General features: G+C 33.0%; 3 protein-coding genes across 3 annotated transcripts; all 3 read right to left on the bottom strand.

Annotated features, from left to right (window-relative positions):
- Positions 1-6,001: 6,001 nt before the first annotated feature.
- On the bottom strand, positions 6,002-9,214 carry LOC139502219 (uncharacterized). Its single transcript, XM_071291652.1, has 3 exons — positions 9,158-9,214; positions 7,769-7,864; positions 6,002-7,092 (listed from the first exon to the last, which is right to left on the bottom strand). The coding sequence occupies exons 1-3, from the start codon at positions 9,170-9,172 to the stop codon at positions 6,280-6,282; spliced, it is 924 nt and encodes a 307-aa protein (XP_071147753.1). The 5' UTR covers positions 9,173-9,214; the 3' UTR covers positions 6,002-6,279.
- A 1,271-nt stretch (positions 9,215-10,485) lies between these two features.
- LOC139502218 (phospholipid scramblase 1-like) lies at positions 10,486-19,402 on the bottom strand. The gene is made up of 10 exons (XM_071291651.1): positions 19,300-19,402; positions 17,042-17,115; positions 16,067-16,189; positions 15,241-15,324; positions 14,818-14,894; positions 14,285-14,418; positions 12,780-12,900; positions 12,314-12,419; positions 11,736-11,791; positions 10,486-10,852 (listed from the first exon to the last, which is right to left on the bottom strand). Exons 2-10 carry the CDS (start codon positions 17,073-17,075, stop codon positions 10,799-10,801), a joined length of 789 nt encoding a protein of 262 aa, XP_071147752.1. The 5' UTR covers positions 17,076-17,115; positions 19,300-19,402; the 3' UTR covers positions 10,486-10,798.
- Positions 19,403-36,609: 17,207 nt separating this feature from the next.
- On the bottom strand, positions 36,610-54,659 carry LOC139502217 (phospholipid scramblase 2-like). The gene is made up of 8 exons (XM_071291650.1): positions 54,453-54,659; positions 53,799-53,894; positions 52,594-52,670; positions 51,087-51,217; positions 42,278-42,398; positions 40,900-40,993; positions 39,116-39,171; positions 36,610-37,453 (listed from the first exon to the last, which is right to left on the bottom strand). The coding sequence occupies exons 1-8, from the start codon at positions 54,616-54,618 to the stop codon at positions 37,412-37,414; spliced, it is 783 nt and encodes a 260-aa protein (XP_071147751.1). The 5' UTR covers positions 54,619-54,659; the 3' UTR covers positions 36,610-37,411.
- Between the last annotated feature and the right edge of the window lie 16,633 nt (positions 54,660-71,292).

Raw genomic sequence — 71,292 nt, 5'->3', positions numbered from 1 at the left:
CAATTTTAAAATTTTAGAGATTATATAAAAATAAGGTGTGGTTTGATTTCCACCAGAGTTTAAATGAAGTAGATGTGAGCAATTTAAGGCAACCGTACGGCTTTCAACAATGATAAGAAAAAAAATCAAAATTGGAAAATAAACAATTTATAGAAATTTAATAAAAAAAAAAAAACAATTCCCCAAAACAAATATGACAAACATACGCACCGTGTATCATCAGTCCAGAGGAAATAGGTACTAACCAAGCGGGCATGATCGATTTTGAACTTACACGGTAACGAAAATCTTTGTTTTGCTTTATCAATATTCAATGTACATTTCTCAACATTTGAAATTCCTGCTCCCAAATAATTTTCGCATCGATTTTTCCTATTCGTAAAACAACTTTGATATTCTAATAAGAACAATTAACTTGTTTATGTGCAAATAGTTGTGAATGTCAACACTAACTTTCAGTTTCGATACAGTTGTTTAGACATTTACATGTTTTATCTGAACGAAACCTAATACTGGGCAAAAGTAAAAGCTACCAATCATAAACCTACCTGTGATTACTCATTCCTTCAAACTTTTTGGGTAATAAACGAGTATGAAAATAAAGTGTTTGTGTACGGTGTACAACAACTTAACTATGCATCGTACATAAGGATTTATGTGGTCAGCTAAACACCGTACACAACGCTTTTTTCGGGATAAAATATCGAAAAATAACATATGTATGAAAGATTATAATGCCAATTATTGAAACAACTATATTTATTACACACAGACAGTGGCCTTCTATCAGAAAAAAGAGTTGCAATGAATATAGAATATATCGGATGAGACGAGGGCCAACTTCTTTGACAAGTATTTGCACATGTTTTCTGTGATCGTTCTTGTTTTGGGAAAATAATGAGACATCTCTTATCATCAACCTACGACAAAATCATTTTTTAAAACAGCAATTATGTTTAGATTGAAGTACACATTGATATTATGTGAACAAAATTTTCACAGATTTTCGTTACCGTGTAAGATCAAAATCGCTCACTCCCGCTTGGTTAGTACCTACATCCGCTGTACGATGATACACAGTGATACGTATACTTTCACTCCAGGTGTAAAACTCAGAAATTTGTTGAAAAATATCTTACATAGACCGAAATTTACCTTCGCAACAATTGCCTCAGTGTACCTTGTACTTCTTTATTTTGTCTATTGTTGAAGACTGAATAATGTTCCTATTAGTCGTTTGGTTTTCTTGGTCGTTGGGTTGCCTTCTCGTTATTAATATGAATAGGAATGACACGATTGAATCAATTTTTCATCAAGCATTTTACCTATTTCGGTTTGAAAAAATCTATATACTATTAGAAAGTATGTATAAATGTTTGAAAATTTAGTTGTCATAAGAACCCTACAATACATGTACATGTATACATAAGTGTAAATTAAGTCTAGTAAATTATTATTTATTGATAATTTGGACATCGGTTAAAGACGACTACAATCAATCGGAGGTCGTTTTAGCAAAACATTACGTCACAATAGACGTCGATTAGAGTATCAAAATATTGGACGTCGATTTGAAAATGTAACGTCAGATTTGGTCGTCGATTTGAGGAACGGACGTCGATTAGAGGCCGGACATTGATTTGAGTCTAACATATATATATCTTCTTGTTAGAGAAGTCTGAACATTATTTATTCATTATCATGTCTAGTTCCTTGATTTGTTTGGTCTACCGAACGGATGGCAGTGGTTGATTCAGAGGGGGGGCGTAGAGGGCGTACACCTCCCCACCCCCTTTGCTGGAACTTTTTTGGGGGCTTTTTTTTTTTTTTAAATGATTAATAATCAGCCTAGACTTCGTGAATTTTGCCGTGTATTTAATTCTAATGCGACAATTCTTCACTTATAAAAAACGATATTTTTCGCTCGTATTCACTGTTATATATTATTGATTATGTCAAAGTTATGCAATTCGCTACGGTGGAGTTGACAAGTAAGTCATTTTAAATTCAAATTACAGTAGCACATGTTTACTTAGGCTAAGGATGACGCCTTCAAAGCGACAAAGTATTGAGCAAGGACGTATTGACTTCTTTTTCATAATTCCACCCAACAGAAAGTTATATTACACTCTAAGAAAAAACGGGCGTAAATCGAAGCCCTGACTGCAACTGGCCTGCTGGGTGTGGCCTATATATGACACCATGTGTCGACCGTTGTTCATAACTTCATTTTCGTTTCCGATTCATTCGTAACCTTTTGGTTGATTTGTACCCCCTCGCTTCCATTGTTGGGTGAAATATTTCAACCAAACATTTCAATGATTAAATTTTCTTGTTTGTTTTTCTTCGTGTCGGTCGTATTGTAAATTTCATTGAATAGCCGTACTATATCTTGTTCACAACAAGAAATCTGTAAAGTTATGCAAACTAACCATACATGATACAACAAACGGGAATTTCCCATGTCCCATTTTTTACTGAAAATTCCACTTCAAATATATTAAATAGTACATACATCAATGTACATGTAGCTTTGGAAATATTCAATCATTTTATAATAGACAATCAATGTAGAGAATACGGCACCGAAAATGTTCAGCCCCTACACTTTAACTAAAATGCATTGTACACATTTTACACTTATTTTATGTTTTTTAGCCAAAAAAAAGGGTCCCAAAATTTTTTTCGGCTCGCTCCGCTCGGCAAAATTTATAACTTCGCCCCCCTCTTTTCCAAAATTCTGGACCCGCCATTGGATGGTGACATTTTCTCCAGGGAGCTTATCTCAAACTACGACATGATATTAGTAGATCTTAGTAGGGTGGGATTATAAATTTTACCTGATAAAGAAGTTGTATTTATGAGAGGTTAGGGTTATTTCCCCTGATTTTGTGTACTTTTAAATAAATTGTTCAAATTTCATTATATTTCATAAAAAATCAATTCAATGAAATTTTACTTATTTTGAATAATATTTATAATATCACTTATGTTTAAAGTCCAAAAATATTACAATTAAAAAAAAGTCTGTAGTTTATATTCTATAAATAGCCCATGTATATTAACAAAACGAGTCAAATTCAATAAAAGTATTTTGCCTGTTTTCAGTGTCTCATTGGCAATCATACCACATGTTAATAATAAATTAACATTTATATTTGACACTCATCCCAGTAAATTGGGGTAGAAATAAACAAATCAAAACAAGTCTCCTCCGTGCAGCTGCATATGCACTTCTTTAATTATATATTTTTTATTATGACTAAGAATAGAATAGAACATTTTTATTTCCCAAATAACAGGGCCCATAAAGGGTATAAAATCAGATACAATTGATTTACATAATTGGTAACAACAACAATAATAGAGGCATATACATATATATTTGGAATATAAGCATTGGTCAGAATCTAAGTAAGGCAAATGATTCCAAATAATAAATATTGGGATAAGAATATAAAAACTTTTAATTATTGTTTCCTTGTATGATTGTTTATGTATGTTGCACTTTTGTCGTTAAATGTGACTTGAGTTAAGTTCAAACCCACCTTCTGTCTCTTAGTAGATACATGATTGAACTACACAATATACGTTGCCATAATAAATTAATTGAAACATGCTCTTTATTTAATAAAATAATAAGTTCGGATATCTGCACATGAATTTAACATCCTCGTATATCATATATATCTCTATTCCAAACTATACAAGTTTTATATTTTAGTCATAGTCAATGGTCCATTTCATCTTTTGGATAGGGCCAGAGGCTTTTTCTAAATGACTGAAAATATTTTTTATTTATACGATCTACAAACTAGCATTTCCTAATATATTTGGGCGTTTTTCAATAAAACCGTTACTTTCAGACCTAAAAAAATGGAAAATCAACTTGTCTCAAATTTTATTTCAAGAGTTATTTTTAATACATACCTCTATTATTAACAAAAAGTGCAATCTTAAATACTCTTTAAAATGATATTATTTTCATAATGTGTGTACTGTTTCGTAGGGGACATTTGTTCACTACGAAACTGCTTCTAAACACACATCCTATTGCAATTTTAAATGTCTCCTATAGACATCCAGTTTGTTTACTATTATACTAGAAAGATCTCATTTTTTCTGAAATGGAGAACCATTTTTTATCGATAAAGATTAGACAGTACTTCACATATAAAGGTACAACTGGAAATTTTGATGCGTTTCGTAGTTGACAAAATCGTTTCGTAGAGGACAAAAAGTTTCGTAGTTGACATCAACCCTATTCTATGTTAATAAAAACATACTAAAAATTACATGACACTAACCCTTGTTATTTGTTTTGTACGAATATAATTGAAAAAAAGATTTAAAAAAAAAAGATTGCATGGTAGTGTCCACTACGAAACGTTTTTCTCCAATACTTTCGTGCTTTTTTTTGTTCACCATTTAAATTTGAGTGCGATAGTTGTATTGAGTTATGCCGCTTTGTCCTGGGGAAATAGTTTTGATGATGGAACCACTGTTTCAGTCGAGTTTTACCTCGACACAACAAAAAGATTTTCTTTTGAAACTCTTTGATTGACAGAATAAGCAAACACATAAATGTAAACAGTTTAAATGGAATTCTTGTCATTTTCTTTGCCTGGACTATTTTAAAAGATCCTACCTAAGGATATTGATATAAATTTCCAGCTACGAGTAAACGCAATAATTAAATGATGGTGTTAAATGTTCAAAATAGCAGCTTTTGTCCTATGTGTTTGCATGCCTACTTTAAAGTTTGGTAAATGTTGTGATTATTAAATTCGTTTCTTAGTCTTTATGTTTTATACTGTGTTATTTTAATGCCATTACCACCTGATGATAGGACCTAGTCTGATTAAAACCAAACCTCAACTTGCTATCGTTTAATTATATATTTCGTTCGTGGGATATCACTTAAAATAGAAACAGGACGATATGAGAATAAACCAATAAATGAAAGATATTGTTTTATGTGCAGTATGTGTAAAAATGAAATTGAAGACAAAAAAACATGTATTTACTTTATAGCCTTTATATGCAGACCTTCGAAATATATTGCATAGCATAGTGAAGCAGTAAAACATAACTATGTCAGGTAGTTGCTAAAACCTGCTATGATATTTCATGTAAAAAAACATTTTTTTTTTATTTGCAAAAGATAGCTGATGTATTTTAAATCTCAAATATATGGTAGTTAATTTTAAAATTGTGTAATAGATTGTATATTATAATTAATCCTTTAATATTAGTCTCTCATAATTTTAATAGGATGGCACTTGTATATGTTATAGTTTTTAAGTCATGTAAATTAATGATTATTTTACTGTTAGTTTAATATACAATATGTTTTATAAATATTATCTAATAATTTAATTTTGGATGTAACGCGTCTTCTGATTGGCTGACGTTATTTTGTTATGAGCCCATAGACATAATTTAGTCATGTGACCGTGACGTCATCAACATTTTTTCATGGTTTCTACGGTTTAAAATGGAATTTAGAATTAAATTCGAAATAACATAAAAAAATGTGGTGCACACTGTTAAATAACCCGCTACGCGCGTTATCCTGTGTGCACCAAATTTTTTATGTTATTTCTTCATAGACAGAAAAAATATTTCAGCCATTTCTTAAATATTTCATGTTATACGCAATGTTTTATATGTATATTGGAATGTATAATTTTTTACAAGTGGTGAGACTTTAATAAAATATTGAATCTACCAGAAAAAGTGAGCGCTGGCAGGTTTGATTTTAATCAGACTGCATAAGACCATAACTGTCATTTTCACTTATTACACATCTGGGAGGGCGGGTTGGTGCTTCCTATATATCGATGATTTGCTTTACAAGCAATGCGGACAAATAACTTAAGTTTAGCTTCAAAAATCGCGAATATGGTATGAAATAAGGGTAAAAAAAAACTATATTTGGACAGCTCATGACAGGTGTAAAGATATATATATATATTATAATCCTGGCCTAATGACTGCTGTGCATTAAAATACGTGGCATCTATCAGTTAGTTATAATAACTCGCTAAAGTAAATTGCGATTAAAAATTCGAAGAAACGATACATTGCTTTACTTTCTTAGTATAATATGGTTTTATTGTTACCACAATCATTTATGAAATGTGATATACATGGTTCATCTTCAATGATATAAACTCTCAAAGACATATTTACTATATTAATCTGTTAACGTATGATTCATTCGTCCACCAAATTCCTTGACTATTTCCGAAATAAACAATATACAAATTGTATGCATTATAATATTGAAGATGATCGTGGTTCGAATCTTAAAGTGTTAACACATGATTGGTTGGATGAGAAACTTCCCAAGTCAGATGACTGCCTGCTAGCCAATGATAGTCCAGGTGTCGAAGGCTGTCGTTTCTTGAACTGATTTGGATTATCGTACCACTTCCACGTCGTAGGAAGAGGAAGACGTGTCACTTTCTCCACGTGACGTGTTTCGCCTTGCCGTTTCCAAGTGTCTGGAATCGGTAGGCGTGGTAGCTTAGAGAAGTTAAGTTTTTTTGATTCACGACTGTGTAAATTTTCTTTAGGTCTATTCCGACAAATGTCTTTTATATCGGGAAGTTCACATTTGTCTTTCTTATATATATGTTTCTTTGATGATCGTTTGCCTTTCTTTGTTGCTGATTTCTTTATCTTTTTCTTTCTTTTATGTTTATTTCCATCGTTTTCTAAAACGTCCGAGGAGATTGTCCTATATTTAACTTCAGACTTTTGTCTTGAGAGTGACCTTGTATGACCTTTCGTTGTCACTTTTCCCTTGTTGGCAGACTTCTTTGACCTAGATCTGATTTTCTTATTTTTGGGGGTCAAAATTTCTGGGAGAAAATTATTTGATCTCGATTCGAATGGAACATTTTGTTCCGCTGTTCTAATTTTCTCTGTTGCATAGAACTCTGATTTTTCAAATTGTGAGCGGTATTTTTCTTTGTAGCTATGTATCCGATTGGATATCACTACCTTAATGATATTTCTGGCTGCATCTGCTTCTGGAGTACGGTGACGGCGACACATTACCCAGTCTTGGCGTGGTGGGAAATACTGCAATTCAAGTAATAAATAATATACTAGTTATACTACAAAGTAAAATAAATTTGGTAAGACTATAGTTAGTGCACTTGTCGAGGTATCTTAATCAACACACTAACATAATTTGCATTAAACTACATACAATAAAATCAATTCAGGGAAGTGGGTTTAGATTTTTTAAAGTGTTATCAAAGCACATAATTTGAGAAAAATCTCCAGCTGAGAATAAGGAATTGACAACAGAGGCTTGGTTTTTTCTTTCTTCAAAAAGATGTGTTTACTGTAACTTACTACCTTGTTGACTGATTCATAATCAGAGAAAAAAATGAATTTTAACTGAAATTTTCGTTCTCATAGTGGTATATACCTTCGACTTTCTTTTAATATCAAGCGGTTTTGTATTTCAACAATCCAAAGAACAACTTTGTGTTAACTCTCAAAAGTGTCACTCGTGTAAACTGTTAAGTTAGCACATTGTGTGTAGATCAGACTTAGTTTAAACATTTTTATTTATAGTGGATTGGGAAACAAGTTTTGCGACTTATATTAATCCCTTTCCACTTTGCGGGTGCGAGTGCTGCCTTGTAGCGGCATTAGCCTACTCTTTTTCGAAATCTACAAGGGTCTTTTTTCGAAATCTACTAGATCAGACTTAAACTCTTAACTTCAATTTGAATCATTCTCCTACCTGCTGCCATTTCATTCTGAAGGTCATGGGGTCAACGTCTCTGCCATTTACAATAAAAGGATTCATGTATCCCATTCGGTTACCACGTTGGTGTGCCTTTGAAAAAATAACAAGTAGGTTAATGTGTAGACAATTATAAATACTGATTAACAACGGTACGTAAACTTATTTACTTTTCTTATGAACATCAGCACGTATCCGTTTGAATAAGGAACGTAAACCATATATTACAATACTAAAAGGTTTTATGTTGGTCATCTATGATTACTTTGGATAAGAAGTGCGGACAGCGAAAAACAGAAATAAACAACAAAACTGAAGACAGTGAAGTATTAAAAAAACGCACACAAACTACATTTTATCCCCATGCTCTATTTTAGCCACGGCGGTCATGGTTGTTTGCAGGCGGGGTCGTCGGACACATTCTTTAAACTAGTCTAAGATACTCTAATAGTCATTGTGGCCACGTTTGGTTAAATTTAGCCCGGTATAGTTTCAGAGGAGAGGAGTTTTGTAAAAATTAACGACGACGACGGACTGTGGGCGCCAAGTGATGAGAAACGATCACTTGTCCTTTCAGGCAAGGTGAGATAGAAAGGTATACATATATATATATATACATATAAAGGAATGTCGCCTTATAAAAGTATGAGTGGTCGTTCATGTCAAAATATCGATGATTTCATCTAGATGCATTTTCCATCCAGATACTTCGCATAACCATCTAGATGCTTACCGCACAAGTACAAAATGTATATAGATGCTTCACACAAGTATCTTGATAGTTCGTGTTAGTATCTAGATACTTCGTTGATACTTCGTTGAAGTATCTAGATGGTCAAAAAGTCTAAAGATCTTTAGTATTCTGTCGTATTTTTAACCAATTGAATTTGCGTTTTCTTACGCTACTGATTAACAAATTTTGCGGGACTTTAGAAAGGGAAACACGCAGTTTCTCTTTCCGATAGCTTGGTTCCCCGCACAGCTGATTTTATGTCCAATCTTGGAATAAACCAACAATTGTTGAGAAGAAGCTTGAATAGAATCAGAGCAAGGACAGAGGAAGAAACTGGTAAAGATCAGAACTTTGTTACAGGGTAATTAATTTTGTATTTCATCTCGAGTGTTTAAGCAGACTATGCGAAGCATCATGATACTTGTGAGAACTATCTAGATACTAATTAAAAGTAACTAGATGCTTTCAAAAAGTATCTCGATGGTCATTGAAAATATCTAAATAGAAAAAGATATCTAGATACTTCGATAAAGTATCTAGATGTATCTTACAATCATCTAGATCTAAATTATGTAAATAAAAAAAGATTCAGCAGAAGAAATGTTCAACGAAAAAGTAGCATTTTTTACAAATAAAAGAAAAAGTATGCATACCGCTACAACTTCCATGTTAGTCGATCGTCCTTCTTTTGGTATGATCACAGTGAGTAGTTGCTTACATGTGGTTAAATATACTGAACAGCCAGAAAATAAATAAGACTGACCGAATTAAAATACAGTAGTTATTTTCATATTTTCAATTAAATTTAATTTTAGTCTTGAATGTAGATGTGTGCAGCAGAAATTGGAAAATCGATTAGTATTTTCAATTGTAAAATTCTGTGATGCAACTTTCCAAGGTGCAACCGTTTTTTCACTTAAAAATTAACGAACACTCTTTTTGATAAATTGTTTATTCTATACTTCATGAAAAAAAAAGATGATCTGATTCATATTTTTAGTACAAAATATCTAAATTAATCTTATTTTTTAACCACGATATCGGGATCTGGTGTTAAATGTATTGGAATTAAGAAAAACATTCTGTTCGATGCGTTTTTCTATAGTCTTAGTGTAATATTTCAACAAGTTTAAAATTTGATTTATAATCAATTGTATACATCACACTTCTATTTAAAGTTCTGAATGCACACATGTGTATTTTGCATGTAATTACATGGTGTAACATGATTTGCCGATATATCTTCAACAATTTTATAACAATACAATCGCTCTGGTCATCTTAATTATATATATTGATAACAGTATGTAGTAGACGACAATACACTGGACTGAGAAAAGAAAATACAAATAATCAGATCCAACCCGAATAATGTCAGTCGTTATATTCCGCCGATCTCAGTCTAATTTGAGATTGCTACGTTAGGTAGAGCGCGAATAATTATTTTTAAAACAGAGCAGAACCCGATCTATCATTCTGTGATCTATAATTATTGTCCTCGTAAATCTGAAAAGTAATGCTGTTTTCATGGATCTTGGTGTTTCTATTTTGCTCATTTTTGAAGGCCGTACGGCGATCTACTATAGTTGCTAGCATCTGCATAATATTCTGTTGTCTCACTGGCAATCACACCACACATCATCTGTGTTCATAGTCCCATTATCATTCTTTAGATACCGAACACTAATTCTAGTTTAGGTTCAGTTGGATTTTATTTAGAGTTAATTCCTTTTTTATGTTAAACAACTATTTCTTGAACAGGTTTTTTTTTAAATTTATGTTATTTTGTATGTTGTTTTTCTTTTGACAACAAAAAGTCAACAAAAACTCTCTAGATACTTGTTAAAAGATTAATATATAGAATAGTTTTGTTTAAAACATCTAACAATACTAATAATTGTATTGCAGTATTATGCAAAAGTGCATAAATAAAAGACAAATTTTACATTTTTATATAAAAAAAAACCATTTAAATATAATATACAGATTATAATGTTTAATAAAACATATAGAAAATTGCGAATGTTTAACATTTGGAACATATTATGCACATTTATGTCTTTAATGAGGTAAAACAAAAATCTTTGATAGATCTATTTCCGTAGCATGTCGTATCAAAATGAAAATTATGACACTTGATGAACAAATTTCTGAAACTGTCCTGTATATTCTCTAAATAGCTTTAAAACATAATAAAGTTGTTGAATATCAAATTGTAAAGTTTTGTCAACTTGAACTCTCATGATCATCTAGAGGTTTTGTCATGTGATTGCACTGATGAAAGCCGTGACATTCTAAGAGCCTGCGCCAGCGCCACCAGAATCCATAGTCTCAAAAACCATCACATCCTGTTAAAAATAGAAAGATAAATTATGTTAACGATACTGCAATGATTTTATCTTTCAGACATAGACATCCATAGACATTAATATTCTCAACAGTTTGATTGAAACTTTTATTCTACAAACAACATCTTACCACGAACTTACCAACATAAATGTTTTAGAGAGAAATAAAAAAAACTTACCAACATAATATTGTAGAGAGAAATACAATGAACTTACCAATATAGATAATGTACAGAGAAATACCATGAACTTACCAACATAAATGTTGTAGAGAGAAACACCAAGAAATTACCAACGTAAATGTTGTTCAGAGAATTTCCATGAACATACCAACATAATGTTGTAGAGAGAAATACCATGAACTTACAAATATAAATGTTGTACAGAGAAATCTCACGGACTTACCAACATAAATGTTGAAGATAATAATACCATGAACTTACCAACATAAATGTTGTACAGAGAGAAATACCATGAACTTACCAATATAAATGGTGTACAGAGAGAAATACCATGAACTTGAAAGTACCAACATAAATAATGTTGTAGAGAGCAATATCATGAACTTATTTACATAATTGTTGTTTAGCAAAATACCATGAACTTACCAACATAAATGTTGGTATGGAGAAATACCATGAAATTACCAACTTAAATGTTGTATAAGTACAGAGAAAGACCATGAACTTACCAACTTAGATGCTGTATATACAGAGAAATACCATGAACTTACCACTTAAATTTTGTACAGAGAAATACAATATAACTTACCAACATAAATGTTGTTCATAGAAATACCATGAACTTACCAACATAATGTTGTAAATGGAAAAACCATGAACTTACCAACATAATGTTGTAAATAGAAAAACCATGAACTTACCAACATAAATGTTGTACATAGAAATAGTGCCTTCTCCTTTACATCCATACCAGGTACTATGAAATAGAAAGAATACGTTATTGTAGTATACATCTGCTTCACATTTTGCAAGCGAATTAAAATTCACAATAAAGTTAATAAGTTTGATGAATTGTGGAGTATGGTAAGTGGGGCAGCCATATAAATGGATGTTAAGTGATAAAATATGTCTTTGAGAGAAAAATATGTATTCTTTTCCCTAAATTTTACCAGCTTTATGACTCTTCACTGAAGATATTCACGATTGTAATAATTTTTTGTTTAACTTATTATGTCAAATATTTATTTTTTAATAATCAACTACCATTTTGGAAGAGATGACGAATTACCGTTGTAACTAGCTAAAGTGACAGAAATTTTACAACATATATCGTCAATAAACAATCTTTGTGTTTTCAGAAGCTTTTTTAGAGACAAAAAGTCAGTCTGGATAATTCCTTTATTACATTAACTTGTAAGCGATAAAGTAATTAAAGCAGATTTTTGTTATATTTTATTCAGTATTATCTTATTTGACTCGAACTGACTTGCCAATTTACCTTCACAGACTAACAGATCCGCTCGTGTACAACATTCCCTTGCCCATCCAGACCACTTTTTGTAAATACGTGACTCTAACTTGTTTTGAGACCTGGCATCAAACACCTGCAATTCAAATCAAATACTATATTAACAAGTCGTCAATTTGTTTGAAAAAAAAAATAGTTTGAATAGTTTTAAGGGTTGCAGTCTGAATTGCATCGTAACTCATCTCGAGGTTCATATGAGCACAACGATATCAGAGATCTATATCTTAATCAGATTGCGAGTGCTGCATTATGGGTGATTTTAATAATCATACATCGTTTTAGAGATCTCCCTGGAGTGGTACGAAAATGCCTTGTTTTTAAAATCGCAAAAAAATAATAATTTCGGAATTCAAAACATTGATTAATGAACGTCAGATATTTTATTTACAATAAACATAGTGTTTGGTATTTCTTGTTACATATAAAGTATACTTACATGGAAATTAATGTCTTCAATACAACAAACACAGAAAATTGGGCAACATTTACTCCATATATCATACAGCTTCTGACGGTTGGCATCGTATAGTGTGAGATGAGTCTGCCATTTAGATGAGGTAGTGAATTAAAAATATTATAATTAATGTATCATAAAATTCAGAAATATTTACTAAGAATCGCAAGACTGCACACACTGAAATGTCTCGCCTTCTTTACTAATCATTGATTTTATGTTGATAGTCCTAAATGTAAAGCTTTATTACAACTGTCACATAAACTTAACATTAACCAAGAAAACCAAACATTGATCAATGAACCATGAAAATGATGTCATGGTCAGATAAACATGACAAACCATGCCAGGCAGACATGTACAGCTAACAATTCTTCCATACAACAAATATAGTTGACCTATAGCTGATAGTTTAAGAAAAACAGACCAAATCACAAAAACTTAACACTGAGCAATGAACTGTGAGAATGAGGTCAAGGTAAAATCAAATCTGAGCTACTGACATATAGATCATAAAATATTTACATACACCAAATATAGTTGGCCTACTTCTTATTGTATTAGAAAAAAAGACCAAAACTCAAAAACTTAACTTGTATCACTGAACCATGAAAATGAGGTCAAGGTCAGATGACATCTACCAGCTAGACATGTACACCTTACAATCATTCCACACACCAAAGTAGACCAATTGCATACAGTATAAGCAAAACAGACCAAAAACACAAAAAATTAACTATAACCACTGAACCATGAAAATGAGGGCAAGGTCAGATGACACCTGCCAGTTGGACATGTACACCTTACAGTCCTTCCATACACCAAATATACTAAACCTATTGCTTATAGTGTCTGAGATATGGACTTGACCACCAAAACTTAACCTTGTTCACTGGTCCATGAAATGAGGTCTAGGTCAAGTGAAAACTGTCCGACGGGCATGAGAATTATTCTCATGCCCGTCGGACAGTTTTGACAGAGAACCTTGCAAGGTATGCACATACCAAATATTGTTATCCTACTACTAATAATAAGAGAGAACTTAACATTACACAAAATTTTAACTATTTTTTTAAGTAGTCACTGAACCATGAAAATGAGGTCAAGGACATTGGACATGTGACTGACGGAAACTTCATAACATGAGGCCTCCCTATATAAAGGATGAAGCATCCAGGTCTTCTACCTTCTAAAATATAAAGCTTTTAAGAAGTTTGCTAACACCGCCGCCGCCGGATCACTATTCCTATGTCGAGGTTTCTGAAACTAAAGTCGCAGGCTCGACAAAAAAACGATGATCGAAGATAGTATCTCATTGAAATGCAGACAAATATTCACAAAGTTATCTGAAAAGAATACAATAAAAGTTTTTGCGATCTAAGTTCAAAACATTTTAAAATAAAAAGATCTTTCAATGGTACCTTTTTCAATGGTACCTTGTATTGTCACTTGAAAAGATTTTTCTTCTGAAAAAAACCCTTACTTACTGTTGTCTTATATACCCTACAACAGTCCCTATTGGAGCCTCAACTGTCATTTCCCATCCACATGTCTCACTATCTGCACACCAGCAACACCCTGCACACCATTTAAATTTTCTTTCACAACGAATTATAACTTCCTGTAAAAAAATGTCGATTCATACACTTACTTTTATAGTATATAACCGTGCGTTATGAAGAGTAAAACGAAAGTGTCCGAATCGTAGTTAAGTAAACTTAACTTCTATTTCTAACATCATGTCCATTGTTCATAAAACATACTAATTCGATTTCTTACGTTTTGAAGCTGATTTTTTTACTTGTTTCATGTTTTGGAAATGCAAATGGTCTTACGTTTGGGATATTTCGTTCTAGCTTGTTAGCATTTAGTGGTCCTGGATTGGGCAAATCCAAATACCCTTTGGACTAAAACTCTATATTTCGTTCGAATTTGTTTCTATATCACGCCAATATTGACGAAACCATTTACATACCCCTTTTTATGTGTTTACCAATTATAGTTTAAAAAAAATTCTTACCCTGCCGTCATTCGTTGTTATATGCATAATAAAGCCTCGATCTGGACCACAACACATTCGATTACAACACTCTGATTCTGAAAAAAAAATAGGAAGAAATTTCAATAAGTTATTCATATTTCTCCAAAATGAGTAAAACTCTGAAAATTAGAGAAAACATGTCAACCGTTTCTTTTACCTGCAATGTTCCTACAAAGTTCAGAATTGAAATGATCAATTGTTCTTTGTACTTTCTTTGACTTATAAATGGGAAATAAAGCTTGAAAGTTATAAAGAAACTGGATAGGTGTTCATATAATTCATACCCGCCTATTTTATTATTTTTACGATGACAATGTAGTTTTAGAAATGGTCAGTGTTCTTTTCAAACTATATGTTAACTTTATTTTTAAAGATGTTTGTGTTATCAACAGGTTATTTCACCTTCTTGTGCAAAATATGCTCTCTGCCCACTGCTGTTTTCTATGCTATACCGGTTTGGAATTTCTATTGCTGAATCCGTTATCACTGTAAGAGAGGGAAAATATGTAATAAATAAAGTAGTATTCAGATCATAAATGAAAAAGAAAATGATTAACAAAAAGACAGGGACCACCAGCTTTAGATTTTATAACAACTATTCGTCACCCTTCAGCCTCCAAGATAAAAGAAACGACAAGCAAGCAATTACAATAAAAGAGGTTCAATATGATAACGTAAAACCATTTTAACTAAAAATCCTCCTAACTGATTCATGAAACAACGAACTCAAAATCAAAGTGATTCCTCCGAGATAATTACACACATAATCTACTTGGTTACCCTTTGACTTTTATTAAATTCACTCTCAATCTAGTTCCAAACGAAATATTTTCAAATCAAATGCACACACAAATCTACAATAGCGCGCGTGAATGTTTGAATTGCTTTCACAAGAAAACCTATAGTACATATTAATTACAAATCTTTATACTAAGTTAATATAACGGTTGATTTTTTTATCCTTTTCTTCCATATATAGTTAAGATCACCATCTGGTGTATTTTCGAACTGATGTGTGGTGCAGACAAACCAATATACATAGTGCAGTTAAAAATAGTATAACACATTTCTTAATACATCTTTGTCTTCTGCAACTCACACTTGAATGTGTCAAAAGAGTTGCAGACTACAGTAGTTGACTGATTGAAAAGATGATTTGTCCTATGTCAACTCTTTTCAACCTTCTCGTCTAATTTCTATAACTAACAAAGTTTATTCATGAACCTACTTTCTAAAAGATCGACTTTCTGATTGACATATATCTCCTCCATCTGAGCCAAATATTCCAGTCCAGGGGGACATCCTGGGGGAGGGGCTACACCACTGTCTGGAAATCCTTTTTTAGCTTGTCCTGAAAAACACACATATATATATATTAAAAATTGAATTCTGTGTTACAGTTACATTCACCTATGATTATCACAAAGATGTGAAACCGGTTGGAGAAAAATGTAGAGAATAAAAGGACGTTAAGAGCATTTTGAAATTTAATTTTATTTATATATACAACTCGTCTAAACATCAACCCAACAATGTTAGATCTGTAAATTTGCTTACGCAATATTTTTGTTCTTCCCTCGCCGGGATTCGAACCCATGCTACTGAGATATCGTGACACCAAATCGCCTGCACTGTAGCCGTCCCGCTAGACCACACAACCACCTGGGCTTCACAATAATAAAGCTTTCGGTGGCCGTGTGTTACCTTTCCTCGTCAGTTTTAATCTAGCGGCGTACTACAGTACATGATATATAAGGCATGGAGATGTTATATATATATATAACTCGTCTAAACATCAACCCAACATGTATTGATAAGGCTGTTAAGTAACAATTACGTCCTCAAAACAGATAAAATGTAAGCAGGATAAAAGAGGGTCGAAAGATACCAGAAGGACAGTCAAACTCATAAGGTGTGATTCATTGTTGATAAATATACACAACTGTTTTGTGGGAAGTACATCATTTATGTGGATGTGCTTCCTTAAAAGACGAACTCGCAAAACATGATTGAGCAATCAAAATTGTACCTAAATAGTTGAGTTTCTTGTCTTTAAATCGAGTTCTATATATTTTATCATGAATTGAACTTATGACCTCAAATCAAGAGATGTTTGTGTCAATTATCATCATGAATCGCAACATTTATTTTATAGTGTGCGTATGAACCTTTTCGTGTTTTTTAAATAATAAAGAAAACTTACCCGGCTGGTTGAGAATAACCTCTGACATCTGCATCCTGATTTAATTCGTGGTGATGGAGTAACAGGTCAAACCACTGCTTGGAAAAAGGAAATAAGAAAAAGACACAATTACAAGTTTGTTGTATGCTTTTAAAAATTGGGGGAACGGTTAATTATAGTTGAATGTGTCCTCATGAGTGAAAATAAAAACAAATTGCAATAACACTACTAGAAGCTTTTGTTATTTTGTTATACTTTTAAGTTAAATTACTTTATGTATACATTTGAGGCAATTTTGCGATATACTATAAATTACAAACTTACCTAGTAGTGGTATAATCTATGACCCTCTTTACTTTGTTTTCATTGTGATCTTTAGGGCCATTTGAATTAAGAAAGTTTAAACAGAAATATTTAAAGTTAAAAGCTGCAGGGAAAATACGACATCATACGATATCTGTCATGAAATCGGAGAGGCTTGCATGAAAAGAAACACTTTTTTTATTGTTTCTACAAATCGCCTGTTAAATTAAAGATAAACAAACACATTTTAGCCGAAAGCAATAGTGTAGCAAATTAAAGGTTCACCAGTTAGCGCATTTGATAACAGTTGAATAATTTAAATTCATATTAATTAAAAAAAAATTAAGTTGGTGTAAAGAATTTCAGGAATCAAAATGTATGATAATTGTTTATATTCAAACTAGACTATATAATTTATTGATTTTGAAATACGTCTGATCAATTGGACAAACACACGAAATTGATACGTACATACATTTGATTTTACTTTGGTCAAAACGTTATATTGATTGGTTACAAAAAAATGAATGTTTTTGAAGGTAGGAAGGAGATGTAACAACATAAACGGTACCGATTTTTATGTACCAGATGCGCATTTCGACAATCAATGTCTCTTCACTCGGTGATGATTGAGGTCAAATATTTTAAAATTCAAAGCTTGTTAAAGGGACGAAGAGCTATAAACCAAAAAGGACAAAAAGAAACTACAGCAATAGCCGGACAAGGAAGAGCTTTGCACGAGGGGATACATTCCTTAATTTTAAATAATTTCAAACATTTTTTAAAAAGCAAATTTTAATAACACAAAATTCGTATGTTGATGTGGTCACTCACTGTACGGTCTAAACGTACCGTATAGTACACTCTTAAAAAAGATTATGCATAACAAAAAGTGAAACATTAAAACTTAGTATTTTGTACAAACAAAAAGAAAACTGAAGTGCGTCGATTACTCAAAAGTGTAAATAGATATTATAAACATAATTGAAATTGTATAGTTGTAAGGTTGAATATATACTCATTGTATCTAAAAGTAGGCGCAAGGGCAATAATATTACAAAACATTACCATATCTGGAGCAACAAAATGTCAAATAGTTGTTCCAGTGCGTTCTCATACTTGGTATTTGACCTAGTGTTTTTTAAGTGGACGATACACAAAACAAGAACGACATTTTGTAATAAGAAATTATTTTTTTTACCTCGCTGTTTTATCTGAAGGGAATAAAAAACAAAAAAAGAGAAAAGTTCGTCCAAAGTCGGCATTATTTTTACACATTTGTTTTATATTTTATCCTATGAAATGTTAATGTAACTTTTCAATAACGAATTTTAACACATGATTTATAATAAAATGTACTAAATCACAATACAAAGATAAGATCAGTTTATAGTTCATTGGTTATGAACATGTTAGACGAAATGAACGAACTATAATTCTATATTTATTGCATACGTTGCACTTGATAACCCAATTATAAATAAAGCATATTGGATGAATATATTTATATATAATTATGAAAAATAGTCAAACAAAAGCTTTCTAACTGATTTTTTTAGCCGTATTCTTGTCATTTTCTTTTAATTTTCGCGAATATTTTTAAAATGGGAAAATAAATAATAATTAGTAGCTCTATAGATCGCAGTGAGCAATGTGTATAAATGTTAACATAGACTAAGTATTCGTTTACTGTTATCTTCATGAAATACATGTTGTCGTTTTCAATATTATGGAACTGTTGACACTTTTTTAAAATTTAAATGAAGAACACTTCTCAACAAAAATGTCAATAGCGATTATAGCGTACTCGCATTGTCCATTCATCATTTGTGAAGTAAGATTGTACAAGAAAACTGAAGACATGAACATGATGAAAGCAACATATGCAAAGGTAAATATAGAAATCAAAGCATTGCAGCTAGAAATAAAATATTAGTCATAAATCTGTCGTTGAAACCAGAAATAAAATTCCTTACCGAAGTACAAATACCACAATCAATTATTATAGTAGTTCACACACTTTCCATTCATGTACCTTTCGATGACATTTAACCGGTTTTCTGTACAGGTAAATATATGTTTATTTAACCCTTATGGAAATATAAGCCCTCTGGCATATAGTTGCGGCAGCAGTATGGATATGCTGCGGCTTTGTTGCTGCAAACTGTTGCGGCTTCGATGCAGCGATAGCATATTTCGTATGCAAATTAGTTTTCTGGCACCATAATTGCGGCTATATTCTGGCATCGTTGCGGCAATATTCTGGCATCATGTTGCAGCACTGATGCGGCTATAGCGTATTTCGTATGCAAATTAGTTTTCTGGCATTATGATTGTGGCGCTGTTGCGGCGCTAATACGGCTATATTCTTGCATCATTTTAGTGACAAAACATGCGAATAGGCCGTGCTTTGTATAAAATGTATTGTGCCGGCAAAAACAAGTTGTCAATGCATATATATGACATGCATTCATGCATTATAAATTTGTATGCACAGGCACATAAAATAAATGTCAGCGGTATCTGCATAAAAAAAATGAAAATTTTTAATGTGCCCTAAGTTTAGCAAATAATATTGTGTTATTTACCAAACTACAAGTATATGCAATTAAACTGCTGCAAAAAAAACCAACACAAACTTCACCGATACATGTATAGTGAACTCAGATGAGGCCATGTTATTGAAAAACACAATGTAAGATTGATCTTTTCTATACATGCAATTACTTGATATATGAGTTTACTTACAAGTCTTCAAATCTTCCAAAAAAAAAACCCAGCTAGAACACCAAATTCTTCAATACAATTATAATCACAAGCAACATGGTGGATTTCTAACACACTAGTACAGGGAATAGCTAAAAACGCAGGAAATGACATCATCAAATTTTCTGGCTATATTGTGGTGCTTATTAATTTTGAAAGGAATTAGTGTCGCAATGATGCCAGAACAATGCCGCTAGCAGCATCATCCGGCACTACTCCGGCAACAATCCTCTGGCAACCTGATTAGGTTGCAGCTTTAAAGCCGCAATGCTGCGGCAATGCTGCAGCAATATTTTAAATTTCATAAGGGAAATCATTGGTCACATGGGTCAAATGTTTGTTTACCGTAAACACGTGTTACCAGGCTGAAGCTAGCGAACAATAGCTATTAACGAACAATAAGCCAGCAAACAATTAGGCGATATATCGAAAAACCAGAAAACAGAATAAGACAACAGCGGCCGTTAAATAAAAAAATATTCTAAAAGACAGAAAATCCGTCAAAATATAGCAATTTTGAAATGGTTTTTATCCCATCCATTGATAAAACAAGTCACACCTCTTTTTAGGCTAATATTCAGTACCACAATAACTCTGCATCTATCAATGGATTATTTGAAGGTGTATTGCCACCAATGCACCCACTTCAATTTAGAATGTATGTAAAAGTAGTCCTACCCTGTAAAATATAGCACCTTTGATGTCATTGTTTAATTAAATTAACATACACATAACAGAGATGCAAACAGTTTTTTTTTCCTGTCAGACAATGGGGCCTACAGGGTACCAAGTTTTGCCAGACCCATCAAATTTCTGCCAGACCCATATTTTCACTCAAAAATCAAATGAAATTATGCTATTGAACAAACGTTAATTTTGATTTTGTTGATATTATTATTATTTTAAAATAACCTGTGATTCATAACAATTGTAGTTTATTGAATAATACATTACATAATATTGATCTGATTAAAAGTTATTCTTCACAAGAGTACTTGGAAACAAGATAGTCATTGGTAGTTTCATTCTGTTCAAATTCAAAATCTGACTCATAGTCAGAATCATTATTACTCCCAGATTCATTCGTCTTTACAGCTTTATCAACTTGAATAGGTGACTGGTTTGGTCTTTTACCGGGTTTCGACCCACTTACAAATTTTATCGGCCATGACATATTTCCTGAACTTATCAACTATGCTTAATAGACCTCCTTCCTAGAGAGCGAATTTCTAAAACAAAAAACATGACGGAAATACGGAGAATTGTTCGGGGCGAGATGGACAAGGTACGAAAGACTATTACTGAGCGGAAATACTGGTTCCCGGAGTTAGAAAATGCGGGGGAACAGGACATTTACTTTTATTAAAGATGATCGCAATTTTATAAACAAAATACTCTGCCGGGGCCGACGGGGATTTCAGTTTTGGCGGACCCAAGCGGACTTAAATATTGCCGGCCATCAGGTCCTGCACAGCTACAAGTTTTGCCGGACCTGCATAAATTCTGCCCCTTAGGTCCGACGGGTCCGACGATTAGTTGCATCTCTGCACATATGCAGAAACGGGGTCGACTTATTCCAGGGCTTCTAGAGAAAAATAATGAGGGGTGTCACTGGGTATGACTATATAGGTCTTGTAGAGGAGAAACATGCGCTTCTTTAACGCAAGGTATCGAAAAGCGCTAAGTTCAAAAGTCTGAAACTAAAGCTCAAAATTTGAAAAAAATGGAAAAAAACAGAGAGAGGGCCTATTCCAGGGCTTCTATTGAAAAATAATGAGGGGTGTCACGGGGTATGATTTTAAAGGTCGTGTAGAGGAGAAACAGGCACTTCTTTTGCGCCAGGTATCGAAGGGCGCTATGTTTAAAAATCTGAAACTAGAGCTCAAAATTTGAAAAAAAATTGCAAAAAAATAGGGGGGTCGGCCTATACGAGGGCTTCCAGTGAAAAAATAACGAGGGGTGTCATGGGGTCTGACTATAAAGGTCGTGTTGAGTAGAAAAAGACACTTCTTTTGCGCCAGGTATCGAAGGGCGCTATGTTCAAAAATCTGAAACTAGAGCTCATAATTTGAAAAAAAAATGACAAAAAAATAGGGGGATCGGCCTATTCCAGGGCTTCTAGAGAAAAATGATGAGGGTATCACGTGGTATGACTATATAGGTCTTGTAGAGGAGAAGCAGGCGCTTCTTTTGTGCAAGGTATCAAAAAGCGCTATGATAAAAGATCTGAAACTAGAGCTCATAATTTAAAAAAAAATGACAAAAAACAAGAGGGTTGGCTAATTCCAGTGCTTTTAGAGAAAAATATTAAGGGGTGACACGGGTATGACTATGTAAGTTTGTAAAGAAGAAACAGGCGCTTCTTTTGCGCAAGGTATTGAAAGGCGCTTTGTTCAAAAACTTGTAACTAAAGCTCAAAATTTGAAAAAAAAATTGGCCAAAAACAGGGAGTCGGCCTATTCCAGGGCTTCTAGTGAAAAATAACGAGCGGTGTCACGGGGTATGACTATATAGGTCGTGTAGAGGAGAAACAGGCGCTTCTTTTGCGCAAGTTATCGAAAGGCGCTATGTTCAAAAACCTGAAACTAAAGCTCAAAATTTGAAAAAAATGGCAAAAAAACAGGGAGTCGGCCTATTCCAAGGCTTCTATTGAAAAATAATGAAGGGTGTCACGGGGTATGACTATGAAAGTCGTGTTGAGGAGAAACAGGTGCTTCTTTTGCACCAGGTATCGAAGGGCGCTATGTTCAAAAATCTGAAACTAGAGCTCAAAATTTGAAAAAATGGCAAAAAAATAGGGAGATCGGCCTATTTCAGGGCTTCTAGAGAAAAATAATGAAGGGTGTCACGGGGTATGACTATATAGGTCTTGAAGAAGAGAAACAGGCGCTTCTGTTGCGCAAGGTATCGAAAGGCGCTATGTTCAAAAATCTGAAACTAAAGCTCAAATTTTGAAAAAAATCGCAAAAAACAGTGAACCGGCCTATTCCAGGGCTTCTATTGAAAAATAATGAGAGGTGTCACGGGGTATGATATAAAAGAGCGTGTAGAGGAGAAACAGGCGCTTCTTTTGCGCCAAATATCGAAGGGCGCTATGTTTAAAAATCTGAAACTAGAGCTCAAAATTTGAAAAAAAATGGGGAAAAAATAAGGGGGTCGGCCTATACCAGGACTTCTAGTGAAAAATAATGAGGGGTGTCACGGGGTATGAATATATAGGTCGTGTTGAGGAGAAACAGGCCCTTCTTCTGCGCCAGATATCGAAGGACGCTATGTTCAAAAATCAGAAACTAAAGCTCAAAATTTAAAAAAAAATGTCAAAAAACAGGGGGGGGGGGGGTCGGCTTATTTTAGGGCTTCTAGAGAAAAATATTGAGGGGGTGTCACGGGTATGATTATATAGGTCTTGTAGAGGAGAAACAGGCGCTTCTTTTAATTTTCTCTCTTTTTTTAAAACATTGTGCAAAATTCTGAAACTAGAGCTCAAAATTTGAAAAAAATGGCCAAAAAAACAGGGAGTCGGCCTATTCCAGGGCTTCTAGTGAATAATAATGAGGAGTGTCACGGGGTATGACTATAAAGGTCTTGTAGAGAAGAAACAGGCGCTTTTTTGCGTAAGGTATTGAATGGCGCTATGTTCAAAAATCTGAAACTAAAGCTCAAAATTTGAAACAAATGGCAAACAAAAACAAAAACAGAGAGTCGGCCTATTCCAGGGCTTGTAGAGAAAAATAATGAGGTGTGTCACGGGGTATGTTTATATATAGGTCGTGTAGAGGAGAAACAGGCGCTTCCTTTGCGCAAGATATCGAAGGGTGCTATGTTCAAAAATCCGTAACTAGAGCTCAAAATCTGCAGGAAAAAAAATGGCAAAAAAGCAGGGAGTCGGCCTATTCCAAATCTTCTAGTGAAAAATAACGAAAGGTGTCACGGGGTATGACTCTATAGATCTTGTAGAGGAGAAACAGCCGCTTCTTATAATTTTTTCTCTTTTTTTTAAGACATTGTGCAGAATTTAATATCTTTCTTTCAAATTAAAAAAAATAACATAACATTTCTTTGCATATAAGAAAATAATCATCACTAGCAGTTAACCTATCAAAGGAGTCAGGGCCAATTTTGACCTCAAATTTCAGGTTCTTCTGACCACATATGTTGGACACTTTTAAACACTTAAGTGTCTTTTTCAATTGATTCAATTAATTTATTTGAAAGATTTTAACTAAGTTACTCATTAAAAACGCTCCGATTCTAGCTTAAGTATGACTTATGTTGTAGGTATAGAACCACTAATTCAGGCCCTGTCGGAAAGAACATAAAGGTATTGTGATTTTTCATCACAAGTCAGTATAAAGTACAGTTTTGACATGAAATAACTGCCACTTCATTTTAACTTAACACAACGTAGCCATTAATGCTTGAAATTGCAGAATTTAACATAGAAGGCAATAGGGCTATGAATAAGTAGTTTTATACCTATTAAATCTGCCAAAAATTGTCATTTGTCAGATGGTTTTTGTCAAAAATGAAAGTGGCGGCATTGAGTTCATCCTCAACCTTATAGATGTCATGTATTATAAAACATAACATAACTTACATTTCAATATTAAGAATGTATTGAACACAAATGCGGCCACTTTCATTTAAGACGGGAACTGTCTAAACATTTAACTAAGTTAAACTACTAAAATTTTGAAGATTTTGAAAATTTTATCATGACTTTATAATGTTAGTACCCGATATATGTGCCTTGTATTGTCTAAAACAACACACATGTATGTAACAGAAGCATTCTACTTTCCGCAAAATAACTAAAAGTTAACATTTTATCAATTTTGTAAAACAGCTATATTTTGGAACCAAAAAAGGATCTTACAGGACCTACTCCTTCCCCATTTGTTTAGGTTTTGGACAAGCTTCATCAACCATGTAACCTCAAAATACCGAAGATACATGTTTATGACCCAAAAATGTTATACTACAATAAAATGATGAATTAATTTACCACAACTGTAAAATTCAAGGGACCATTTTTTTAACCTTATAGTATTTTCGTATGCAAGCGGATGTTACGTACCATGATTTGGTGGTATTACATATATTCAATGACTTCTAGAGGAAAAAATAATTTGGAGTTCCATGGGGTATAAGCTATACACAAAGACAAAAGTCAAGCATCCCCACGATTTTTACGAATTGACAAATATTACGATAAGAGACATGGGATCGTTGGACAATTGGTTCCTTTATTAGTAAAGCAGACTGTAAGGAAATATTTTTTAGTTTAAAGAAATACACAACAAGTTGCAAAAAAGGACAATTTAATGAATAGATTGTCACAAAACCACTGGTACAGTTTAAACACTTTAACGTGTCCATTTTAAGTATGGACCGTCTGAGTTCGTTATGCATGATACTAATGTCATTTCACTTAGAGCACTTCCATTGTAAGTCTGTTAACGTAACCCATTGTTCAATATTCAATATCGGGAAAAACCACCACGTGATTGGATGCAGGCATCCACCTTACGTCTCATCCATCCAGTTAGTCGTCTGATTTCCTGCTGTGATATTTGCCGCCATTTTCGGTGCAGCGGTGTTTCCAACTGACGTAAATTTTGTACAGGTGGTTCGGTTGCCTGGACCCGACGGCATAACGTGTACCAAATATGCTCTATGGGATTTAAATCCGATTTCATGACAGGCAATGGAAGAGCAGTTACTGCTTCGCCTTGCAGAAATGCAGCCTAGCGTTGTCATCCATAAGAACAGATATTGCAGCTAATAGGTGGTTCTCAAAATGAGGTACAACTACTGGCCGAAGAACGTCTCTGATGTATTGATCACAACTATGGTTTCCTCGTAGAGTGACCAAGTATAGTTTGCAGTCATGAGAGATAAATCCCAAAACCATCACAGAGCCTACACCGTAAGGTACAGTTACTTTGATGTTACTTGTGGTATATGCTGTATTGTTATATCTCCAAACTCTCAATCTTCCATCTGTTACATGCAGAAGAAACCGGCTCTTGTCTGAACAATGGATCTTGCACCAGATCTTCAAGTTCCAACCACAACGAGCGAAGCACCATACAAAACGCAGTTGTTAATGTCGGTCAGTTAACATTGGACGTCTTTTAAAAGCTTATTACCCATCTTGACTTCAGTCCTGATTTTAACCGGTTCCTCACAGTTGATAGCTGTCTATGAATTAACCATTCTCTTTTATGAACAGGACTTGTTGCGAATTACATTCGTCTAGACAGGCATTGCAGTACCCTGTCTTCACGTTGGGATGTTACTAATTATCTTGGCAAGTCTTTAACGTTATTGGTTTGAATGTGTTTCCGCACAAGTCTGCTGACTACAGTATAATGGTAGCCTCTCTGACATCCAATAGCTTATATAACCCTGATGTCGATAATCGTCTTCGTACCAGCTTCACAGAGTGTGAATAAAATGTTCAAATCGCCGGACTTAAGTACTCAAATTTGAAGCACGTGAAAACTGCATTTTATAATTTGAATGGGATGCCTTGTTCACCTGTAGGATACGTCGATATCTTGATAACCGGTCAAACCTGTATGTTCACATCTTCTTAAGGAACATTGATCTTGTTGAAATCTATGTTTATATTCAAATTGGCATTTTGTTAACAGTTAATTTATAATTATATATATAATTATAGCTCAAGTCAACACAGAAGTGCTGACTACTGGGCTGGTGATACCCTCGGGGAAATAAATCTCCGCCAGCAGTGGCATCGACCTAGTGGTTTCAAATAAACTCATCATAAATACCAGACGCGCGTTTCGTCTACAAAAGACTCACTAGTGACGCTCGAATCAAAATAATGGTTGAAAGGTCAAAATAAAGGACGAAGTTAAAGAGCATTGAGAACCAAACATTCATAAAAGTTTTGCCAAATACAGGTAAGGTAGTCTATTCCTGAGGTAGAAAAGCCTTAGTTTTTCAAAAACTCAAAGTGGTGTAAGTTACTTCATAATTAAGATCATATCAATGATAAATCAAGTCAACACAGAAGTGACGACTACTGAGCTGGTGATACACTCGAGGAAATAAATCTCTACCAGCAGCTAATGGCATCGAATCAGTGGTTGCAATTAAACTCATCATAGAAACCAGGATTTAAATTTTATATTTACGCCAGACGCGCGTTTCGTCTACAATATACTCATCATTGAATGTCATGTGAAGTGTCATGCGAAGGGCAAATAGGCGCATCGTTTGCGCAAGGCGCCAAGAGGTACAATGTTTAATTATGTCGAAAGGAGCTAAAAGGAGTAGGTCTAGTAAGACCCCTTTGTGAGCCCAAAATATAGCAATTTTACAAATTTGTTAAAATGTAAACTTTTAGTTATTTATTGAAAATGAGAATGCTTCTGCTTCATAAATATGGACTGTTTTTGACAACACAACGCATATATATCGGGTACTAGCATCATCAAGTCATGCTAAATTACCGATTAAACTTTGTAGTTAAATTTTAGACGGTTTCCGGAAATAAACGAGCACTTTCAAGACTTTGGAAGAATTTTGGATATATAACTGGATAGTTTCGATATAGAAATTGAGGAAGTCACAGGTATTTTAGATTCCGTGTCACAGAAAAGAGAAATTAGAAGGTCTTAATGATAAAATTGCAGAAGCTTGCTAGGATGAAAAGGTAGTGGAAGAGATTCAGCAAACAAATCAGAATATGTTCGTTAAGATTAAGAAATCCGTCAAATTAGATTTTTTTATTCAATCCTCACAATCATCTAGTCATAATATACCCGTCAATACTACCGTTTTTCATGATAGCAATGTTACTGCCTCTAATACACCCATATATATCATAATTTCACCTGCAGACAATAGTAAACCCGCAAGTGACTCCTTTTCAATAGCACCCGCACGCCAATTCGATTGATGCACGTCGACATCTCTTGTTCAATAGAATGCAGCATAGATTCATACTATTTATATAATCATCAAGAATATGGACCTTCTAGAGAGGTTAGTCATTCCCCGTGACACTCCTCATTATTTTTCACTAGGAATAGGCCGACTCCCTGTTTTTTTATTATTTTTTTCAAATTTTGAGCTCTAGTTTCAGATATTTGAACATATCGATAGCTTGCGCAACAGAAGCGCCTGTATCGCCTCTACAAGACCTATATAGTTATACCCCGTGACACCCCTCATTATATTTCTCTAGAAGCCCTGGAATATGCTGACCCCGTCTCTGCATATTTGTTTGTTAGTTTATTAAACAATGACATCAAAGGTGCTATATTTTACAGGGTACTACTAGGACTACTTTCACAAACGTTTTAAATTGAAGTGGGTGCATTGGTGGCTACACCTGCAAATAATCCATTGATAGATGCAGAGTTATTGTGGTACTGAATATTAGCCTAAAAAGAGATATGACTTGTTTTATCAATGGATGGGTTAAAAACCATTTCAAAATTGAGTTAAAAGTGCTATATTTTAACGGATTTTCTGCCTTTTTGAATATTTTTTGATTTAGCAGCCGTTGTTGTCTTATTCTGTTTTTTTGTTGGTTTATGGATATATCACCTTATTGTTCGCTGGCTTATTGTTCGCTAGCTATTGTTAGCTAGCTTCAGCCTGGTGTTTGTGCTTACACATAGCAAATGTTTTGTGATTATGGTGGCATGTACAATGAAGAAATTATTAACTTTGCGAATATGGTAGCTGTTTTTTTCTGCGTTTTTACTCCATTCACTGCTTTTTTTGTCTCCATTCACGTCATTTGGTATCTGCGGTTAGTTGTCTCATTGGCAGTTATACAATAAGTGTCATGCCAAAAAATGACTTACATGTTCCCGGTAAGGTCCACGTTTATTATTATACCTTACATATATTTTAAACAATTCTATTGGGTGAAACGTTATCACGTGACATGGAATAATTCAGTTGTTTTTCATTCAATTGCAAGGAAGGACGAATAACCCTAAACATTTGCACCAGCGGTGAATAACCCTATTATTCACCGGTGAATAACCTTTTCAGTTTGTTTATTTGTACTTGAGTTACCTCCCATGAAAATGACGTCCCAGACGTAAATAAACAAAATGGCAGCGTTCAAGTTACACTGGAAGCCCACCGAGAGAAATGGAAATAAGGCAGTGGTCATGAAAAGAGTGCCAGCAGCCGTGTCTCTTATAAACGGTCCTTTTCAGGGCCATCAATATTTTACAAAAAGATTCTACCTTTGTTGTACATTCGAGAAATTCTAGAACACAAAGCCGTTAAAGGTATTTTCAGCTTGTGTGTTTGTGTTGACTGTTGTGTAAAGTCCAAAGAAGTGTTCGAAAGGCCTTTCCAATGTTAGTTCGGTATAATAAAACAATTGTGGCCCCTTAGAGTCGATGAATATCCAAAATTGTCAACCCTTAAAAGTTATTTCACTTCGGGCTGCGCCCTCAATGAAATAACCTTCTCGTGTTGACAATTTTGGATATTCACCTCTTCAACGGGCCATAATTGAATAATGGTCGCACATTTTCTTTAAATTTTAAAACTGATATTATTTAAAAAACAAACAATATTATTTATTTACTCACATGAAACAAACCGGGATGCAGTATTCATTACGTAGGTGTAACTGGACGATATTTATCTTAACGCACGCAAGAACACCTGTATCGTTTTAAAAGACCCAATAAATTCAAAAGTATCATTTATCACCATCTTAAGAAGCACAATCATCCTATTAGATATTTAACAGTTCAACCTTTAGAAGTAGTAAATAAGCAGCCTAGTGAATCTCTTTCAAAGTTTGTTCGATCACGGAAAATCATTGAATTAAATTGGATTAAAAAATTTCGTTCTCATGGACGTAGAAAAAATCGCAATCAAGGAAAATTTCGGACCAACAATACAAATATTTCGGACCTAATTTCTATTTCAAAAAACAACGGCAGACATTATCTGTTAACCAAGCTCTGTTCTTTACCTATAAATAAATTAAATAAAATTTTAGAGGATTACAACAAAATTTCATATTGCAGTCCTAAGTATGAAATCGTTCAAATTATAATGGCATATTGTTATTCTAAACTGTTTCCAAAAATTGATCGACCTGAAGATCACAAAAAACATTTCATTAAAATAAAGTATGTCAATAAAGGTTTTTGATTTTGTAAATATTGCCGGTATTTTTAACGACCATTCTGTTAAAGACCAAAATCCTTGATATTGTGATAATACTGAACTCCCTCTTATTTGTTATATTTACAAGAAATCTACCCGGAAATATGTATTTAATTATAGCCAATTGTGTAAAGATGTAAATATCAGTGAAAATACACCTATGTCATGTAATTGCAGTAATTCCGAATACACTTATTGCCCCATTTCCCATGTCATAACAGGATATCTTAACATCGTTCGCGACCGAGAGTTAAAATCATTCCTCAGTAAAGGACCTAAATATCGTCCCCCGTCAATTATAAGTTGGAATGAGTGTCGTAATATCATCCACGACTCACTCCGTACCTATTGTTTGAAATGGGTAAAACGGGAAAACCATGACAAACAATCTTTGGACTCTTTTTTGAATTCAGTAATGAAGATATTTGATATTCGAATACAACATTTTAAAGAACATTTAACTCTTAACAACAACCATAAAAACTTTATTTCGCGTATCAAACATAAATTAAAAGAACTAGCTAAGGAATTAGTTTTGTCCCGGCTGATGAAGATGCTAATAATATCATTATTGTTTGACGAATTAATCCAACATTCCAACTAACTTCATTTTCAGAAAACGACAGCTGTTACAAACACAAACTTTTAGCTACTTCTTTACAAGCAGAACCAAATACATGAAAGTCCCAACTATGTACTGGATTCCGAAGCTACACAAAACACCTTACAAATATAGATTTATTTCATCTTCATGCCATTGTTCCACTACTAAATTGTCTATGTTCAAATAAGGCTTTTGAAAAGAGTGGAATTAATTACTTTTGGAGTGTCAAAACCTCGTTGGAAGTACTTGATAAATTGAATGCATATATTTGTGATTTTGAATCTTTTCAAAGTTTTTGATTTTTCTACCCTATATACCACTTTGCCTCATATTTTCATTATGTAAAAATTCACATCCGTAATTAACTGGGCATTTAAAAAATCAGACTGCGAGTACATATGTTCAAACTCTTTTATGTCATTTTTAGTAGCAATAAACTAAAGCAATGTGTCAATTGGACATGCTTTGATACTATATATGCGCTTGAATTTTTACTTGATAACATTTGTGTCCGCTTTGGAGATTCCATATATCGTCAAGTTATTGGAATTCCAATGGGGACTAACTGTGCACCACTTATTGCGGACCTGTTTTTGTATTGTTATAAGTTACAATTTATGACTAAAATTAGAAAAGACCCATCGAGACAACATTTGATACAAAAATTTAACAAAACTTTTAGATATTTGGATGATATATTTGCTCTTAATAATGACGACTTCAGTATGTATACTAAATAAATTTATCCTGTTTAGCTTACTTAAATTAAGCTAATACTAACAATGACCACTGCCCTTTCCTCGATCGTGATATCTTTATCGTTAATGGGAAGCTTAATACAAAAATTTATGATAAAAGAGATGATTTTTCATTTCCTATCGTTAATTATCCATTTTTAGATGGTGACGTTCACTTGTCACCATCTTATGGTGTTTATATATCTCAACTTGTACGATTCGCTCGTATATGTAACAACGTATTAGATTTTAGCGAGAGAAATTTATGTATTACTGAATAATTATTACACTAGGATTTTCAATATCACAAACTAGTCAAAACATTTACTAAATGTATCATCGGTATAAGGAAATAATTCGTAAATATAAGTCAACATGCAGATATCTTAGGTGTTTCACATCCAATCTTTAATGGTAATATTCTTTACAAAGCACACAAATGTCAGTATTCACCTCAAAAGCCTACAAAACTTTAAACAGACTAATTAAGGAAGGCTATAGTTACGATACTGTTGTCAGATTAAAGCTAGATTGCATATTTTGGCTTTAATATTGATTCACTTATAGGTTCTTTGCATCGGAACTAAACACATTTATTTAAAAAAAAAAACAGTTGTTGGCATGACGCGGGTTATATTCTTTTCATATATTTTATGATAGTATGATACTAAACCCCTAACGGGAGGGATTGTGCCTGATATTCATATGATGAACACATAATCTTTCAATCAGTTTAATTGAAGTATGGAGCTGGTATATATGTCAGCTAACTGCTAGTAGTCTGTTGTTATTTATGTATTATTTTCATTTTATTTATTTTCTTTTGTTACATCTTCTGACATCGGATTCGGACCTCTCTTTTGAACTGAATTTTAATGTGCATATTGTTATGCGTTAACTTTTCTACATTGGCTAGAGGTATAGCCTTTGGTAGTCTTGTATGATTTTTAATTTTAGTTTCTTGTATATAATTCGGAGTTTGTATGACGTTCATTATCACTATACTAGTATACATTTTTTAAGGGTTCAGCTGAAGGACGCCTGCGGGTGCGGGAGTTTCTCGCTACATGGAAGACCATTAGTGGCTTCGGCTGTTGTCTGCTCTATGTTCGGGCTGTTGTCGCATTGGCACATTCCCCATTTCCTTTCTCAATTTTATACAACTGCTTTGTATTTGACCATTGCAAAACTCTTAAATTCTGAAATTTCAACCCCTTTAAATGTGAATAGAACTGCAAAAGACTTTTGATTAGTGTTGTCAACGGTTAACCGGTTAACCGGTTAATCGGTCGAACGACCGAATACCGAATACCAAAAACGCTAACCGGTTAACCGGACTTTTTTTCAGTTTTGATAGATTTTATATAAATTTGTATTGAAATTATTAAAAGGTTAGGTTTTACTTAAAAAATGTCGTCGTGGTAATTAATTTGACTGTAAATTGATTGCTATTGTTAATCCCATCAACATAAAATTAATTAGAATTTGTCTCTCAGCTCGGGACAGGATCAAAGAAACATAATTAGTATACTTGTTTTTTTTAGCAGTAACTCTAAATCAGTAATGCGATTTAATTTTACGATTAACTTCATTATTTCGTTTCTGATCTAATATTGTGTAAACCTACATCTAAATGTGCAACCTCCGTCCAGTGGCGGATCCAGAAAAAAATTTGGGGGTGGTCCCAAATGAATATTGAATGGTATGAAAAAGGTTAAAAAATACCTTCGACATTAGGGAAGATCATGAATTTGGACAACACCATGCAATGCACATATTCCTAGGTAAAGGAATTTAAAGACATGTGAAACTGATTTTTATTTAAGACTCTATACAATATCTTGCAATCTAAAATAGCACAACATACAACTGTCATCTGAATTAATAGGCAAGCTGTAAACAAAGTTAAGCTAAAATGTTCCGAATCGGTAAAAATAGTTCTACGTAAAATTGTTCAAAATTTACTAATTTAACAAAGAGTCGTTTATCAGGCCATTCAACATCATACGTCGCGGGTGTTTCCTTGCAAAGTTATCTATAATTTGTTTTATGTTTAGTTCCAAACTGTAGTGCACATGCATCAACGCATTAGTCCGTTTAAACGTGATTGTCCCATAGTTGTTCTCAGGTTGGTTTTAAAAAGTGATAACTCACTGTTGGATCTCTCACATTCGCAACTCGTCACCCCCATGGTAGCTATGATTTTTAAGATAACAGAAATATTTGGAAAGTCTGTTTTGCAAAATACTATCAGAGCACCGGTTACAGTTTCTGGTTTTGAAAGCATTGACCTTGCAAGTTTTTTGCCACAAACGCAGTTCGGACGGCATTGTAGATGGACTCGGCAAATCAGTATGGTAAAAGTCTACAAAATGTTTAATTTCATCAAATGTTGCGCTTTGTACAAATGCCGGTACCAACTTCAGTGCTTGAATTGCTGTTGATGTTGGGGAGAGAGGGGGGGCTCAAAGAGATAAATAAACAAATTTAATTTAATTAATTCATAATGATTGTTCTTTTTCAAAATGTACATAAATGAAATTTAAAACCGAGACTCCGTTAGTTGAACAATGCAATTATATATGGAAATTTCAATTAAAAATACAAAAATAATTTGTATTTACCTTTCAAAATAAGAAGTCAACTTCTTCATATTGACGAGATGTTTTGACAATTTAATTACATGTATACAGGTGAAACGCATTGATCCGTATTCTATCATTGTGACACCTCCAGGTATCCAGGTAATCCAGAACCAATTAGTGCGATGAAAGGATTAATCTTAAGTGTTAATTTGTTAATTAGCTAGTTATTGAAAAAATAGACACTTTAAAAAAAAAGTTGAGGTTCGTCATGGGGGTGGTCCGGTGCGCCGTGGGACCACCCCCTGGATCCGCCACTGCCGTCGTGCAAGGCTTAGTCTCACTTTAAACGAAATGCTAACTCAAAAATTGTGAAATGCAAAGCAATGTGAATGTGCTCATTGCATACGTGATAGTAAGAGTAACATGCAAACAAAGTAAAGAAACAGGCCGTACGGTGACCTATAGTTGTTGATTTCTGTGTATTTGTGATCTCTTGTGGAGAATTGTCTCATTGGCAATCATACCACATCTTCTTTTTTATAATTAATCACTCAAAATGAAACACTTCACATCATTTTCGGAGACAACAGGTGAAAAGGAAAGAATAATCATTTTCAAACATATTCAATTCCACGACATCAAATAGTTTTTTTTTATTTCATTTTTCACACATCTTATATCCATGTGAAGGGTGCTATTGATAAAGCTTGCAAGCACCAACTCAAACTACCGATTAACCGGTTAATCGGTCGAACGATTATCCGAGTAACCGGTTAGGCAAAAGTGTACGATTTGACAACACTACTTTTGATACAGCAGCTTTTTTGATAAAAAAAAAATGTCATAATATGAATGAAAAACACGTTCCTTGAGGCCTATCATGCACAAAAAACTGTGTTCATAACAAAGAGTTTCATCCCTGTTGATCGTTATTTATGCATGCCCATCAGTGGGAGATGCATTCAGTCAAATTAATATAGTAACAATTTTACGAATTTTCTTAATATTATTTACAAACGGTTATTGTTTTTGACATACACATATACAGTAAATGCTGTATATTTTACACTACATAATATGATGTACAATGTTGTCAAAAAGCAACACCAACAAAGAGTAATTTTTAGTTTATCAGAAATATACGAGTAAATCGTAACCGAAGGCTCATAATTCAATACAACAGACGCGCTTGTCATCTACATAACACTCATCAGTTTCGACCATTCTGTAGGATATTTCCATTTTTCTACAAAATTGTTCTTCCCAATTAGAACCATTATTAATAAATGACAAAACTTTGCATATGAACTGAAACATGAACTAGGGCTGTTTTTGATTAATAAATCCCCAAACATCAGTTATCGTTGTTAGGTGTCACCGTGGTATCCGGTGGTTGCTATCATTCACGTCATTTGGTATCTGCATGAGAGCAAATTGTCTCATTGACAGTTATACAACTCCTTGGTATTTGACCAAAGAACAAAAAATCGTCCTCTTCAGAAAAGTAACACGAGGAACCATTTACTTTGTTTTAGGAAAATATGTTTTATGTACGTAATCCCTAATTAACTAAAGAGATGATTGAACTATGTTGTTTTGAGCATTTAAACAACATGCACAACTTGGAAGACCTAAAATACTGTGGATTAACTTTTTTTGTTCGGTATGATTAGTTACTTAGTGTGTTAGTGACTTAATATGGAATTTATTGACCCCGTATATATCATATTAAGTCACTGGCACACTATGTAACGAATTAGTCTTACCGACTGTCTTTATTTGTTAAATGTAGACTAGAGTTGTCTCATTTGCTATCATAACACATCTTCTTATTTCTATATTAAAGTGTTCAAATGTTCAATTTTAAGAACCTTCTTCAATTGGTGTGCCCTTAACAAAATAATGCAAACACTAACTTTTTCTTATCAACAACCTTAATATAACAATATTAAGGTGGTACCTAACACTACAGGGAGATGACTCTATAAAATCAGCTAAACGTTTTAATTACTTTGTGTTGTTAAGGGAATATTAAGCTTCTCAATGATCAAAATAAGTGTTTGTCAAACTGCTATATAACCAGTGTAATTTTTCTGATAAAACGGTTGGTTAAAATGTTTTGAAATGTTTATATATTTTTGTAAAAGGGTCAAAGTAAATACTTTGTCAAAATTTTAAGAAAATTAAACGAGCCAAATTAATTTAAGTTAAAATGTTGGGTACCACCTTAAACAGAACTTTCGATACTTTTGAATAATAAAACAGTGCCAAAGTCGTAAATCCACTACTAACCGTGTATTGAATTAAGCCCCGCCTCCATACTAACCTAATATTGAACATACACGGTCTCCATGAGGACGCTGTTAACCAATCACATTCCTAGAAATGTATAGGAGGTAAGATAATACGTTTTTATGTAGTTGTTTTATTGAAACATTTATTGTTTTACAGTGATGACGATTATATTACAATGTTGACTGCTGTACCCGGATTTGTTGGCGTTTTAGTTATTATGTCTGTTTGCTTTGCTCAAACATTATTGTCAATATAGAATTCTATGGAATTGTCATTCGAGTTGGAGGTTTCGCTAGCTATAACACCTGGTTTAATCAACCATGTTATACATTTAGGTAGATAAAATTGAGAATGGAAATGGGGAATGTGCCAAAGAGACAACAACCCGACCATAGAAGAAAACAACAGCAGAAGGTCACCAACAGGTCTTCAATGTAGCGAGAAATTCCCGCACCCGGAGGCGTCCTTCAACTGGCCCTGCCTGTTCTAAGTCAGAATTGTGACAGTTGCTTACCATCCGTTAGATGTGTTTGAGCTTTTAATTTTGACATTTTAAAAAGATTTTTTCCGTTTGGAATTTCTCAGGATTTCGGTATTTCTGCTATTTTACTTTTCAACACATGTATACAAACACACATATTTGTCTTTTTATACAACTTATTAAACGAAACAATGCAATAGAATGTTTTACCATTAGAAGGTTGCGATTTGTTTACAATTTTCCTTATAATTTCATAACAAAATTCCGTTGATGTCCTCCTGTTACTACTGAAATAATCTGAACTAAATATCATTGGAAGTTCAAATTTTTCTCTCTTAAAAAGCACAGTTCTACAAATGATTGTATTCAATATTTGTTCTTTGGACAAAACAATTTCTAGTATGTCTTTTTTAAAATTATCATGTGTTTGTTTAATTAATAGCTGTTCCACTTCAATCGTTCAAATACCATAGTCTCCTGCAAAAGAGAAATACAACTTAAATGAGAACGTTTTAAATTAGTAATGTTGCCTGTGTTAAATTAACAACACATTTTGTTTGATACATCTGGATGAGTATAACGGGGTCCAAGTAGATAATTATTTGGTTCAGACAACATTTATCTTCTGAATTGTGACTACACATTGTAAATGAACTATATAGTTATACTACATATTACTGTACTCAAATGTACAAAATGTACGTGACATGTCCCTCAAACAGACCTTTCCAAATGTTGGTCTCGAGTGTACATGATAGGAGCATTTTAAAATCAAGTGTGACAACCACCACTAGTGTTAAACTGATAATCGTAACTGGAATAAAGACGATCTCAATAAAAAAATGCCATTGAATTATGATTATCATCCCGAATTTTTCGACGCAATTGACATAGACAATTATAGTGAACCTTTATGATTCAAATATGATGTAACTGTATAGAAAAACCTTGCAGCTTGGTAATTTGTGACAACAACAGGCTATATTTGAGAAAAATGACTGAAACGATTTTACCTATTTCTGCCGTCGCCTCATAGGGATCGTCGCAATTCCAGTAACTATTATCATTGTTACTAATGAACCACATAAATTGATATCACAATTTTGTATAGGCATTTTTATTTCGTTTTCGACTTATGAGTTTCATGATCCCTTTGTTATCTTGTGCCTCTCTTTTATCTTTCTGTTTATTTGCATGCAAAAAAGTTAAATGCATTATTGAAATTAGTGTCAGATTTGCTAAGAATCTATTTTTAAGATTATAATTCCGTCAGAGGTAGGAATAATGCCTCAATATTATGACCATTATGTTGTAACATAGATGTAAAGCTAAATAAGGCCGATTAAAGATTGATGTCCACATTATTAACTCACGACAAAGCTGTTTAAAGTCGACATCTTTCATCCTTTCGAACATGCTACCTATGCCATGATTTTGTTTACTCTTATGGAGTATTTGTGTCTGAAAGAAGGAGTTGAGTACTGTTTTTTTTTTTTTTTTTTTTTTTTTTTAGATTTGTTGTAATGTTAAATACTAGTCATAATCCCTCGAAGTTTGGATGGATTCAAAAAAGAAAAAAACGTACACTTTATGAGTCCAATGCGTCTGAAGCGCTTTTTTGATTTAATTTCACCACGAGCGCTGAAAGCGAATTGCAAGATGTTATTAGGTCAATCAGCAACCCTTTTCTGCAGGTACATTATCGTTTGCATCGATACATTGTTATTTTGTCTGTGTTGCATTTGGTGATTGTAACTGTCTTCGTGCAATTGCCCTTTAGCTGTAGTTTTCACTTGCCTACGTTAGCAAGGATAAAGCTTCCTTTTTCGTTAAAACCCACTTTTGAAAATCTAGTAAAATTGTGTAATTTTTTTAGCTATAGGTTTCCATGAAATGTAGAGAATTAATAGTTTTGATACACATTGCAGATGTGAACTCGAGATAAAATGTGGTGTTTATATCACCAGATACAAAAGTTGTGTTTATAACTGTATATATCAGCAGATACGTTAACGACCGACCTCTTACAGAATTAACGAATACTGACAAGGTAGAGTAAGTTTAATTGTTAAGGTACAAAACCAAGACAACACATTTTTTAGCAGTCTGTATGTATACACAAGTTAAAAAGAAACTTACAATCATGAAACACGCACATACAAACAAAGCCTTTTCCTCCATCTCCATACCTGGAACTGTACAAACAAACAAAATTGATACGATAAAAGTCTACGAATTTAGCTCACTTATTAAGGCCACTCTATTGCTCTAAACATGATCAAGGATTTACAACTCCTATTTTATAAAACTAAACACTGAAGCTTTTTCCAGTGTGAAAACTAGAAGCCTCCCACGAAATAGCGGTACAAATGGCCAAGTGTTGAAACATAGAGTCTAAACACAGTAATTAGTTGGACAGTAAGGATTTCGACACGGTCAAAGCATCTTATTATATTTCGTAAAAGAGATCAAAATGAGGAACATACTGCAAAAGACCACATTCTTCTCGACAGAGACGTACATATGTCGATGATCTCGGTATGAAAATAAAAACATTAAATAGTGTGGAAAAGTGTGATTTTAAGTAGTTTCTTTAACTTTTTAACTCAATAGCCGTATGAGCTACGTAAAATTCGTTTGGAATGTACCAAACACTACATTAATACGTCATATCACAAATATTTTCGATATATTTTTTAGTGTATTGTATCATAGTTATATGACCCATCACCCCATAGGATTTATTGTTGGCTATAATTCAATCAGACATTTTATAAATATAGAGCCTAGGTGGTCGTGTGTTCTAGCGAGTCGGGAATAGTGCAATGCGATTGACAACGATATCACAGTAGCATGAGTTCGAATTCCGGTCTTTGAAGAACAAAAACTTTGCTTCCGCAAATTTACAGATCTTACACTGTTAGGCTGATATTAAGACGAATTACAAGAACAAACTCGTGATATCGCGGGTCCGTGACTGATTTAAAGTATATAACTACGCGTAAGCCTTATTTAGTATTGGTAGTGTCATCTCATAAAGTCATGCCGATCATAGGATACACAGTTTTCTCTGCTTTCAAATCTTTCTGCTTGTACCCGTCGACCTGGAACTTATCAATTATTGGTAATATTAATTATTTGGAAAACAAAATGTCCTGGAATGGAGTATTTTTTAATCAACAGCATTGTCCTATATTAGTTATAAATAAAGTTGAATTCTTTGATTCGCTGTTTTACGTCATGTCCGCTAACAAATTGAATACTGTATCTCTACGCCTTATTTTAAGACCAGATTTTTAGTATTCGTATTGTTATCTTAGAAAGTCTTACTGATTAAAATACTACAATAGGGAACAAATTGACAATGATTGAATTATGTAGTGTCAAACCTGTGATTATGACCCGTGTATTTAACAAAATCCTAAATACACCGTTTGATGGTGCGCCTGTCAGATGCGGAACGTACAAGGTAATAGGTAACAGGTAAATATACTATTGGCATCGGTATCGGATTCGACCCGCAACTTGTTAATTATTGGCAATATTAATTATGACGAAAACAAAAGGGTCTGGAGCGGTATAATTTTTAATCTACACCATTGTCCTATATTAGCTATATATAAAGTTAAATTCTTTGATTTGCCGTTTTTACCCCATGACGGCTGACAAATTGGACCTCGTTCTTTTTGTATTATAGATATTACTTATCTTCGATAAGAGTGTCACTCCTCGATGTTTTACAAGTTGGAACTCAGATATGAATATTTTTTTGACAGAAACCGTAGCAGAAATGCTATTCTGTTTTTATATAAACAATGTTTGGAGATTATCTTATTTTTGGAAGAAATCCTGCGTGGATCGATATTCTAAATATATAATATATAAAACCAGTTGATTTATAATTATGACAAAATTACGTTTACATTCACAAACTAACAAATCAGCTGTTGTACAACATCCGTCCCATTTTCTGTAAATTCTTGGTTTTAAAGGGGGGCCTGGTTTGGTGTCGTTCACCTAAAAATGTTTTTAGAATATATATGAATTGGGTCTATTTTCTAAATTGTCATATGTAATACTATACGAGTTACAAGGATATCATGACATGATCTATTATAGAGAAATATGTATGCTTTCCCACTTTAACAATTATAGGATAGAACAAATTGTACACCTTTGATACCGTATGATTATTAAATAAGAAACAACACATAATATATAAAAGAAGGACAGAAAATACCAGAGGAACAGTCAAACTCATAGATAGAAAATAAACTTATATACTTTATAGATTGTCCTGTTTGATACATGATTTATTTTATTGACTTTGATCTGGCTCTCACTCTGCGATTGGTACTTTTTGGGGATCTTTTTTTGAATGGTATGATAGTTTAATCTGTTGTTTTGCTGTTTCACCACTGTCCTAGGTTTAGATAGGCTTGGGCGCTTTAAAACATGTTGAACCTTGCCACATTCTGTAAGTTCAAATCCCAAAATAATCAGAAGCCTGTAGTTCAGTGGATGTCATTTTTTGCTGTACACTAGTATTATATTTTTTTTGCGGTTGCTGTTAAGTTTGTGTTTAAATCAGACTGTTTGTGTTCCTACTTGTATTGTTTTAGATTTTGTTATATAGAAGCCTCTATATCTAGCTTGCCATATATGCAGTATGAGTTTTGCTGATTGGTAACGACTGTGCTGTGTAATATATTTGTTTAGATCTGCGACATTTGGTCCCAGGTTGAGAGTTGTTTTATTATAATCGATAGACTAGTATACCAAAATAAATATTAAGGGACAAACGTGAACTGCGTTTACATGGTGGCAGATACATGAACCTACGCTAGTAAATAAGTAACAGATAATTATAGGAATATTGTTACTTTTTGTTGTTCAGAGATAGATGAAAGTACTGCAGGCATATATCTTACTTTTACAAATAGCTTAGGATTTTAACAATACTATGTACTATATACAGTCTTTTAAAAGAAGAAACATATATTTTGATTTCATCATGATTATGGCTATCTACTATTGTCACGTTTTGTTCGCTCACAAGTTTACACTTTTTCAATTAAATACAAAATACTCATAAATTCATAGAAAGTAATTTGTGGCACATTGAAAGTAACGGATTCGGTTGTGATGCAAACACGGCGATTTGGGGGATAAGATCATTGAGTACAGCAAAATAAATGATTTAAAGACATTCAGTCTATAACAATTAACCCTAAATTTTCCAAAAACCATATACACAGTATTTGAACTCGGACAGACTAACTTTAAAAGGTATAAACTTACATGAAAATTAGTTTCATCACTACAGCAAATGCAGAAAAATGGGCAACATTTACTCCATATATCATACAACTCCTGATTGTAGACGTCGTACAGGGTTATATTAGTTTTCCATTTAGAACCACTGAAAAAAGTTTAAATCAGTAAGATGGCAGATGTAAACATTCTAACTGAGTATATTGAGATTGGTGTAAGGCAAGTTTTTTTTCTAGTGCACACTTTATTAATAATAACGTTCAAAGTAGTAGAGCCAGGAACCGAAAAATGGCCCTGTACAGTTGTTTTCAACATCAATTATAAGAGTACATTTAATGTGTACTTGAATGTATTACTACATATTTGATATTTCAAAGTATAATAAGAAAATTATAGATCTGCTTCATATTTATAAAGATATAAGCTTTTAATTAGGAAAGTATTTCATTTCAGTTCATCATCATGATTTCATATGTGGCCAAACCCCTCTGCCATTGAAATATTTGTAGAAAAATTAAGAATGAGTAATACAAAGAATATTTAGCAAAACATTTTGTGGACAAAAGGTGTCACCAATCGTTGATTTTTTAGTTGATTTTTAAAAAAACTGTCATAAATTGTGCAAAAAAATCGGGATTTTAAGAAATTCATTTACATTTTGACTTGACAAAAACGTTTCCTTTATGACGCAATTTGTGTAAATCTTTTAAGCTGCGGTACTTTTGAACATTTTCGCATATGTTCCATCAAACTGTCACTTCTTTTTCGCAGTTGAAAAACATTCAAATGTTAGGGACGACATCAAAAGATCAATGTAAGATAAAAAAAAAAACTTAATTCAAATAGTTTAGGGGGGAAAGGGTGAACTAATGCAAGATTTGGTTATCCGACATTGATTTTTACATATATCCATATGGGTCAATCAATTTTTCCCAATTTAAGTTAAGAGGGGGTGGGGGTCAGTGAAAAAACTATGTGAATTAAGTTTTTATCATTCATTGAACTTTTAATGTCGTCCCTTAAGGGCCACAATTATGAACAAGTGAAAAATAGATTGAAAAAATATAATTACAAAAACATCGAACAAAAAATTCAAAATGGAAAGTTCCTTATGAAATCCAAAATCAAAACGCCAAGCACATAAAACTAATGGAATACAACTATCATATCCTGACGTGGTACAGGCAGTGACAGTGGAAGCGATTATTATTCAAGATACGTCTATTTAGATGAACAACGGGTTCAATATTTTTAAGGATGTATTCTTCTGACTTGTCAGTCTCGTTCAGTCTCGTTGAAATCTCGTTCTTGAATTATTTCCAAAACATGTGATAGAAGTGGAAAATATCAATAAATTTTAAAAATATTATAAGCAAACATAAATCTGTGAAAAAAATGTGTATTTACAATGAAGGGTTTTCGCGTAAACCAGTTTTCAAATTTTACGACCAATCAAGTCAGTATTTTTAGCCAAAATTTTGAGAAAATGGGTGAGAGATACAAAAAACGATTTTACAAGAATCATGTACATCCCATATCATTTTGGTCTTTTTAAATTTCTTAGATATGTCTTTTTTCATTCATTTATGACAAAAAAGTTGAAATGATATGCATTTTGTTCTTACAACTGAGAAAAATCACAAAAATACAAAATTGACAGCATGGTAAATTTTACACAAAAAATATGATAAAACTTTCTTATATTAACACCTACCTATAGTTTTTGTAAGTAAAATTTATTCAGATTGGTCCACTTCATCTTTATAGAAAGTATGAGAAAAAGTTTAATTGTGAAACTGTGATTTTTTTCATGATAATAGCCCAAAAATAGGAAAAAATTGATGAAAAATGGGGAAATCACCAAAATTGGGCATTTTCAAAGGGCCGTAGCAAAAAAAGAAGTACACCACCATATGATTTTTTCTTCACCAATTATTTTGTTACAGTCTTATAAACTTAAAAATTAGGTTAAGAAAAAAAGTCTAATTCTAGAAATTTTTGACTCCTCAGAGGTGTACATCCTTAAATTGCCGCTAAATAAATCTTGAATTGATCGATAGAGACATAAAATGCATGCTTTTAAACAGGCTAACTGTGAAAACTGTAACTCGCCCTGAACCGGGTATCGGAATCAACGACCAGACTTTGTTATTTTAGAAGAGAAATATAGCTGTAGCATCAACTGTCTAAAATGGCACACAATTATCAGTATTAGAGAACTGTGTATGCTATTCTTAAATCATCGATGAATATATATTTTCTCGAAACTGCAAACAATTGCAGATTTGAATTACTACCAAATTTATTTCATCAAATACGAAAACTTCTTTAATAAGGCCTTATAGTTATGTAAATACTCGTATTACTATGTGGTTTAGATACTATGTGTTTAATGGGACAACTATTCATTTCGACTTTTGTCAAAACTAATTCTTTTCGATCACATATAGAGAAAATAATTTATTTCCGCCATTTCCTCTCGTTTTAATCTGATGTTTTTTTAAACAAAATGCCTGAGGGTATTAAGAGCCATTTTTTGGTCCCAGAAATCGCAAATATAGTCAACTAACCAAAGTTTTTTTATATTGATATTAAAACTGAAGTGCATAAAAGTCATTTGCATAGATTTTGATCATAATGTAAACGCGCAGTATATTTACACAGACAGATATATTGCACACAGCACATTTTATAAAATACATTTTGTAGCTAAATTTGTCTTGGATAAAGCTCTGTTTATATATAAATATCATTGGTGCGATATCAAAATGAGGTTATTTTGGCAGTTAGTTGTGGCTCTGCATATAAGAAAGGATGTAGCCGTACGCGTAATGCATATAAATATGTTAGACAAAATTCAAAAATATAATTTTCTACTGGAATAACGTTCTACCTTCTGTGGTTACAGAATTAGGAGGGAAACGGTAACATAAATTTGTAATTAAGCATTGTTTAGCAAATGGTGTCATTACAGCCATAAACTAGAACGTTTTCATGGGAACTTGTAAAAAGTAGTGTCTCTGTGTATAAGGCGAAAAACACGAAGACTTAAATGAAAAATGAACGTTAATCCACTAAAAAAATATGTGTGAATTGTCTTTGAACTGTCAATATCCTTTTCCATATTTTTCAAACATATGACATTTTAAATTGGTGATATATAACTCGAATGATTAACTATCAATGCATAGTGTTTAATGCTTGTGAAGTCTCCGGTGTTAGCATTTTATATTTTAAGAGGCTATATTTAAAGTTAAAAGACAATTGAATCTACAACTTGATTAATTTCAAATTAGGTAAAAAATGTGATGGCTACTCTGGGGAATTGTTTTGGTTTATACATCGAAAATTGTATCTTATATGAATTTTGTTTTTTTCAGCTATAAGAGGGATATGAAAAATATTTTGATTTGGGCATTGAAAATGCAAAAAAATAAAATTATTCAGCTCTTAATAAATAAGCCAAGTTGCATCAACTTTAAAATTATTCTGAGATAAAGCTTTTGGTAATATTAGGTTAACAAGGATAAGGTCGCAGAATGAGGATATATTGGACGTTGATATTTGATGAAGACCTAATGCCATATGTACGAGAGATGCAAAGTACGGTCATCGTCCATAATAAATACGTTGTTTAAATCTAGTTAAAAAATCATTACGTATATAACTAAGAGGTTTAATTTAATGGGAAACATTTATAACATTAAAAATGTAACTTCTTGTTTATGGTTGAATACACGTTTTGCTGTCCTAATTGCTTCGCCATCACGATGAGCGATGAGGAGCTATTAGTTTCAGTCGAAATACACGCCATCTTTAATAAATTATTTATTAAGTATAGATTCTGATTGGATGCATTATAATAAGGCTGAGATACAGCAACAGCTATTGGCTGTAATGAGATAAAGAATTGCAGACTTTTCTCGTCCAGGATAAGACATCAAATGCCGGAAAATTAACTATGTGTATTTCAGTTCCAATCTTCGTCATCAATTCATGTTCGTTTTATTATGCATACATTTCACATATAAATTCAATATTGAAATATCAATTATTAATACGTGTTTAATTTATTTGTTACTCTGAACGATTTGTTTTGCTAAACAATGTTCCTATACAATGTTTACAAAAATGCGTTATCTGTATTTTATAACATCTGACAATATAGGCACACTTTCAGAAAGGCACACCTCAAGAGTCGTGTCTAAATTTATAATTGTTTTAATTTTCAACAATTTTAGGCATGGTGTATAACGCATACTTTTAAAAAATATTCATTTTATATCAATCAGTATCTAAAAATATAACATTTTCAATAGTAATTTAGCAACCACATGTACACATCTAACCTAAAATTAGTGTAGAACGAAGCAGTCCATAGCTTTTTAGAAAGCTAAAACTTCTGTAGCAAATTAATTTTACTGTTGAAGAAATGATGATGGAAATTGTTAACGACCTTGACTGGCTAAACAGCCCTCGCATGGTCGGTTGTAAACATAAACTTACTATTGTCTTATATATCCAATCACATGTCCACGTGGAGCTTCGACCTTCATTACCCAACCGCAATGGTCCCCATCTGCACACCAACAACATCCAGCACAACATTTGAATTCTCTTGTACAACGCATAACTTCCTGCAAAGTTCATCTTTTTAATTACTTTTAACAAAATTACTAATGTCTATTTCCGAAAGTGTACACATGAAGGATATGCGGGAAAACAACTGTCCCAAGTCAAATGCAGTATGCGTTACATGTACTAGTTTTGTGATGATAGTTTTGATTATATCGCGTTTATTAGTCAAATAGACATAACATATTATTCGTCGTTTATTTTTTTTCCAAGGGATCCGTGCTTTGTAAGATTTTTAAACTAAAGAAATATGATTTTTGAAAATATTCCTAGGCTTCATGTCTCATTGTATTTTTGTTATTTGTCAATCTACATTAGAAAATGATTATTAATATCTGCTTCTCTCCTCAGTTGATGGAATATGTCACTGCTGAATATTACAGGTTTTTTTAAACCTGAATACCATTTAAAACAACTTAGAGTTTATTCTCCAATTTAAAAAAAGATAGGATGAACAGTTTGTCAATTTGTTCACTTGGTTGATGTCATTGAAATATCAAGTTGATTAAAATTAAAAACTAATAGCCATAATGGAGCTACTATTTGATTTTTATGGGAGGGGGCTAGGATGAAAAATATTGTCCTGCGTTTTGTTTTAGTTGTAATCTCTCCTTCCTTTTTATTTTCACTCTTGTCGATGCTGTCTTTTTTATAAGTTTATCCTGACCTTTATCTTATATGAATTGTCATCATGAATATTTAGAAAATTGCTCATCTTGTCTTTTTTTAATCGAAACTCATGCTTTTTTTCATATTTCAACCTAGCCTAACCCCTAAAAATCCAAATGTAGCTCCCTGATATATTATTTCAAGTCATATTAAATTGATATAAAAGGAATATGTTGATTACTAAAAATATAGAATTGATCAAGCGTACAATTAAAACACAAAATTTTTACCATGTACTAGTATTGTTTAAAAAAAAAATATAATTTACAATAATTAAAAGGGCATTGGGTGCGGGATATATTACACTCTTCAATGGTCGATGGTTAATTATGTGACATATAGACTATGCTGATATATATCATCAGGCCCATGCATCGTAGCTTGCTTGTTTTATATTTATTGTAATTTGAATATACGTTTTAGTAAGTTTCAAATTAAATATTACAATTTGATTAATGTCGTAAAATAGGAATTTGACATATAATGCCCCTATAAAAGAGTGAATATAATTGTTACGACTACAAAAGTTTAAGGTATTCTGTATGTATTACTACAATAATTAATGCATACATTAAAATAGATAAGCCTAATATTGAAATGACAGCCATCCTTCTACACTATAAAACCGAAACTGTGTTTCAACATAGCTAAGTTATGTCAGATTGATGTATATTTGATACAACGAAGACAAGTTACACTGTATAAACTGTTATCTTCCTTATAATAAGGCTGAGATACAGCAACAGCTATTGGCTGTAATGAGATAAAGAATTGCAGACTTTTCTCGTCCAGGATAAGACATCAAATGCCGGAAAATTAACTATGTGTATTTCAGTTCCAATCTTCGTCATCAATTCATGTTCGTTTTATTATGCATACATTTCACATATAAATTCAATATTGAAATATCAATTATTAATACGTGTTTAATTTATTTGTTACTCTGAACGATTTGTTTTGCTAAACAATGTTCCTATACAATGTTTACAAAAATGCGTTATCTGTATTTTATAACATCTGACAATATAGGCACACTTTCAGAAAGGCACACCTCAAGAGTCGTGTCTAAATTTATAATTGTTTTAATTTTCAACAATTTTAAGCATGGTGTATAACGCATACTTTTAAAAAATATTCATTTTATATCAATCAGTATCTAAAAATATAACATTTTCAATAGTAATTTAGCAACCACATGTACACATCTAACCTAAAATTAGTGTAGAACGAAGCAGTCCATAGCTTTTTAGAAAGCTAAAACTTCTGTAGCAAATTAATTTTACTGTTGAAGAAATGATGATGGAAATTGTTAACGACCTTGACTGGCTAAACAGCCCTCGCATGGTCGGTTGTAAACATAAACTTACTGTTGTCTTATATATCCAATCACATGTCCACGTGGAGCTTCGACCTTCATTACCCAACCGCAATGGTCCCCATCTGCACACCAACAACATCCAGCACAACATTTGAATTCTCTTGTACAACGCATAACTTCCTGCAAAGTTCATCTTTTTAATTACTTTTAACAAAATTACTAATGTCTATTTCCGAAAGTGTACACATGAAGGATATGCGGGAAAACAACTGTCCCAAGTCAAATGCAGTATGCGTTACATGTACTAGTTTTGTGATGATAGTTTTGATTATATCGCGTTTATTAGTCAAATAGACATAACATATTATTCGTCGTTTATTTTTTTTCCAAGGGATCCGTGCTTTGTAAGATTTTTAAACTAAAGAAATATGATTTTTGAAAATATTCCTAGGCTTCATGTCTCATTGTATTTTTGTTATTTGTCAATCTACATTAGAAAATGATTATTAATATCTGCTTCTCTCCTCAGTTGATGGAATATGTCACTGCTGAATATTACAGTTTTTTTTAAACCTGAATACCATTTAAAACAACTTAGAGTTTATTCTCCAATTTAAAAAAAAGATAGGATGAACAGTTTGTCAATTTGTTCACTTGGTTGATGTCATTGAAATATCAAGTTGATTAAAATTAAAAACTAATAGCCATAATGGAGCTACTATTTGATTTTTATGGGAGGGGGCTAGGATGAAAAATATTGTCCTGCGTTTTGTTTTAGTTGTAATCTCTCCTTCCTTTTTATTTTCACTCTTGTCGATGCTGTCTTTTTTATAAGTTTATCCTGACCTTTATCTTATATGAATTGTCATCATGAATATTTAGAAAATTGCTCATCTTGTCTTTTTTTAATCGAAACTCCTGCTTTTTTTCATATTTCAACCTAGCCTAACCCCTAAAAATCCAAATGTAGCTCCCTGATATATTATTTCAAGTCATATTAAATTGATATAAAAGGAATATGTTGATTACTAAAAATATAGAATTGATCAAGCGTACAATTAAAACACAAAATTTTTACCATGTACTAGTATTGTTTTAAAAAAAATATAATTTACAATAATTAAAAGGGCATTGGGTGCGGGATATATTACACTCTTCAATGGTCGATGGTTAATTATGTGACATATAGACTATGCTGATATATATCATCAGGCCCATGCATCGTAGCTTGCTTGTTTTATATTTATTGTAATTTGAATATACGTTTTAGTAAGTTTCAAATTAAATATTACAATTTGATTAATGTCGTAAAATAGGAATTTGACATATAATGCCCCTATAAAAGAGTGAATATAATTGTTACGACTACAAAAGTTTAAGGTATTCTGTATGTATTACTACAATTATTAATGCATACATTAAAATAGATAAGCCAAATATTGAAATGACAGCCATCCTTCTACACTATAAAACCGAAACTGTGTTTCAACATAGCTAAGTTATGTCAGATTGATGTATATTTGATACAACGAAGACAAGTTACACTGTATAAACTGTTATCTTCCTTATAATAAGGCTGAGATACAGCAACAGCTATTGGCTGTAATGAGATAAAGAATTGCAGACTTTTCTCGTCCTGGATAAGACATCAAATGCCGGAAAATTAACTATGTGTATTTCAGTTCCAATCTTCGTCATCAATTCATGTTCGTTTTATTATGCATACATTTCACATATAAATTCAATATTGAAATATCAATTATTAATACGTGTTTAATTTATTTGTTACTCTGAACGATTTGTTTTGCTAAACAATGTTCCTATACAATGTTTACAAAAATGCGTTATCTGTATTTTATAACATCTGACAATATAGGCACACTTTCAGAAAGGCACACCTCAAGAGTCGTGTCTAAATTTATAATTGTTTTAATTTTCAACAATTTTAAGCATGGTGTATAACGCATACTTTTAAAAAATATTCATTTTATATCAATCAGTATCTAAAAATATAACATTTTCAATAGTAATTTAGCAACCACATGTACACATCTAACCTAAAATTAGTGTAGAACGAAGCAGTCCATAGCTTTTTAGAAAGCTAAAACTTCTGTAGCAAATTAATTTTACTGTTGAAGAAATGATGATGGAAATTGTTAACGACCTTGACTGGCTAAACAGCCCTCGCATGGTCGGTTGTAAACATAAACTTACTGTTGTCTTATATATCCAATCACATGTCCACGTGGAGCTTCGACCTTCATTACCCAACCGCAATGGTCCCCATCTGCACACCAACAACATCCAGCACAACATTTGAATTCTCTTGTACAACGCATAACTTCCTGCAAAGTTCATCTTTTTAATTACTTTTAACAAAATTACTAATGTCTATTTCCGAAAGTGTACACATGAAGGATATGCGGGAAAACAACTGTCCCAAGTCAAATGCAGTATGCGTTACATGTACTAGTTTTGTGATGATAGTTTTGATTATATCGCGTTTATTAGTCAAATAGACATAACATATTATTCGTCGTTTATTTTTTTTCCAAGGGATCCGTGCTTTGTAAGATTTTTAAACTAAAGAAATATGATTTTTGAAAATATTCCTAGGCTTCATGTCTCATTGTATTTTTGTTATTTGTCAATCTACATTAGAAAATGATTATTAATATCTGCTTCTCTCCTCAGTTGATGGAATATGTCACTGCTGAATATTACAGTTTTTTTTAAACCTGAATACCATTTAAAACAACTTAGAGTTTATTCTCCAATTTAAAAAAAGATAGGATGAACAGTTTGTCAATTTGTTCACTTGGTTGATGTCATTGAAATATCAAGTTGATTAAAATTAAAAACTAATAGCCATAATGGAGCTACTATTTGATTTTTATGGGAGGGGGCTAGGATGAAAAATATTGTCCTGCGTTTTGTTTTAGTTGTAATCTCTCCTTCCTTTTTATTTTCACTCTTGTCGATGCTGTCTTTTTTATAAGTTTATCCTGACCTTTATCTTATATGAATTGTCATCATGAATATTTAGAAAATTGCTCATCTTGTCTTTTTTTAATCGAAACTCCTGCTTTTTTTCATATTTCAACCTAGCCTAACCCCTAAAAATCCAAATGTAGCTCCCTGATATATTATTTCAAGTCATATTAAATTGATATAAAAGGAATATGTTGATTACTAAAAATATAGAATTGATCAAGCGTACAATTAAAACACAAAATTTTTACCATGTACTAGTATTGTTTTAAAAAAAATATAATTTACAATAATTAAAAGGGCATTGGGTGCGGGATATATTACACTCTTCAATGGTCGATGGTTAATTATGTGACATATAGACTATGCTGATATATATCATCAGGCCCATGCATCGTAGCTTGCTTGTTTTATATTTATTGTAATTTGAATATACGTTTTAGTAAGTTTCAAATTAAATATTACAATTTGATTAATGTCGTAAAATAGGAATTTGACATATAATGCCCCTATAAAAGAGTGAATACTACAAAAGTTTAAGGTATTCTGTATGTATTACTACAATAATTAATGCATACATTAAAATAGATAAGCCTAATATTGAAATGACAGCCATCCTTCTACACTATAAAACCGAAACTGTGTTTCAACATAGCTAAGTTATGTCAGATTGATGTATATTTGATACAACGAAGACAAGTTACACTGTATAAACTGTTATATTCCTTACTCTGCCATCGTTCTGTTCAACATGCATTTCAAATCCTCGGTTTCGTCCGCACCACAATCTGTTACAATATTCAGATTCTGAAATAAAGGAATTGTGCTACCATTTAAAATGTTTGTAGTATATTTGTATCTGTCTTAATCATGTTAATGAAACCCTGCTCTGTTTCTTATGTTTTGTTAAAGCAGACTCAGATGTTTTTTTGTTTATTTTTACGTAATCGCCTTCATGTATCCTATTTCACAACAGAGGTAGAAAAACGAAAATTATCAAATATACCAAACAACAATAAAATGCAAAACGAAACATTTATCCAATGGCAAAACAAAAAGCATATCAAATGAATAGAAAACAATTGTCGTACTCCTGATTGGTATAGGCATTTCCTTATAAACCAAAAGGACTATATCTGGCTTTATAGCTAGTGAAACCTCTCACTGGTATGATAGTCGTATAAATTTCCATTATGTTTAAATATTTAAACAAAACACACAGACTTTATAGATTACAATGTCAAAAATAGGGGTGCAGTAAAGGCAACAGGAGTATACCGTTGTTCAAAAGTCAAGATCGATTGAGAGAAAAAAATCCGGATACAAACTTGAACTGAGACTTGGTACAGGCATTTTCTTATGCAGAAAATGATAGATTAAACCTGTTTTTTTTTCTATCTAAACCTCTTGTATGAGAAACTCATTTTTCCAAAAAAGTTTATTTTTTTGGATTTTTGAATTCTAATAACTAAGTTTTAGATTATTGTATTCTACAGGCAACGTATTGCATTTACAATGTAAAGATCACACAAATAAACAAACTGATTATATCTGTGCAAGCTCTACTTTCATTTTTGAAAAGAATATTTATCTCTAAAAGACAAACACGAAGCAAGATGGTAGGCAATTGTGGAATTTATTAAACTATTTATATTTGTATGTTTAACTAATTAGTATATCTATAATTGTATAGTTGATTAACTTCAACTTTTCTAAGATAGTAAGATTACGGTATGTTCACATCCAAGACTTATGAGTATGTAATATTATGTAGCTGTAAAATAACAATGTCATATATCTTTTAAATTCACCTAATATCTTGTAGCAATGATCAATGATAAACAAAACCTAAAACAACGCAAGGTTTAAAAAAACTGATAGTAAACATTCTTATCTACCAGAACATGCTGTCGATTTTGATAATTTATATCGCACCTTCATATGCAAGATAGCATCTCTCTCCTGTACGATTTCCAATGCTGAATCCGTTTGCTACATGTACATCTATGGGCGAGTTTGATGTAACTGTGACTAAAAAAAATATTCATTAATTTATACAAGATGTGAAATGTCCATTAATAGCAATATCTTTTTCATCCAACAAGATTTTGTCAATTAAACAATTAGACAGTAAAAGCAAAAAAAGATGTTCATTGCACTGAACAAATCCGATGACTTCTGATAACGAGATAAATAGGATTTTGGCATAATGCATCTCAAAATTAGATATATTGGAATTGTTTGTGCCACGTCCAAACTAAACTCAAATCAAGGATCTGCACCTTACCAAAATTCATTCCCTCGGTCTCTTTCGCTCACAGATGTAACACTAAAAGAAAGTTTAATCTCATAAAAAATGCATTTGCTACTAACTTGCTACGAAAGCACTTAATAAATAGTAAGCCAATGTTTTTCGTGTCTTAGAGGAAAGGCGAATACCTTTCCCAAGTTTTATCTACAGCAGCCAATTTAAACCACGTATGCAGATATAAATGCTAGGTAATTCAGTATATAGAATAAATGGGGGGGGGGGGGGGAACGACAAAAGGTACTATTTGTGCTCATAACATGATGGTTACGATTACGTACGTTTAATTAAATCAACTATTTGATGGAGATAAACTTCATCCATCTTAGCCAAGTTTCCCAGTCCAAGTGGATATCGACGCATCATACCGCCATAAGAATGGATTGGTTCTTCGTCTTCTGTTTGTATCGGTTTACCAGATACATTATATACTATAATCAAAATCATAATGACGTGTTCATGGTTACGCTATAAAAACTATTATATTTTGTCACATGCAGTACGGGTAATACTGGAAACAAAATATCCGTTTGGGATTCTAATTTGATCTTGAAACAGTTATTAGATTTTACTGTGTATTTTTTTTAACTCATTTTGATAAGACCGATTTTCTTTAAAGTCATATGAAACCTCAAATTAAAAAAAAAAATGATGCATATAATTTTTATAACTGAATGGATAGTTTTCATTATAAAACTTATATACATATTCTTCTTTTTTCTGAGAAAAAATCTTTAATTTGTCCACATTTAAAAGAAATTTACTTGTATTTAATTGCTTGCTTCCAGGAATCAATTCGCCGACACATTTTCCGTATGCAAAATGACCTTAGCGTGACCCTCCTCGTAAAAATCCGGTGATCGCAATACGCATGGATGTCATTAAAATAAACAATTATCTAATTGTACATGTTAAACACGTGCTCAATATCCATGCTTCTTTATTGATTATTTACTATAGGTGACAGTTGGTAAATTACGGCTTCAAGACACGACAATTAAGTAGCTGCCATTTGTCACCTCATAACAGACTCTAAAAATAAAAAAAAACCGAGATAAAAAAAAAAAAGATTATACGATATATTTGCGTAAAGTATGATAAAATCGTGCACCGAAGACTAAGTTTATGATATATACATGCATTGGTTCAATAATTGGATAACCATTTTTTTTCACCAGTCACTCGTTTCATATGACTTTAAATATACATTGATTTCAGTACCTGTAATAATTAATGATTAAAGTGGTATATTTAAATGATTTATTCCCATAAACATATACTGGTATCTGAAAAGGTGATATGTTTCTTGTAGATACGTTTCGAAATTAATGTTTTACTTTTTATAGTAAAACAGTTCTCTACATTTCATTGTAGTTACAACTGATGAATATATATAACTTTCTATGCACTATCCATTAATATCAGATGTAATGATAACACCAATGATATAAAGCGACAGGATAGTTTAACGATGTTCAAATCTTGCAAATCGATTAAGTAGGTTAACAAACAAAAACTGAGGGAATTGCATGAACGTAAAAAGTAACGAGATCGTGTGTGTCGAAAAGATACGCGTAACGCGCATCACCCGCCATACGAATTCACACAAGTCAAAATGTCACATTCGGTAAAATAAAAGATCCGACGACAAGACTGGTTACTACAGCAGACACATCGTATCGATCATCTTCTTCGTTATAGTTCTTGGCAATGCATTTAATAAACTGGTTATGTGAACATGAACGAGCGTAACGTATTTCATGAGATATCCAATGCCTTTCGATGGGACAGAGGGTACTACTAGTATGCTACTTCTGAAAAATTGGAGGATGACACACAGAAAGCTGAAAGAGAACTTTGCAAGATGCTTTTTCTTATTGTCTTAAGGGAGTTCGTTTCTCATTTTTAAATTACTAACTTTTCAAAACACTAGTTTATATAGATAGGGGATTAATAAAGGAAGCCAAAGAGCCAAAAAAAAATTTATAGGTCACCGTTCTTGTTTTCGAGATATTCGCCATTGAATTTTTGGCGGGAAATATTCTCTCTGGACTTTTCATTGCTTTATCATTGACAAGTTAAAGTTCTCAAAAACTGTTAAAAGTAATTAACATTTTATAAGACTTTTACAGATGGCTTATCATTATACATGTTAAAGATTTACAAAAAGAAAAATGGAGGTCACCGGCCAAATTTTTTCAAGGAATTCTCATTCGAGTACAAAAAAACAAGACAACCAGTAGTTTTGTACAATTAACACTATTTAAATACCGACTGGTTGCTTAAATATCAATCCACAAAACTTAAAGAAAACTATCGGTAATCAGATATTAATCAATTAGGCAAGGGGTATAGAAGGGTAAAACGAAGAAAGATAAAATAATTTCATATCACTGCACATTTTAAGAATCCAAATCAGATGTACACCACTATTTGAATATACCTCATCTGAATTAAAAATTTGATTGGGGTTAAACTACTGGTGTCAGTCTACCCTAGATTTTAAATCTTTATAGATATATAACAAAAAAAACAATATCGCACCAAAACCAAATACCGGAAGTTGTTGAAAGCAAATCAAGACTATTACTCGATTTATTTCACTTGACCGGGTGGAGTTTAACCGGTTTGCTCATAATAAACCAGTCCATCTATATATAGGTGGTTTAGGATAAACTCCTCAATCAAGTGTCTAGTCATTCTTTTGTAAATTACTTTGATGACATTGATAGGTGATTAGAAATCAGTAATAAGTATAATGGCAATCATCCTTATCACACATATCTTCAAATAGACCGTCCTTTATGCAAATTAAAACATAAGCTCCGCCCTATCAGTTGAAATAACATTTGTAATACTAAACATGATATTAAAACAGTCAAACAATATAGAATCAGTGAAGGTGTGCATCACACAAGAATTCACACAACAATTTCATATAAAGTACAGACAGACGTAATCGTGTTTTGATAATCTAAACTCTGTTATTGACTTATAACCAAACTCTGTGTATCACTTATAATCTTCACTCTATTTTTAAATTATAATCTAAACTCTGTTTTTTTACTTATACATTCCAGAAATTTGAAGTAATTCTCTTGAAGGCATTAATAAATATTTCAATAATAAATAGATTCATATTCTATTAAAATTATAATGGTATATATGTCGTGTACAAGTTATAATTTTGTACAGGTTATAACATGTACAAAAATGACGTGGTCAGTTTGTTTTGGATTTATGAGTTTGACTGTCCCTTTGGTATCTTTCGTCCCTCTTTTATTACCACTGGGTCGATGTCTCTGCTGGTGGACATTTTGTCCCCGAGGACATCATCCGCCCAGTAGCAAAACCACAATTGCATGAACTTACGAAGATCAAACAGGAAACTGGCTTGGACGTCGCCCAGTATAAAAAGGTCCGAAACAGACGTCACCATGGACACGGTGTCGTCTGATACGGCAGGTGTCCCCTCATCACCAGACATGACAAATATCTCAAACACGACTTATTCAGTTCATCGTCCTAGTGACAATAGCATTATTACACATATACAGCCATGTTCAGTTCTCCTTAAAGACATTTTGGTGTTTGATGACACAGTACAACACTGTCGCATTTCAAAATGTGAGACCAAAGGCTGCAAAACTTGTGCTATTTTAATTACAGATGCTGAATTCACTAGCAATTTGACCAAGAAGTCATATTTTACCAGAAGTTACGATGATCTGAATTGTAAATCGATAAATGTCGTCTACGGATTAGAGTGCAACCTTTGCGGATTGGTATACGTCGGTGAAACGAAAGGAAGGCTTAACAAACGTATGTGCGGTCATAGATCAGACATTAACCTTAATGCTAACGACATTCTATACCAGCATTTCAATCAGCCCAATCATTCCATCGTTTCTATGACAGTGCGCATTATCGAAAAGATATACCATAGCTCTAATAATCCTAATCTTTCAACGACTCTCCGTAGACAAAAAGAAGACTACTGGATTAGACAATTGGGAACTGCAACACCTTATGGCTACAATGACAAAATTGATGGTATAGGTATTCTATCTAGTCCTTCGTGTAACTCGGTGAATGTGATGAATATTTTCAACTCGACTCCTCGACGTCATCGTCATTATACATCACCTTCTCTGCATGATGTCTCTATTAATGACTTGCTGCCATTCATACAAAAGCCGTTAGGTATTCATCACATTCGCACGAAACTTTATTCATTACCCCTTTCAAAACTTCATTCTCTGTTCAATTTATGTTTGGAATCCACTGTTACAAATCCTCATTCAAACCAATGCAAACTTGAAGCTATAATTTCGGATATTGCAAGTCACAGACTTTTCAAGCCAGTTCGCATTGGAAAAGATGAAAAAGAGAAAAGGTCTTTTCTTAATCTTTCCTTCGCCAACAAAGGTCTCGATGGCGTCAACCTAGGCAATATCCTTCATCGTAAATTAGTGCAATTGAAAATACCTTCTTATTTCAAAGACCAGTCTGTACCAATAATTTCTTATACCTATACCAAACCTATTGCAACTAACATTTTCAATTACAAACGCGTTTTGCAGGATCTCGATATTGACGACTTCAAGTCTAAACCTCCTGATTGCACTTGTGCTAGGTCCAAATTCACATATAATCCTGCTGGCCACGTTATTACCGGTGACCTTAACATTGTTAATAACACTTCTCTACGAAATGTGTTATCGAAAGGTCCCAAATATCGTGAGCCTAAATCCATCAATTGGAAATACAACTTTAAAATTTTGATGGATTCAGTCGAGGGTTATGCCAGGCAATGGGCTAAGCGCGAGAAGGAAGACGTAGACACTCTTTCCGAATGGATTAAGGCAGTGAGGTCGTTGATACAAATCAGAATTAAGAAACTGAATGGGTTCATCAATGCCCATGCTACGTCAATCTTTGAAGACCCAAATGTTGGAAAACACCTATCCGATCTCCATGACAAATATGTTGTTGTCCCAGCAGATAAAGCCCCAAATAACATCGTTTTTGTGTGTAAAAGTCACTACATCAACTGCTTGATAAACGAATTAGGTATTGACAATTCACTTGGAAACTCAACATATACCCTCACGACACTTACCAAAGAGGAAATCCTGGATAATCATAGGTCTGTTCTATGTTCCTTTGGAATTTCAACCAAAGATGAAGAACTGGATCTTCCATCACTGTATTGGATACCTAAACTACATAAGTGTCCTTACAAACAACGGTATATTGCTGGGTCTTCCAAGTGCTCCACGAAACCTCTTTCATCTATTTTATCAGCAATCAAAGACGGGCTTCAAAGTTATTGTGAAACTGCCTATTCTAGAGATGGCGTGAATCAGATGTGGATACTTAAAAATTCAAAAGATCTTTTAGAGTACATACAATCTAACTCTCTTTCATCTTGTAACAGTATTAAAACATTTGATTTTTCTACTCTGTACACAAGTATTCCACATTCCAAACTAAAAGACAAATTGAAAGAGTTGGTATTACTTTGCTTCATAAAAAAGAATGGCCAACGTAGATACAAGTATCTTGTCTTAGGGAGGGGTAAATCCTACTTTGTAAAGAATCACTCTGATTCAAACAAAAAATTCTCTGAAACTGATATTATCAAGATGCTTGATTTCTTGATTGACAACATATTTGTTACGTTCGGAGGACGTGTTTTTCAACAGACTGTCGGCATTCCAATGGAAACAAACTGTGCCCCTCTACTCGCCGACTTGTTTCTTTATTATTATGAGGCTGACTTCATGCAGGAACTTCTTAGGAAGAAAGATAAGAAGTTAGCAATATCCTTTAACTCTACTTTCCGCTATATAGATGATGTTCTTTCACTAAACAATTCAAAATTTGGTGACTATGTGGAACGCATCTATCCAATCGAACTAGAGAAAAAGGATACTACAGATACAGTTAAGTCGGCTTCATATCTTGACTTACATCTAGAAATTGACAATGAGGGTCGGTTGAAAACAAAACTTTACGACAAAAGAGATGATTTCAGCTTTCCAATTGTGAACTTTCCATTTCTAAGTAGCAACATTCCAGCAGCACCTGCATACGGGGTATATATCTCCCAATTGATACGATATTCCCGTGCTTGCATTTCCTATCATGATTTTCTTGATAGAGGTTTGCTGCTCACAAGGAAGCTATTAAACTGGTGAAGTTGAAATCATCCCTCCGTAAATTTTACGGACGCCATCACGAGTTGGTTGACCGTTATGGAATAACCGTTTCACAAATGATATCGTATATGTTCCTTACGTCGTAACTACAATCCCCTTCCCTTTCATGAATATGACCTACCGAATTAGACTATTTACCTGATTTGTAATCACATAAGCAACACGACGGGTGCCACATGTGGAGCAGGATCTGCTTACCCTTCCGGAGCACCTGAGATCACCCCTAGTTTTTGGTGGGGTTCGTGTTGTTTATTCTTTAGCTTTCTATGTTGTGTCGTGTGTACTATTGTTTTTCTGTTTGTCTTTTTCATTTTTAGCCATGGCGTTGTCAGTTTGTTTTGGATTTATGAGTTTGACTGTCCCTTTGGTATCTTTCGTCCCTCTTCTATAAACAGTACAATGCAAAAATACAAGTTATAACATGTACAAAACTACCTCGTACATGTTATAACATGTACAAAATATTGCTTAAAAATGGTTTTAACCTGTACAAAATTTGAAAGTATATTTAAACAAGATATTGTACGTTTGAAATTTATTTAATAATATTAAAAGAACGTTAATCAAAATCACAGAAGTTGCATTATTTACAGCATGCATTAGTTACTAAATTTTCATATATTTTAGAAACCAGTTTTTTTTACTTGTTGCTTCAAGACAGAGACATGTGACACATTGAGTTGCACTATCTATGATTAAGATTATAACATAATGTTTACTGTTGTAAACTTATTTTGCCATGTTTACCTATTGCGTCTGTATGTTGTGAGTTTTGTTCACACATCGTTGTCAATATAATGGCATTGTATGTGACTGTCATACAAGTGGGAGTGAACAGTTAATGTAGTATCTGGGTTTTTGCAAAGACATCTTCTTGTATCTGTCGGCAATAAACGACCCTCTTTCGTGCACGCTTGATGTCAATATTTGAAATTTAGAAAAACCCATATTAGTATTGATACGAGGAATATAACTACCAGAAAGCGCCCTCTAACTTGAAGTATAATTACATAAATTGGCATTAACAATGGGCACTAAAATAATGATGAAAATATTAATGAGGTTAATGGCATGTGCTGTAATAATACATTTGTAGAAACATATTTCTATTTTCAAATTTTGTACAAGTTAAATCCATTTTTAAGCAATATTTTGTACATGTTATAACATGTACGAGGTACTTTTGTACATGTTATAACTTGTATTTTAGCATTGTACATATTATAACATGTACAGAATTTTTGTACATGTTATAACCTGTACAAAATCGTAACATGTACACGACATATATATTAAGATAATACATGGGTATTAAGTATTTCGATGAAATGAAACAAATTATTTCTTTCATTTGTTTTACTTTGTTAATTGCTAATTCAAAAATAATCAGCAACACACAGAATAACATTTTTCACTGTTGCATGTAACAAACCAAGAACAAGTAAAACCTTAAGGTGGTATCAAACACTACAGTGAGATAACTCTGTAAAATCAGCTAAACGTTTTAATTACGTTGTGTTGTTAAGGGAATATCAAGCTTCTCAATGATCAAAATAAGTGTTTGTCAAACTGCTATATAACCAGTGTATTTTTTCTGATAAAACGGGTCAAAGTAAATACTTTGTCAAAATTTTAAGAAAATTAAACGAGCCAAAATAATTTTAGTTAAAGTGTTGGGTACCACCTTAATTAAAATTGAAGTTGGAATTGGTTGTAATTTAAATAGCTGATATTTACTTCAATTGTGTATAAGATTTAACCTGTTGTATGTTATGAAATTCCTGCCAACTTTTCTCAATACAATGTTGAACTAAATTTCAAAATTATTGGCACATGCCGAATGACCCTAGACAATCAACAAAGAATCAGGAAGCATAATTATGTACAATGAATAAGATTATAGAGTGATTTATATCTTGTTTTTAAAGGTTCAATTGACAATTAAATGCGTCCTAACAGTTGTTAAATACTTTTAGTGTATTACTATTTTATTCTATAATAGGTAAATACTAACTTTTTGACAAGTTTGTTTTCTTTTTCTACCAAAACGGTTTCTACAGGGGGTGCTATATTGCAGTATATAGTTCAGCTAATTCAAATTCAAAATACAGTAAATATATAAAGATTTTGCCATTCAACTATAAACAAAAGATTTATCCTTTTTCTATTAAAGATTATGTAAAAACTGAAGTACTACAGGCGCTCGTTGTGTCTACATAAGACTCATGTGTGGCGCTAGACTCAAAACGGCTGGAAAGGCAATTCAAATAATTCAGCATGTAATTAAACTGATAAAATATGTATTTATTCATAAAGACACAGTTCACACTTAAATATTTCTTACGAAAATATTTAAATTCAATGATGTGGTAGGGTTTGTAGGTACAGTAAGGACATTACTTTATTATATTTCAAGTACTACATATTAACGATTATAATTTGCATCTATAAACAACGGAAACCATTAAAGATGTCAAAGGTTAGGGTATTAAATTTCCTAAAACAAAACCATTTGTTTGTTATGTGAATTCTAGTACATGCTAAAAATCTCATTGATTATTCAGTTGTTCATTACTTATCAAATAAACTCTTGATAAAGAGTGTGATTATTGCGTTTTCGTTTCGCAAATTGATGCACTAGAATCTTTGCAATATGTACATGACAGTTTGCCCATACCAACTAGAAATGTGCAATTTTGTATTTCCAAAGTATCCGCAAATTGATGGTGAATCAAATGTGCTCATAATAAAATATACGATGATAGAAGTGTCTAACCACAATCGTCTAGGTCAAATTCTATACTAATAGTTAAATTATTTTGAAGACAGGGTATCATATTCACTTTTGAAAACTGTAGGTCTAAGAAATCAAAGGCATATTACTTATTTGCTTATTCATTTTGGAATTGTTTAGGGTATATTTATATATAATAAAAAATAACGTTCCAATGTATTTATCTGATTCAATGCATGTGATAACTCCAATGCATTTTAGTTTTGTTCACGAACATCCTGCAAAAATGGAACAATTTAGAGCTTGCTTACAATGACATGTTTTGGCTATTCGGTGGCGGATTTTATTGGTGGAGGAAGCCAGACTGTCCGACAAAAACCACCGACCTTCAATTGGAAATATAACAATCCTAGTCAAGTAAGATAAGAGTCGAGTGCAACCACACGAGCGGGATTCTAACTCACAACCTTAGTGCTGTATGGCTAGTAATTACAGGAGGAACTACTTAGACCACTCGAGGCCGCGACACGATATGAAGAAAACGACATGTTTCAATTGATTACTCAAGTTGAAATGGAAAGCGTATTCAAAATAAACAAAACTGAGATACCACAATATCGTCAAAGGTAATCTTTTGATTTACCTGTAAATATAAATCATGAATATTATGTATTTTGGAAAATGGCTTAACATCACCAACATAATCAAAATTTTGATTTTTCTCAATGATTTGAAATGTGATGTGAAGGAAGACAAAAAAGAGAGAGATTTTGGATGCACCAGTTACGAACTCTTGAACCTGATGGACTCAATGAGAGAGACGAAAAAAGATTTCAAAGCAAATCAAAACCATAGTTATCTTGAAATCATACAAATTAATTTATAAAAATTCATACAATTAATCGAACATCTATAAATGTGTTAAACTTTTATTCCAACTTCATGTAGTTGTAGCTACAAACATATTTTATGACCGAATTAATATGTTACACCCATCCCTCAAATCTTGTATAGATTAAGCTACAAAAATATTTTTCTGTCATGCATCCGATTTCACCTTGAGAGATGCACACGCCTGATGAAGCTAATTTGTTTAGCGAAATATTGCGTATTTCTATTTAACATCTAATAGAACTTTTTAATATATCAATTAGTGTGTTTTAGTTATATTCTTAGACATTTATATATATATATATATATATATATATATAAGTACGTCTGAGTCAGTGACAACCCTACAACAGATGTATCCATCGGATCGCCATCAATGATGGTGATACATGGCTGTGTACATAATGTATATACAACTCGTCTAAACATCAACCCAACAATGTTAGATCTGTAAATTTGCTTTCGCAAATTTTTGGTTCTTCCCTCGCCGGGATTCGAACCCATGCTACTGTGATATCGTGACACCAAATCGCCTGCACTGCAGCCGTCCCGCTAGACCACACGACCACCTGGGCTCTCAAAAAAAGAGCTTTCGTTGGGCATGTGTTACCTTTCCACGTCAGTTTTAATCTAGCGGCGTACTACAGTACATGATATATAATATATGTACAATGTAAATGTACAATGTATTTACATGTACTTTTGTTATATTAATATAAAATATAAGTAGATGTGGTATGATTGTCAATTAGACAACTCCACAATTCTCCGGACGAAATCGAAGCAGCCATTATGGCGGCGATTACTGAACTGACGTAAATTAATCTATTCTGATTATAAAACTATAACAATCTTGAAATTTATACATGTCTCTATGATGTTCGGTTTTAACTGTTTTATTGTATAAATTTCAAGATTGTTATAGTTTTATAAAAAAAAAATGTGTACTTGTTCAGTGAAAATGGACGCCACACTAAAATCCAAAATATAAATGAAGAAAAATTAAAGAAAAAAAAACAAGACTAACAAAGGACAGAGACTCCTGACTTGGGACAGGCTTTAAATAGGTTTTGTGAGATCTATAACCAATGTAGATTATACAAACACACAACACACACAGTAAAACTCATAGTCCGATTTCTGAATAGATTACAAAAAAAAACTAAGCAAAATGACAATGATTCATAAATTAACAACGGACTACTAGCAGTTACTGATATGCCCGCCCCACACCTAAACTAATCTGATTGAAAGACAATGTCTTCATCATATAAAAATCAAGCACAATCTCTCCCGTTTGGGGTTTAGTATCATAAAATATATGAGAAGAACATAACCCGTTTCATGCCAACAACTTGTTTTAGAATACATTTGTTTATTTCCGATGCAAAGACCCTATGAGTGAGTAAATATAGGTTACAAAATATGCCATCTTTAATGACCTTACAACAGTATCGTAATTATATCCCTTAGCTTCTGAATAAGTCTGTTTAAATGTTTGGTTACATTTTGAGGTGAATGCCGACATTTTTGTGCTTTGGGTAGAATATAAGACTGGAAGTGAAATACCTGAACGTAAAAGATGTCTGCGTGTTGATTTATATTTACGAATTATGCCCTTGTACCGATGATAAAATTTAGTAAATGTGTAGGACTCGGAGGTGCGATGGGGACGCTGAAGTGCGATGGTCACGCTGAAGTGCGATGGTCAACGCCGAAGTACGATGGTCCTTTCGCTGAAGTGCGATGGTTTTGTGTATGAAGTTTGAATAATATGACGTTTTCAAAATACAACATGGATTCGCAGGCAGGAGGGTTTTGTAGATGAAGGTTTCATGTTAACAAAGAAAAGTAAGGAAATAAGAAAGAAACAAACAATTCAAGTCCCGAACAGTTTTAAGCATTACATGTTGAGGTTAAGAAAATATGTTTAAACATTTTAGGCAGCAAAGCGGCTGAAAGATGAACTTGGTCACCAAATGGGCTAACCAGTATTCTGAATTATGCCGCAGACTTTTTGTACGATAAATACAGTATTCTAATCTAAATACTAATCTTAATTTACCTTACGGTAAGCGTCACATGATTTTGTGTGGGTAATTTGAAAATTAAAAAAAAATATGATAGGATAAGCAATGTTTCAATAATTTTGCTATATCAAGTTCATATAATGTTGTTTTATTTCCGAGATATTTTTGTTTTGTTTTGAAAGAACACCGTCGCTCTTGGTTTTTTATGGTTTCAGTCTAAAACATGTCAGACAGAAATTAACCTGACTAAACCCTACGTGTACTTCCCAAATTATCATCCTCATCTTTGTTTTTCGTGAAATAATTGACACGCTTCGCTATTGGTAAAGCATAAATTTACTTGTCGGTATTTTTACTTCGTGGATACTGTTCCGACATTCAAGGTACAACATGTATATATAAATTGAAGAAGAATGTGAGCAATTACTAAGTTTAATCATAATATTTAAGTAAATGAGATGGACACTTCTTAGTACTATTATAAAGGGCGATATCTTTTTGCGCCAAAAAGTAACTCATTTGCGCCACAACTTAATTGCGCCAATACTTCTTTTGCGCCACCTAATTTTCAAAACTATGGGTATCATTTGCGCCAATAAGATAATCATCCTAATAAAATTATCTCGCTTTCTGACTCGTTACACAACACAAAGTCATCAATTTTCTTCTTCAATTTTGAAGAGCTCTGATTTTTTTGATTTTTAAAGGTCGCTCTGGCAACATATCGTTTGCTAAAATTCTTTTGCACGCAGTTCTCAAAATTTGACGTTCTTATTCTGGACTTTTGTTTCATGACAATTTTGTTATAAAGACCTACACGCTGAATCTTTTTTTTTTTTATTTTTCCTTTGAACACCTTATTCCATATTAAAAGAATAATTAGAGACTTGGAAAATTAGATTAAAAAAAAAATTAAAGTCTTTGGTTTGATTTGAACAGAAGTTTAGACATCTTCCAAATAAGAGACTAGCAGCAAAATATTAATGTTTTTATTTTATTACAACAGCCCATGTGCATTTTTAAGCTTTTACTCAAAGTCCTAAGTTGGCCATCGCACTTCGGTGTAAATATCAGCAAGTTAACGTCACGATGTTGCCATCGCACTTCAGCGTGACCATCGCGGTTCCGAGCCCTACATATGTTATGACTAGTTAGTGATACAGAAAACTCTCAGACTGGTGTAATATTTTTTTCAGTAATACAGAGATGGTTTCCTTATAATGAAATACACATGTACGTTATTGCGTTGTTGAAAATAGATCAAAGAAGTTCCGAAAAGAAAAAAACAAAACATCGACATCAGACTCGGACTTCTCTTGAACTGAATTTTAATGTGCGTATTGTTATGCGTTTACTTTTCTACATTGGCTAGAGGTATAAGGGGGGGGGGGGGGGTTGAGATCTCACAAACATGTTTAACCCCGCCGCATTTTTTGCGCCTGTCCCAAGTCAGGACCCTCTGGCCTTTGTTAGTCTTGTATTATTTTAACTTTACGTTTCTTGAGTACAATTTAGAGTTTAGTATGGTGTTCATTATCACTGAACCAGTATATATTTGTTTAGGGGCCAGCTGAAGGACGCCTCCGGGTGCGAGAATTTCTCGTTGCATTGAAGACCTGTTGGTGACCTTCTGCTATTGTCTGCTCTATGGTCGGGTTGTTTATGGTCTCTTTGGCACATTCCCCATTTCCATTCTCAATTTTATTGTTAAGCAGTAAAGATTAACACTTTTGAAATTAAGCTTCTTAAACCTGACTAGCTCTCTTCCTTGTTCCTATCTCGATGTCATCGTACTGTTATACAATGACTACACGACGGCATTGCGAGGGCTTCATGTAGTCGTATTGCATTCCTAAGACAATCGGGCAGCTTCTTGTTTCCTTTGAATTGTCTACGTGAGGCGAAATATGCTCGATGGCACCGATGATCACACGAAGTAAAGACGAAGATGCCACGAGTTGACATGATGCCCCAACGATGACCTTATGAAAGGCAGCATGGACATACGAATTCAACACGAAAATGAATCATCGCAAGGTCTTTTGGATTATTTGTTGCATGCCAATGATTTTGCCACCTCTCACTAAGCTACTGCCGAAGCCTGAAACATTCAACCGGTCTGTCATACCATGGCTTAAGATGCCCCGCGAATGGCCCGATGTTTTTACGATAAAACCCGGATTTGAATATTTTCTTTATCGTGTGTTCATTTTGGGGACAGTGTGACGCATGCATTACCAACGGCAATAGGTGTCTTCTGCGAAGTCCGCGGCTTTTTTTTTTACCAAAACCAAATGCTACATGCCCTCAGAGATTATGAAAAAAAAATTCTAGTGTACTGAACATCGCACAATCATTGTTCTATCATAAAAAAACTTATTAATTTTGTAATTGTGTAAATAAGCTTATGAGAATATAATTTGATTCCGGCATCCTCAAATTTTACAAGGACGATCTAAAGTGAATTCGAAGTTATGCTATGACAATTTTTTAGTGTTCCTCAAGTCTCAGACAAAAGAGACAACTCTCCACCAGTGACAAACATGACATAAAAATTAGCAACTACAGGTCCCCGTTCATTTTGACGACTGTGTTGTTATAAGAAAATCTGTAAAAATGAACACGAACTGATCATTAATTTACACCAAGTTGTTGTAATGAAATTGGATACCCTGCATTTATCATGTGTTCTATAACATATGATCAAATCGTTGAAAGACCAACCCCCTTTTTCCTATATTATTGAAACTATCGTTCTGCATTGACAATAATATCTGGGTGTAATTTAGATACATGGTTTATTGTAAAAAATAACTGCACTGACTTTTATTACGCACAATAAGATATGATAAAATAATCTGAACTCAAAGAGGAAAACCTCAGTAGATAAAGGGGCACCAACTCAAACTACAGTACAAATTGATCATAAATGTAAGAAAATTATTATTGGAGCGTTGCTTCATGTGTTTTTCATACTGTTTTAGCCCCCTATCTAGTCAACGCCTATAGCTACATGAGCTAGCTTCATGTAGTAGCATCCTAGTCTAAATAAATAATCATTAGGACTAGTAGCATCACTGCTTTTTTAAGTTATGTGTCGTTTTTCTACCTCCTTGTTCCAGATAATGGTCTTCATTTTATCATTTTAATACATATGCAGGCTTTATTTTTTTTTTGTTCAACGCCAAAATACGGTGTTGATAGGTAAAGGGAGATGTTTGAGCGCAAATACAACTTGTGTAACCCTTACACGTGTTATGCCTTATCAAGAAAGGTATATTTTAACAAGTGTTGTTCGTTGTATATGTTTTGGGTTTGTTTGTATCAAGTTCTGTTAGTTTTTCGACGAATATTTCGGGAGGGTTGGATGTTGTCGGTTTATGTGGTTTGTCAGCTGTCAATTAGTTTTGTCTTATATCCTTTATGTGTAATTCTCCTAACAATGATTACAGTAAATTCTTAAAGAAACTAACAAATCATACATAACAATCTCAACATAGTTAATATGTAAAATGAAAAATTCCGCTACAACGTCGTACCATCATTAAGTTCGGTTTTTGTTTTATTTCTTTCTGATATGCATCCCGCGGATCTTACAAGATTAGATTCTTGTTTCTATCCAACATGCCCACATTTTCCTAAACAATTCCAAATTACACGCCCTTCATTGTTGTCAAACCACTTTGCATGAATTACATTTTTGTGTAATTTGTTTACCGACTATTTATGAAATATAAGCCACTGGATGATGAAAATAAAAATGAACTTATTAATCAAACCATATTTAGAGTGTCCCAACTAACTTTGTTAAAAACATAGAAATAATCGAATGAATATACGAATGTTTAATATAAGTAGCACATTATTGTTGTAATCTATGAATTTCCATCTTTATCCCCTCAACATATTTGACGAACGAACCCACCTTAGAAAGCTTCCGATATATGCAGGTGTAAGCTTACATCGTCTAATTAGAGGACGGTCTGTTCATCAATATTCACTGGATAAAAGAAAATTTAAAGGATATGCGTCGAATATGCATGTCATATCGAACATAACATACTCTAAGTAAGATTTATGACGTTTCTGAGGTTGGGGATAAGTCCCCTCACTTTGAACAACCACCTCAAAATTCCGCCCTTGTATTTATTTCCAAAAATTGTTTGCTTGAATTTGAAATCAGATTTGACGAGAAATCGCTACTCACTACCGAATCATATCCCAAACTGAAATATGAAAGTGATGGAGTTTTCTCTCTTAGCATACTGACGACTCCTCATGATTTAGTAATGCAAGTTATATCTTAAAAAACGATATTAGACGCCTTCAGAAGGAACATATTTTTAAAACCTAATTGGTTTTTTTTTTGGTCCTTCAGGCCATATTTAAATGCCGTTTAGTATACGTCAAACGCTTGCCAATTCTGAATATTGCCCCATAATATACACAGTGTATATAAAGTGCGAATCCAGCTAGTTCATTTTTACTGTTATATGCGGGTATGTCTATTGTAGAATAAAGGATCATGGGAAAACTGTATTTGTTTACGTTTTGAAAATATCAAGTTAAAGGATTTTAAGTTAAGTTTTAACATATTTTCATTGTGATATGTCTTTATAATATACAAACATAGCATTAAACTTCAAATAAGTGTTATAAAAGCATCATAATATAGCATATCGATTATTGAAAGCGATCCGTTTTAACTATAGATGCGATGAATATTATCACTGTTAGTGCAGTCATTATTAATGTAGAATTTTCAAAGATGCGAGGAATTTTTATTGTAGAATTATGTGATAAATGCACTTGCAACAAATGAAAAAAAAAACTTAGTTGATGACTTTAGGATTTATGATACATGTATTTTCCAATTGAAATACAAACTCCTCATTCATTCTTCATCAAATATATAGCTTTTCAAACTTGTAACAAAAGCGATTCTCAAAATGTCATATTGTATTCTTCAGATTACGTTTCTCCTTGATTTTAATTTATATAGTGAATCACTGGAGTGTGACAGCAGCGGGCCCTCTTAAGCAGTCAGTGGGCCCCTACTTATGAAAAATTCTAGATCCGCGAATGGATACTACCACAGAGGTAAAACCATGCACATTTGGGTTATTGTACACAAAATGCATGCTACAATTCATTTTTGTTGATTTTAGACCCTTTGGAACTCTATGTGGGCTATTTCAGCAACTAGGCAAAAAATCCCCAAACTTGATACATGGTCAGATTC

This window comes from Mytilus edulis, chromosome 13 (assembly GCF_963676685.1).
Source record: "Mytilus edulis chromosome 13, xbMytEdul2.2, whole genome shotgun sequence".
NCBI classification, from domain to species: domain Eukaryota; kingdom Metazoa; phylum Mollusca; class Bivalvia; order Mytilida; family Mytilidae; genus Mytilus; species Mytilus edulis.
Note: the sequence above shows the minus strand (reverse complement) of the source record. Positions and strands in the feature narration are given on the sequence as shown.

Bases quoted from the DNA above. Each gene is read 5' to 3' on its own strand.
- LOC139502219 (XM_071291652.1), bottom strand. The intron at 7,093-7,768 runs GTAGGAGAATGA...CTTGAATTGCAG, and splicing joins TCAGAATGAAATGGCAGCAG to TATTTCCCACCACGCCAAGA.
- LOC139502217 (XM_071291650.1), bottom strand. From the start codon at position 54,618: ATGATTTTGATTATAGTATATAATGTATCTGGTAAACCGATACAAACA. The intron at 52,671-53,798 runs GTGCGATATAAA...CCTTTATTTCAG, and splicing joins ATGCTATCTTGCATATGAAG to AATCTGAATATTGTAACAGA. The intron at 51,218-52,593 runs GTAAGGAATATA...TGAACTTTGCAG, and splicing joins TTGAACAGAACGATGGCAGA to GAAGTTATGCGTTGTACAAG.
- LOC139502218 (XM_071291651.1), bottom strand. From the start codon at position 17,075: ATGCAGATGTCAGAGGTTATTCTCAACCAGCCGG. The intron at 14,895-15,240 runs GTGAAATAACCT...TTTTTTTTTCAG, and splicing joins AGCATATTTTGCACAAGAAG to AATCAGAGTGTTGTAATCGA. The intron at 14,419-14,817 runs GTAAGAATTTTT...ATTTTTTTACAG, and splicing joins TAACAACGAATGACGGCAGG to GAAGTTATAATTCGTTGTGA.